We start from the raw sequence: 68,696 nt of genomic DNA, 5'->3' as shown, positions 1-68,696 counted from the left end.
GGTGGCGGCGCCTGTAGTCCCAGCTACTCGGGAGGCTGAGGCAGGAGAATGGCGTGAACCCGGGAGGCGGAGCTTGCAGTGAGCTGAGATCCGGCCACTGCACTCCAGCCTGGGCGGCAGAGCGAGACTCCGTCTCAAAAAAAAAAAAAAAAAAAAAAAAAAAGAAGATATTTAGGGGTCAGCCAGGCGCGGTGGCTCACGTCTGTAATCCCAGGACTTTGGGAGGCTGAGGTGGGCGGATCACGAGGTTAGGAGTTCGAGACCAGCCTGGCCAACATGGTGAAACACTGTCCCTACTAAAAAAAAAAAAAAAAAAAAAATTAGCTGGGTGTGGTGGCACACACCTGTAATCTCAGCTACTTGGGAGGCTGAGGCAAGAGAACTGCTTGAACCCGGGAGGCAGAGGTTGCAGTGAGCCGAGATCGTACCACTGCACTCCAGTCTGGGTGATGGGGCGAGACTCTGTCTCGGAAAAAAAAAAAAAAAAGAGAGATACTTAGGAGTCAGTTGGAAAAATTTGAATATGGACAGAGGATTAGATGAGGAGAAAATTTACTGTGATGGTAAAGTCAAAATTGATACATTCTGAAACCATATATGTGCAGGATAATCATTTTGTTTTTAAAATGTCTATATATTTATGAAAAACAGATCTGAAAGGATATACGCAGAGATGTTAATGATAATCGCTGAATAGTAAGATATGTTTTGTTGTTGTTGGCTTCCATTTTCTGTTTTTATACAATGTTTGTGTACTGGCCTCTGTAATAATAATAATAATCTGTTACAAATAAAAACTGGTTGCCTTCATTTACAACTGTGAAATTTCACATAAAAATCTGGATATTTTATATGAAGAGCTGTATTTCTAAGGTTTTTGTTTGTTTGTTTTTGTTTTTAAATAATCAGAGGATCTGTCACCCCCGAGCTTCCATTCCCACATGGCAGCAATCATTCCATCATGACTCTGAACCCATCATCACTCTGCACCCTAGGGCATTAGGTCCAGTTGTCCACTGGGACTGAATGATGGCTGCTCCTTTGTTTGGCGTAGTCTCTTTTTGGTTTGGCAGTCTCCACCACTCTGAAGTCTGTGCTCTTCACACATCATTTACCCTCCTGGCTCCTGTAGACTTTTGGGTCAGTATCCCATGATTTGTATGATTCTGATGGGCTCCCTCCCCAAAAAACCTTCCATTATTAATCATTTGAAGAAAGCAATAAATTAGTTTTGAAATGCTGCCCAAGAAATGCATCCATTTCAGAATTATCTGTGCCTGGGTTTTTTTTTCATAAGGCAACTCAGTCATGGGAAACCCCTGATGGAATAATCTACTTAGCTACTATGGCTGCATACTGCAAATTAGCTGAGCAAAATTTCTCTTCGATAAGTGGAATGTAGAAAGTCTACTAAGTTGCTAACTTTCTCAAGGTTTTGCTTTTTTTGCCATAATACCTTAATCATAGGAGGTGTTTCAAAATTCACAATGTGTGTTCTTCCCCAACCATGAAACTCCAAATGTCCTTTAGTTGTTCTATTTCTCCCACTGGTTCTGATATAATTTTTAAAGGAGAATATCTCTTTCATATGCAACTTGGTATAAAACAGTGTTACCACCAGCTTAAAATCCAAGGAGGCAGGGCACGGTGACTCACACCTGTAATCCCAGGACTTTCGGAGGCCAAGGCTGGCAGATCACAAGGTCAGAAGATCAAGACCATCCTGGCTAACACGGTGAAACCCCGTATCTACTAAAAAATACAAAAAATTAGCCAGGTGTGGTGGCGAGCGCCTGTAGACCCAGCTACTCTGGAGGCTGAGGCAGAAGAATGGCGTGAAGCTGGGAGGCAGAGCTTGCAGTGAGCCGAAATCACGCCACTGCACTCCAGCCTGAGTGACAGAGCGAGACGAAAGGAAAGCTGGATGCAGTGGCTCATGCCTGTAGTCCCAGGAGTTCGGGAGGCTGAGGTTCAAGAAGATGGCTTGAGGCCAGAAGTTCGAGACCAGCCCAGCAACATAGCGAGACCCTGTCTCTACAAAAAATTTAAGAAACTATTGGGGCCTCGTGTGTGTGCCTCTAGTCCCAGCTACTTGGGAGGCTGAGAAGGGAGGATCCCATGAGCTGAGGAGTTTGAGGCTGCAGTGACCCATGCACTGCAGCCTGGGTGACTGAAACCGGTGCTGCTGTACTTCAGCCTGGGTGACAGAGTGAGACCCTGTCTCTAAATTAATTAATTAAAATCCAAGGAAATACTTTTATCACCCTGGCACATGCTTTCAAGTTATAGCAGCATACTCAATCATTATAACAAGAATTGTACACGTTGTGCTTCATGTCTAGCTTTTCAAAATGATGCTAGTCTTCCTGTCCTGAATCAATTTCCTTTATGGTCTCATATTCATTTAAAAATTGTTTCAATCTGTCCCATTTTTGAGCCAAATTTCTTAGCTTTTCTTTGAGCTCTAAATTTTTCTATCAGGCCTACTTCATACACTAGTTCACAATAGTGTCTCAAAGTAAAACCAAGCTCATTCTAGTTTGTATAACAGAAATTTCTGTGAACAGACAGGCAACCCTTGAAGCCTCAAGGGCCTAGCTTTGAAATCCCCTTGGAGGTGTTAAGCAATTGAAAAAATGGCACATTATGAACATTTGTTCTGAAATTTTCATTTGATGTCGTAGGTTGATTACGTATTTTTTTATCCACTTGTTTTCTTCTTAAATCATGTGCTTACAATAGGCATGAAATTTTCTAGCTTATTCATCAATAGTTGTAGCTCTGAATACCTTCATTTTCCAGTGAACACCCTTGAAAATAAATCTAAAATTTCTTGACTGCATGTAAAATTTTTTCTTTCTGAAACTAGCTTCTCAGTCCATATAATATCAGAATGTATTCAAATACTTTCAAAGTGATATGGCTTATTTTTCAAGTTTTTCTAAACTATTGATCAGTTAAATATGATTCCAGCCAGTCACAGTGGCTCATACCAGTAATCACAACAGTTTAGGAGGCCAAGGCATGTAGATCACTTGAGCCTAGGAGTTCAAGACCAGCCTGGAAAACATAGCAAGACATGGAAAACATACTGTCTCTACCAAAAACAAAAAAGCAACTGGTCATGGTAGCATTTGCCTGGAATCCCAGCTACTTAGGAGGCTGAGGTGGGAGGATCACCTGAGCCTGGGAGGTCAAGGCTGCAGTGAGCCGTGATCACACCTCTGTGAGACAGACACCCTGTCTCCAAAAAAAAAAAAAAAAAAAGATTCCAAGTTCCAAGTTCCAATGCTATTTTAACATCCTAGCTTTGCAACTGGTTATTAAAGCCCATGTTTTTAGTGAGAACATGTTCTACTCAAAGATTTCTATTGGTATCATAAACAGAATACAGTACTAAATACTTACCTGGAATTTCTCTCTGGAATTTTTGTTTCCTGGCCTGAGTGTGGGAGGCAAAGTGCCTGCAATGTTCTTACAAATCTCCATTCTCTGCAATTCTAAACAATGCAGCAAAGGAATGTCCAAGTCTTAAAGGTTATGTAGACTTTTTCTCAGACTCCCATTTACATTTATTACTAAATTAAAAACATACATGAATAGTTTTTAGAAGACCAGGTCAACAGCAATGTCTCCGAAATGGCAGAGTTGGATTGAGGGCAGGAGTTATGTCTAATTTATCTTCCTACACCCCGACCTCCCACCCTTACAGGAATCTAGCTCAGGAATACCTGAGTATGTTCTTGCCTTTATTATTAAAGAGCATTTAAGAAGTGAGTGACTGTATTTTGCATATGGCATAACAGAAGGTGAGATGAACAACACTAATGAAAGGACAGGCCTTTAAAAGCCAAGCATTCCATGGAATAAACAAAACTATGTAAGGTATTTGTAGCGTGGGGGTGGCTGAAAATTCATTTTTCAACAAGTAAGTGCCTCACTGGAATTCGAAACAAACAAGTATGGAGATAGGTACCTTGGGGCTGTTAGAAGCACCTCCTTAAATACAAACCCAAACAAATTAAGGGCTTTTTTTTTTTTTTTTTTTTTGAGACCGAGTCTTGTTGTCGCCCAGGCTGGAGTGCAATGGCGTGATCTCGGCTCACTGAAACCTCTGCCTCCCAAATTCAAGCGATTCTCCTGCCTCTGCCTCCTGAGAAGCTGGGATTACAGGGCACCTGCCACCACTCCTGGCTAATTTTTGTATTTTTAGTAGGGACGGAGTTTCACCATATTGGTCAGGCTGGTCTCAAACTGCTGACCTCGTGATCTGCCCACCTCAGCCTCCCAAAGTGCTGGGATTACAGGTGTGAACCACTGCACCTGGCCCAAATTAAGGTTTTAAAGAAAGTTTCATATTTATCAGCAATGAAACGACATTAACTTAAAAATTAATTGGTTGGGCGTGGTAGCTCATGCCTGTAATCCCAGCACTTTGGGAGGCCAAAGTGGGAGGATCTCTGGAGCCCAAGAGTTCGAGACCAGCCTGGGCAACATAGTGAGACCCCAATGTAGTGAGTACATCTTTATTTGATTCAATTTACATAAGATTCTAGAAAGTCCAAACCATTCTATAGTGACAGAAAACAGAGTCAGTAGTTGAGTAGGGCAGGGAGAGGCTAGAGAAAAGAATTACAAACCGGCACAGGTAAACTTTTACAGTATGATACATATGTTCACTATCTTGATCTTGGTCATGGTTTCACACATATATAGTGGTATCAAAATGTGTTGAATTTTACACTTTAAATACTGTATGCCAAAATACCTCAATGAAGCTGTTTTTTAAAAATCTGGCAAAAAAGAGGGAGAGAGAAGGACGGAGAGAGAGATAATATGAATGAATTCTAGGGTTTTTCTTACAATTATTTCTTGTTCAAGGACACCAGATGGTGTCTGATTATAAACTTTTTTTTTCAGAACTTCGCTGCATTTTTTTTTTTTTTTTTTTTTGAGATGGAGTCTCTGTCGCCCAGTCTGGAGTACAGTGGTGCAATCTCCGCTCACTGCAAGCTCCGCCTCCCGGGTTCACGCCATTCTCCTGCCTCAGCCTCCCCAGTGGCTGGGATTACAAGTGCCCACCTCCACGCCCCTCTAATTTTATGTGTTTTTAGTAGAGACGGGGTTTCATCGTGTTAGCCAGGATGGTCTCTATCTCCTGACCTCGTGATCCACCTGCCTTGGCCTCCCAAAGTGGTGGGATTACAGGCGTGAGCCACCGCGCCCAGCTTTTGCTGCATTTTTAAAATTTTTTATTTTTTATTTATTTATTTTTTTTGAGACGGAGTCTCCCTCTGTCGCCCAGGCTGGAGTGCAGTGGCGCGATCTCGGCTCACTGCAAGCTCCGCCTCCCGGGTTCACGCCATTCTCCTGCCTCAACCTCCCGAGTAGCTGGGACTACGGGCGCCCGCTGCCACGCCCGGCTGATTTTTTGTATTTTTAGTAGAGACGGGCTTTCACTGTGTTAGCAGGATGGTCTCTATATCCTGACCTCGTGATCCGCCCGCCTTGGCCTCCCAAAGTGCTGGGATTACAGGCGTGAGCCACTGCGCCCGAACTTTTGCTGTATTTTTAACTGCCAAGATGGAGTATAGGCTTAACTTTCTAGTCTTATGTAGAGCTGGCCTATAAAATCCTTCACTTCAGTTGGTCCTATCTCCTCTTGGACCTAGAATGCAGTTTATACTCTCCTTGTCTCTGCTTCCATTTCCTGGGATGTTTCCTTCATTCTAAATGATCCAAATTTTCTCTGTCCTTTCAGGCACAATGAAAGTAAGATTTATTTCATCTATCCTATCCTATTTCTGCAGAAAGAATTCTGTACCTTCTTCATGTTTCTCTAGTATTTGTAATCTAAACCGCTCTTTTGACACCTATTTGCTGCCTTGTATTATTTGCTTTTTCATGTGCATATGTCTTATCTTTCAGATTATGAACATCTTTGGGGCAAGGACTGGGTCATATTTATCTTTGTGTCTCTCCCAAGGCACTTAATAGGTGTGTAATAATGTCAATTTAAAACACCTCACTTTTAGTCTTTCCAATGCACTTTCTCAGCCATTATCTCATTTGATCATTACATCAACACCATGAGATTGGAGGAGTTAGAAATAAGTTATTTTCTCCTTTTGACAGATAAGGACCCTGAAGCCCAAGATCACACAACTTGTAGAGACAGAGATGGAACAGATAATTGCACATGAAGGTCTGATCCAATTCAAGGCTTCTTTGCATCACTATCCTCTCTGTCCTGCTACCTGAAGACAGCCTGCTGCATCCTTCACCCCCTCATTCCCCAAAGTACTTTAGCCAAAGTTTTGTAGTACCATATTAGAGAACTTGACAAATCTGGGAGACAAAATTTCAGTAGATTTCTGATCAGCTCTGAGTCACCAAAGCATACTTGCTATTTTGTTCCAAGTGCCGTTTGCTACGGACATTATGCCTGATATTTAGCGTTGCTGTGCTACAGAGTTGAGGAAGCATAAATGATTTTTAAAAGCTTTGAGAAAATGACAGCAGTTCAATATTAATCATGAAAGGTGGCAGCTGATGAGCTGACCAAGAATACAAAATTTCTTCACTGGACCACACCATTCCTCTATGTATATTAATAGAATTCTCTAGCTGGTACTGAAGGAAAAGGTGAAACTCCCCGTCTCTCAGCACACCTAATGGAGATTCCTTCCCTACCACTCCAGACTATTACCTTATCTGATGTAAGGGATGAGATATACTTGGCACAGTTTACTTAGCATTGCATATTTTCTTTCTTTCTTTCTTTCTTTTTTTTTTTTTTTGTAGAGACGGGGGTCTTCTCACCATGTGGCCCAGGCTGGTCTCGGACTCCTGGGCTCAAGTGATCCTCCTGCCTTGGCCTCCCAAAGTGCAGGGATTACAGGCGTGAGCCACTGCACCCCGCCTATTTTCTTTATATTTAATTTTTATTTATTTTAATTTTTTTTGAGACCGAATCTCACTTTGTTGCCCAGGTTGGAGTGCAGTGGCACGATCTCAGCTTACTGCAAACTTCACGTCCTGGGTTCAAGCGATTCTCCTGCCTCAGCCTCTGGAGATAATTTTTTGTATTTTTAGTAGAGAAGAGGATCTCACCAGGTTGGTCAGCCTGGTCCCAAACTCCTGACTTCAGGTGATCCACCTGCCTCAGCCTCCCAAAGTGCTGGGATTACAAGTGTAAGCCACCGTGCCCAGCTCTTTATTTTTTAAAATTTATATTTTTAAAATAATTCACCGAAGGTGGGGGTGGGAATGAGGGTTGGGTTTAAGATTAAGACAGGTGGGCCGGGCGAGGTGGCTCATGCCTGTAATCCCAGCACTTTGGGAGGTGGAGGCGGGCAGATCACGAGGTCAGGACATTGAGAGCATCCTGGCCAACATGGTGAAACGCTGTCTCTACTAAAAATACAAAAAAAATAGCTGGGCATGGTGGCATGCACCTGTAGTACCAGCTACTTAGAAGGCTGAGGCAGGAGAATCACTTGAACCCAGGAGGTGGAGGTTGCAGTGAGCAGAGATTGTGCCACTGTACTCCAGTCTGGCAACTGAGCAAGACTCTCCGTCTGGGGGAAAAAAAAAGATTAAGACAGGTGAAAGATAATTGGCAGGGCAGATTGCTTGAGGTCAGGAGTTCGAGACCATCCTGGCCAATATTGTGAAACCCTGTCTCTACTAAAAATACAAAAGTTAAGGCCGAGGCGGGCGGATCACGAGGTCAGGAGATGGAGACCATCCTGGCCAACACGGTGAAACCCCGTTTCTACTAAAAATACAAAAAATTAGCCAGGCGTGGTGGCGGATTACAGGGTGGCAGCTATTCGAGAGGCTGAGGCACAAGAATGGTCTGAATCCGGGAGGTGGAGGTTGCAGTGAGCCAAGATCAGGCCACTGCACTCCAGCCTGGGCGACAGAGCCAGACTTTGTCTAAAAAAAAAAAAAAAAAAAAAAAAAAAAAAAAAAAAAATTAGCCAGGCGTGGTGGCTCGTGCCTGTAATCCCAGCTACTCGGGAGGATGGGGCAGGAGAATCGCTTGAACCCAGGAGGTGGAGATTGCAGTGAGTCGAGATCGTGCCACCGCACTCCAGCCTGGGCAACAAGGGCAAAACTCTGTCTCAAAAACAACAAACAAACAAACAGGCGAATGAGGAATGAGCGCTAATAGGGAGTCTGTGGTGGGAATTCGAGAGGAAGCTGACCCTGAGGAAGCTGCGTATGGTGCCCCGCATGGGCTGGGCTGGGCTGGCCTGGGCGGGCAGCGCCTCCGAGCCAGGCCCTGGTGAGGAGACTCGCAGGGCGCGGCGTGGGTGGCAGGTCTGGGAAGGTTCCGTGAACCATTGGGACAGGTTTAGACCCCACAAATGGCGACCTCGAAATTAACCCTTTGTGCCTCAGTTCTCCCCCTCTGTAAAATGAGTATGATGGTGACTTTCTCACAGGACGCTTTGAGAACTAAATGAGGCCTGGCAGGGCGAGGTGGCTCACGCCTGTAATCCCAGCACTTTGGGAGGCCGAGGCGGGTGGATCACGAGGTCAGGGGATCCATACCAGCCTGGCCAAGATAGTGAAACCCCGTCTCTACTAAAAATACAAAAATTAGCCGGGCATGGTGGCGGGCACCTGTGGTCCCAGCTACTCGGGAGGCTGAGGAAGAGAATTGCTTGAACCCGGGAGGCGGAGCTTGCAGTAAGCGGAGATTGCACCACTGCAACCCAGCCTGGGCGACAGAGCGAGACTCCGTCTCAAAAACAAAACAAAACAACAGCAAAAACTAAACGAGGCAAGGCAAGCAAAATGCTTGGCCTAGTGCCTGACTCATCGTAGGCCCTCAATAAATGTTAGCAATTACTACCATTTTCTCAGCATCTGCCCTTCACTGGAGAGGCACTAAGGAGAAGGGGCAAAAAAGCCTTTCCGAGACCATCCTGTTTTCCAGTCCGGGTTCCATAACCCGAGCGTGCGAACCCAGGGCGTTGGGAACCCAGGGCGCGCACCCGTTGAGGGGCGGGGCCTGCCGTTCCCGCCTCGAGTGTGGCCCCGCCTCCACCTCCTTCGACGCAGCCTCTAGTGCACTTTCGGCTCCTTCCCTTTCCCCGGCCTTCCAGCTTGGTCTTTCCGGGCCTCACTTCCCCCAGCCCCTGCGCCGGGCCCGAACAAGAGGTTCCGGAGCCCCGGTGCGGGCGGATTCTGGGGTGTAGACGCTGCTGACCAGCCCGCCCCAGCCGAGGTTCTCGGCACCGCCTTGAGAGCTTCAGCTGCCCCAGGGTGTGCAGGTTTGCTTTAGAGGGTCGGCGGGCGGGGCTTCGGGGAAGAGGAGCTCGGGGAGAGTCATTCCGGCCAGTCGCCGGCCTCCACGGCCGGAGAGTCGTCGCCCTTGGGAATCTTTGGCCGCCCAGACAGAAGGGAAGTAGGCGCGGGAGAGCCCGTTCTGCATTTTGATTCATCTCGAGCCCTGTAAGGGTCATATCTTGTGAAAATACCTGTAAAATCAATTTAACGTTCAGTGCAGCGTGTAAAGACAGCTCTAAGAATTTAAAAGACGTCTGAGTCAGAACATTTAAATGCTTGGGTCCCTGTAACAGCGTTTTAACACGTCTGAGTGCAGAGGGTGGAGAATCGAGCCTGATTGCGGTTCACGCCCTGTAACCTTTAAGAAGAGTAAAGAAAGGCACCCTAAAAAACGCAAGGGGACACTTACCCTAGGGAGGGACGAACAGCTGGCTTTTTGAAATTTGGGTTGGTCCTCATTTCCAAGTGCGAAATTTGCCTGCAAAACTTTTTATTTGCAGTCATAGATCAACGATAAACAGAATTGTTAAAACACTGAGCTTAACTAAGTAGTGGCTTTTGTTGACAAGTCGATTGTGTTATTAATTCTTAATGTCTCGTCCAAGGCAGGAATTGTTATCTCAGTTTTGCAGGCGGAAAAAGTTTGGCACAGAAAAAAGCATTTTCCTTAAGTTCACGGAAGCAATGGCCTAGCTGCAAATTAAGTCCCAGCATTCTGCCTTCTCAGCTGCGTCCCCCTCTAGACCATGTTAGAAAACAAATGAGTAGTTACTTTGATGTTACTCATAAAACGATCGAGTAAACCAAATGTTCTATAAACATGAAGCGTTAAATCATAATAACCTTCAATGCCTCTTCGGCTTTGGGAGGCTCAGCTGCCCTTTGGAGTTTGATACCTTACTCCAAGAAAAAGGGGCAGAGCAAAAACATGTAATGTCAAGGGAAAATTTTTGTCTCCTGAGGCCAAACTGTGCCCATCTTTACCGCCCCTGTGTTGGTGTCATTCCTTTCAGCGAACTCCATGTTCTGGCAAAACACCCACAGCAGTCCCGGCTGCAGCCACATTAGGCCTTTGCATTACTCTTTTGCCACTGACCTCACTGTCAGTCTTCCTGGCATGCTCTTTCCTCCAGGTTCTTTTTAGGCTGTTATGTGAAAACCAGTTGTTGTTCAAGTGTGGAATGATTTGTCATTCCTGAAGGATGATTCTAGAATTAACGATAAAAAAAACTACCAACAGATCTTAGATGAAAGTTAAAGAAGCACGAAAAAAGTATTATGGAATATGATAGCTGCGTTATTTGGGGGGAAAAAGTAGACTTTGATTTTTTTTCCCTTTTCCCTCAGTTCACTCATAACTGGGAAGCTGCAGCTCAGTTTTAACTTTGGCATAATGGTGGTGGTGGTGGAGAATCCTCTTGTTTAGACTCAGTGAATTGGAAAGCTCTCTTTTTAGGAGGCTCCTTTGGGACAGCTTGGAGCAAGTGGAAACATGTGTGTGCTTAGAATGTGACATGTTTTGGCACTTGCAAATTTGTTTGTCCATAAAACTTGTGTAAGAGCTTGGGACCCAGGGTGGGTGATACAGGCCCTCTATAAAAGTCATCCTTGAGGTTTCTTTCCAGCTTGTAGACAACAAATTTGAACCTAAGATAGTGTCCTTGAAGTAGCCAGCTGTTTATTCATCTTTTTGTTTTCTTTCACTTGGTTCCACAGATTAGAATCCCAAGAAAATCAAATGGCATCCGGGGATTTTTGCTCACCTGGAGAAGGGATGGAAATACTTCAACAAGGTAAGAGTAGTCATTTGCAAAAGGTTTGATGATTTATCCAGAGAGGTCTTATCCAGGTTCTTGTGTTTTCTAGTAAAAAGGATTTCTTGGCTCACACCTGTAATCCCAGCACTTTGGGAGGCCAAGGTGGGCAGATCATGAGGTCAGGAGATCGAGACCATCCTGGCTAACACGATGAAACCCTGTCTCTACTAAAAATACAAAAAATTAGCTGGGCATGGTGGCGGGCACCTGTATCCCAGCTACTCAGGAGGCTGAGGCAGGAGAATGGCGTGAACCCGGGAGGTGGAGCTTGCAGTGAGCTGAGATCGCGCCACTGCACTCCAGCCTAGGCAACAGAGCAAGACTCCGTCTCAAAAAAAAAAAAAAGATTTCTAAGTTTCCCCAGTATGTTTTTCCTCACAGAAGCCTATGTTTCTGAGGAAACTGGAATACATGGAGATCCTTGAACACTCTCTTACTGGAAAACATACTATACTAATTTCTGTTAATGTTGGTTCAATATCTGCTTGTGTAGTAGACTAAAAACTCAAGATGCTCCCATGCTGATGTTAGCAAGCATATTATAAAAATAAGGGTAGCCAGCAAATTCCTTGAAGGCGTCCTTCCTACCTGTGTCTTAAATATTCTCATATCTTAGTCTCCAAAATTTCAGATCCTTCTATATCTTGAGTTATTTCCATATCTCAGATCCTTTATATATCTTGAATCCTTCAAGAGCTTGCATTTTCTATATCTTGACTATTTCCATATTGGATGCTTCAGTACCTTAGGGAAAAAGAGAGATTTCTTATTTCCCAAGAAGACTTTGGATATGATGTTCCAAAGAATGAAAATTTGGGTGTTTTGGTAAGTAGAGGTTAAAGACCCCAAGAAAGAGCATATGGAAAAAGAAATGGAAAGAAAGCTCCTTGAGCATATGGAATAACCAGAGGATCTCAATTTCTTACACTTTTTTCTCATGCCTATGCTGTTTTGTATCTACATGGGTTACTTTACTCTACTGACAATTATAAGAATTTGGGCCAGCTGGCTGGATGTGGTGCCTCATGCCTGTAATCCCAGCACTTTGGGAGGACAAGGCGGGTGGATCACCTGAGGTTGGGAGTTTGAGACCAGCCTGACCAACATGGAGAAACCCCGTCTCTACTAAAAATACAAAAATTAGAGGCCGGGCGCGGTGGCTCGGGCCTGTAATCCCAGCACTTTGGGAGGCCGAGGCGGGCGGATCACGAGGTCAGGAGATCAAGACCATCCTGGCTAACACAGTGAAACCCCGCCTCTACTAAAAATACAAAAAAAAAAAAAAAAAAAAAATAGCCGGGCATGGTGGTGGGTGCCTGTAGTCCCAGCTACTGGGGAGGCTGAGGCAGGAGAATGGTGTGAATCCGGGAGGCGGAGCTTGCAGTGAGCTGAGATAGTGCCATTGCACTTCAGCTTGGGCGACAGAGGGAGACTCCGTCTCAAAAAAAAAAAACAACAAAAATTAGCCGAGCGTGGTGGTGCATGCCTGTAATCCCAGCTACTCAGGACGCTGAGGCAGGAGAATCGTTTGAACCCGGGAGGTGGAGGTTGCAGTGAGCCAAGATTGTGCCATTGCACTCTAGCCTGGGCAACAAGAGCAAAACTCCATCTCAAAAGAAAAAAAAAAAAGAATTTGGGCCAGCTGTGGTGACTCACACCTGTAATCCCAGCACTTTGAGAGGCCAAGGTGGGAGGATCACTTGAGCCCAAGAGTTCGAGACCAGCCTGGGCAATGTAGTGAGACCCTGTCTGTAAAAAGAAAAAAAAATTAGCCAGTCATGGTGGTTTGCCTTGTAGTATCAGCTACTCAGGAGGTGGAAGGATTGCTTGATCTGGGGAGGTTAAGGCTGCAGTGAGCTGTGATTGTGCCACTGCACTCCAGCCTAGGTGACAGAGTGAGACCCTGTCTCAAGAAGAAAGAAAAATTTGGTTAGTTGAACGTTTAACTTACTCTGAGTGTATTCTGTTAGTCTTGTTTACATGACTAGACATCACATCCAAAGTTGGAACTTCACGTGTTGTTTTTTTCTCCCCTACTTCAAGAACTCTATTAATTTTGGATGAATGAGGCATTTCGTGCATTGTGATTCCTACTAATGGTCCCTTAATTTTTATTCGATTTGTCTAATATGTACCAACCGCATTTCCATTTCTTAAGATCTTACTTTATTACTTATTCCCCCTTAATATCTTTATATATAATATAAATGCTTGTTACCTTGAATATCACCCCTAGTTTATTTGTGGATTTTAAAAAAACTCATTAGATTTAGCAATCTTTCCTATAAAAATCCTAGGGGTTTTTTGGAAGTATTAAGTTATGCTCAATTATGTAAAGTAAGAGTCTGCATCTTTTTTGTTTTTTTGTACCTGTGGGGACATGATGTTAAGTGTGCAGCAAACAACTTCCTCCTTGTAACCTGAGTAAAGAGGACTTGTTACAGAACCCATACTTCAGCAAGCTTCTCCTGAATCTCTCACAGCATGTAGATGAGAGTGGCTTAAGCCTCACCCTGGCAAAGGAGCAGGCTCAGGTAAGGGCTTTGGAAGAAGAGATAAGAAGAAGGGAAAATCCTGAGAGAGAGAGAGGTTCCTACCTGAGATTTTTTGGATTTCTAGGCATGGAAGGAGGTTCGACTGCATAAGACAACATGGCTGAGGTCTGAGATTTTACATAGAGTCATTCAAGAGTTGCTTGTGGACTACTATGTGAAGATGCAAGACACAAATGTAACTTCTGAGGACAAAAAGGTGAGGCAAAGGCTGGGCGTGATGGCTCACACCTGTAATCCCAGCACTTTGGGAGCCCGATGCAAGCTGATCACTTGAGGTCAGGAGTTTGAGACCAGCCTGGCTAACATGGTAAAACCCCATCTCTACTAAAAATACAAAAATTAACCAGACACACTGGCATATGCCTATAATCCCAGCTACTTGGGAGGCTGAGGCAGGAGTATCGCTTGAACCCGGGAGGCGGAGGTTGCAGTGAGCCAAGATTGTGCCACAGCACTCCAGCCTGGGTGACAGAGCAAGACTCAGTCTCAAAAAAAAGTGAGGTGAAAGAAACCAGGTACAAGAACCACCAGGCCAACTGTGGCTTTGTCTTATGATGTGATCTAGGGGAAGTAGGAGCTTTGAGAAATGGGTTGTCAGAAGAGAAATGGACTGTAGTTATGGGAAGGAGTGGATGTGTTATCAGAGTTTGAAATACAAACATTGACAGGAGAAGTCACTTGCAGCTGAGTTATCTGAGGGGAGATGACATATTTGAGGACTTTGAAAATATGTGAAAAAATGGTTCATGAGGATGGAAGAGGTGGAGTGGGAGAAGTTTTATAGTCACCTCTTTCTGTTTTTTATTCTGTCAGTTTCATGAGACCCTTGAACAGCGGCTACTTGTAACTGAACTGATGCGGCTCTTAGGTCCTAGCCAGGAGAGGGAGATACCTCCACTGCTGGGGATGGAGAAAGCGGACCTTCTGGAACTCATGCCACTCTCAGAGGTTGGCGGGGAGATATTGGAACCAAATAAATGAAATAGTTTAATTTCTCCCATATCTTTAAAATGTTTTTTGTCAAGCTTTATTGTTTTTGTAAAAATGATACACATTCAGGGTGGTCAGACTCAAATAAGAAAAACGTTACATAGGAGCAAGTAAAAGCTGAAATACTGCATCTAGAAGCACAATATTATTATAAATAGCTTGACATAAATGGTATTATACCCTTCATGCTTATACAGAGAGTATAAGTCTGAGTGTAGTGACTTCTGCCTATAATCTTAGCACTTTGGGAGGCTGAGGTGGGAGGATCACTTGAGTCCAGGAGTTCAAGACCAGCCTGGGCAATATAGTGAGACCTCATTTCTACCAAAAAAAAAAAAAAAAAAGAAAAATTAGCCAGGTGTGGTGGTGCACACCTGTAGTCCCAGCTACTCGGGAGACTGAGAAGGGAGGTTGACTTGAGGGTGGGAGGTCAAGGCTGTAGTGAGCTGTGATCATGCCACTGTACTGCAGCCTGGGCAGAGTGAGACCCTGTCTCAAAAAAAGAAAAGTACAGTCTATTTTCATGTAATATATTTCGGATTTCTTTTCAAGTCAATACATAAATGTATATTAGATGATACCTTTTATAGCACTCTTAGCAAAGTATCTAGGCACATAGTGCTTAGTGTTATGTCATCAGTTTAAATCTCTGCTAGGATTCTACTGTATGGATGTAGAATAATTTGCTTAACCTTATTGATGGATATTAAGGTTGTTTCCACATTTTTGCTGTTAGAAACCACAGGGAGATGAACATGCTGGTTCATATGTGTCTTTACCTTTGTATGATTATTTCTGTAGTGTTGGTGCTAAAAGTGGGATTCCTGAGTCAGTGCATACTCATATACAATATTGGTACCTAATGCCAAACTGCTATCCAGAAAGGTATTTTCAGGACTCCTGGATCCCCCATGTGCTCACCAACATGGGGTCTTAACAGTCATTTTATTCTTCGCTAATGGATAGGTGAAAATGAGTCTCTCTGATGTCTCTTGATGCATTTTCTTTGGCTATTGTTCGGGTTATCATCATGTATTCATTGCTGAGATGTCCTAGTTCCTACAGTCTATTTGCATTTCTGCTTTTACTTCTGTGACTAGGATTTTGTGTGGATGAGGGCTCGGCTACAGCAAGAAGTAGAGGAGCAGCTCAAAAAGAAATGTTTCACTCTGCTCTGCTACTATGATCCCAATTCAGGTGAGTGCTAGCTCTCTGTTCTGCTCACAGCTGGACTTCAGGGTTCCTGGTCTGCTCTTTTGAGACTAATATATTTTGATTTTAGATTTGGGACAGAGGTTTAGACCCATCAGAGATGCTTATTTGTTTCATTGCTGGTGGAATAAAAACAAGGACTTTTTTTTGAGATGGAGTTTCGCTCCTGTTGCCCAGGCTAGAGTGCAATGGTGCCATTTCTGTTCACTGCAACCTCTGCCTCCCAGGTCCAAGTGATTCTCCTGCCTCAGCCTCCCGAGTAGCTGGGATTACAGCCATGCGGCACCCCGCTCAGCTAATTTTGTATTTTTAGTAGAGATGGGGTTTCTCCATGTTGATTAGGCTGGTCTGGAACTCCCGACCTCAAGTGATCCTCCTGCCTGGGCCTCCCAAAGTGCTGAGATTACAGGTGTGAGCCACCACGCCCAGCCAAAACAAGGACTTTTGTAAGGACTCTTTATTCAGCAAGATACCAAGTGGGAGTGTCCTCCTGCTGCAGGGAAGGATGAGTTCTCTCAGGAGGTTCCGAATGGTTTAGGGAGGAAAGTTCAGACTCATAGAACACCTTATACTCTCTGTATAAACTTGGAGGGTATAATACCATTTATGTCAAGCTGTTTATAATAATGTGTTTCTAGATGTAGTATTCATATTTCAGCTTTTACTTGCTTCTGTATAATGATTTTCTTATTTGAGTCTGACCACCCTGAATGTGTATCTTTTTTTTTTTTTTGAGACGGAGTCTCGCTCTGTCCCCCAGGTTGGAGTGCAGTGGCGTGGTCTCAGCTCACTGCAAGCTCCACCTCCCAGGTTCACTCCATTCTCCTGCCTCAGCCTCCCAAGTAGCTGGGATTACAAGTGCCTGCCATCACGCCTGGCTAATTTTTTGTATTTTTAGTAGAGTTGGGGTTTCACCATGTTAGCCAGGATGGTCTCAATCTCCTGACCTCAGGTGATCTACCCGCCTCGGGCTCCCAAAGTGCTGGGATTACAGGCATGAGCCACCACACTTGGCCTCCCTAAACCATTTCTATGACTTAAGAATTAAGGTCCGGGCCTGGCGCGGTGGCTCACGCCTGTAATCCCAGCACTTTGGAAGACCGAGGTGGGTGGATCATGAAGTCAGGCATTCAAGACCAACCTGGCCAACATAGTGAAACCCCGTCTCTACTAAAAATACAAAAAATTAGCTGGGTGTGGTGGCGGGCGTGTGTAATCCCAGCTTCTTGGGAGGCTTAGGCAGGAGAATTGCTTGAACCTGGGAGATGGAGGTTGCAGTGAGCTGAGATTGTGCCACTGCATCCAGCCAAGGTGACAGTGCAAGACTCCATCTCAAAAAAAAAAAAAAAAAGAATTAAGGTCCAAATCTGGAATCAAAGGTAAGAGTGAAGATAATTTATTTAATAATTATGAGAACCAGACGCCCCCCTCCTCCTCTTTTTTTTTAAACTCTGTCACCCAGGCTGGAGTGCAGTGGCACAATCAAACCTCACTGCAGCCTCGACCTTCTGGACTCAAGTGATCCTCTCACCTCAGCCTCCCAAGTAGCTGGCACTACAGGCACATAGTATGCCTAACTAATATTTTAGAATTTTTTTGTAGAGACAGGGTCTCACTATGTTGCCCAAACTGGTCTTGAACTCTTGGGCTCAAGCAATCTTCCTGCCTTGGCTAGGATTGCGGTGCTAGGATTGCAGGCATGAGCCACCATGCCCAGCCCAGAATGGGGCCATTTTTAATAGATTATTAGAAGAAAACCTGTTATTAGGCAGGATTTGTGGGGCTAGATATAGGATAGGGGCACTGGGAAGTTGCTTTAGAGGGGTTGTAGCGATTAGGGTTTTCCTGTCAGTCCTCTGCCCCCTTTGCCCAGATGCTGACAGTGAAACCGTGAAGGCAGCAAAGGTGTGGAAACTCGCAGAGGTTCTGGTGGGTGAGCAGCAGCAGTGCCAGGATGCCAAGAGCCAACAGAAGGAACAGATGTTGCTGCTGGAGAAGAAGAGTGCTACTTACTCCCAGGTTTATCAGGGCATGGGACAGCCCCTTTCCTTTATCCTGACCCCAGGAGCACTTTTGGGGAAGCCAAAGATTCCTGATCTACGCTCCTTTCTACTATATTTATGCCCTCTTCTTCCTCCATCTGGGGCTCAGGTGCTTCTCCGCTGCCTCACTTTGCTGCAGAGGCTTCTTCAGGAACACCGGCTGAAGACTCAATCCGAGCTAGACCGCATCAATGCCCAGTACCTGGAAGTCAAATGCAGTGCTATGATCCTTAAGCTAAGGTGAGCTGTGACCCCTGTGGATCTAAGGGATTCTGTCTCACATATCAGCCCTCTATCCCTCACCCTAATCTCTTTCCTCTCCCTTATCCTAGCACCTTGTGGGTATCCAGTAAATGTCACATAGGAGTATTACCTTTTGGATTACCCCAAAGCTTTCAACATCCTTGAGACTTTTCTTTTACAGCCTTCTGAAATAGGCACTTTACTGTGAGATCAATTGCTCGGGAATTTAGAGTGACCTTGTTTATCCTATCAGTGCTTAGCCCACACCTTGACCATCAGCAGGTACTGTGTCCATTCCCAATCCTGCTGCTATCAGGGACCTTCCACTTGCCATTTCTTTCTTCCCTCTGTCAGGATGGAGGAGCTAAAGATTTTGTCCGACACTTACACTGTTGAGAAAGTGGAAGTTCATCGTCTGATTAGGTGAGAACTCCTAAGAGTCTGGTATAGCTGTTCACAGGTGATTCTCACATTCCCTAAACTCATTTATTTAAAGATGTTGCCATTTTTGGCCAGGCACGGTGGCTCACACCTGTAATCCCAGCACTTTGGGAGGCTGAGGTTGGCGGATTGCTTGAGGTCAGGAGTTTGAGACTAGCCTGGCCAGTATGGTGAAACCCTGTCTCTACTAAAAAAATGCAAAAATTAGCTGTGCATGGTGGTGTGTGCCTGTGGTTCCAGCTGCTCGGGAGGCTGAGGCAGGAGAATCGCTTGAACTCAGGAGGCGGAGGCCGCAGTGAGCCAAGATCATACCATTGCACTCCAGCCTCCATGACAGAGCGAGACTCCGTCTCAAAAAAAGAAAGAAAAAGTTTTCATTTTTGTCTACTACTTTCTGAGGAGCAGCATCCTTATATTGTACCTTCTCTGCCCGGGCTCTTAGGGACCGTTTGGAGGGAGCCATTCACCTACAGGAGCAGGACATGGAGAAGTCAAGACAGGTCCTGAACTCCTATGAGGTCCTTGGGGAAGAGTTTGACAGGCTGGTGAAAGAGTACACCGTACTCAAGCAGGCAACGGAGAACAAGCGGTGGGCTCTCCTGGAGTTCAACAAGGCCTATCGTTGAGCTCTGGCAGGGCCAGGAAACATGGCTTCTGCACAGCTGCTGCCTCCTAATCTTCCTGCTAGTAGGACCACCTTCACCTGGGGCTGCCTTCACTACAAGGGAGTGTGGAAATGCTTACGCTTACTTGAAACACTGCAGTCATTTAGGCACCCTCGTGGTTTTCCTTTATTTTTTATAATGACTGGGCCTCTTCTGGAAAATCTAGCAAGCAGATTTATATAATTTTTATGCATAGCTGTGTGTCAGTGTCAGCCCTGTATTATATTTGATTATCTCCTGAATAAAGTTATGATATTATATCTTAGAATTTTAGTCATTTTCCTTGGGCAAAGATGGAAAAAGAACATTGAAGGCTCTGTGGGTAAGGAGGGGGGAACTGAGTGGATCCAAATAGAGACAGATATATGATGCTTATGCAAAGAGTAAGAAGTAGATGTGCCAGCTTGCCTACATCAAGTCTTAGAGGCTTCATTTTGGGAGAGTACAGTGGATTAAATTTGGGCTTGCTCTTGAAGAACTATAATGTCCAAAGGAGTGCTAGATGCTCAGGCAGGTAGGGAGCTATTTTCTAACTATGGGTATCAGTGTGGGAGTTATAATAAAGCAGCTGAGCCTGGGAGCAGTGACTCACACCTGTAATTCCAGCACTTTGGGAGGCCAAGGCAAGAGGATCACTTGAGCCCAGCTGTTCGAGACCAGCCTGGGCAACATAGCAAGACCCCTGTCTCTATGAAAAACACTTTTTTTTTTTTTTTGAGACAGAGTCTCACTCTGTCACCATGCTGGAGTGCAGTGGCGTGATCTCAGCTCACTGCAGCCTCCACCTCCTAGGCTCAAGCAATTCTTGTGCATCAGCCTCCCTAGTAGCTGGGATTACAGGCATGCACCACCATGGCCAGCTAATGTTTGTATTTTTAGTAGAGACAGGGTTTTGCCATGTTGGTCAGGTTGGTCTCGAACTCCTGACCTCAAATGATCCGCCCACCTCGGCCTTGTGAAGTGCTGGGATTATAGGCGTGAGCCACCACACTCAGCTGAAAAAATTGTTTTAATTAGCAAGTGTGATGGTATGTGCCTGTAGTGCCAATATCTCAGGAGGCTGAGGTAGGAGGATCACTTGAACCCAGGAGGTCAAGGCTGCCCTGAGCCATGATGGCACCACTGCACTCAGCCTGGGTGGCAGAGTGAGACCCTGTCTCAAAAAAAAAAAAAAAGTAGGCCGGGCGCGGTGGCTTAAGTCTGTAATCCCAGCACTTTGGGAGGCTGAGACGGGCGGATCACGAGGTCAGGAGATCGAGACCATCCTGGCTAACACGGTGAAACCCCGTCTCTACTAAAAAATACAAAAAACTAGCCGGGCGCGGTGGCGGGCGCCTGTAGTCCCAACTACTCGGGAGGCTGAGGCAGGAGAATGGCGTGAACCCGGGAGGCGGAGATTGCAGTGAGCTGAGATCCGGCCACTGCACTCCAGCCTGGGCGGCAGAGCGAGACTCCGTCTCAAAAAAAAAAAAAAAAAAAAAAAGTAGCCAGTGTCCAGCTCAGTTATAGGAAAGGACACAAGCCACTTGTGTTCCTGGTTCCCTTGGTGTGGTTTGAGGGCTACATTTTCCTCTAAAAGCAGAGGTTTGGAGGAGATCCCCCTGAGGAACCAAGTTCAACAGTCTACTTAGCTTAGAACAAGGCAGAGTCCTGGCTGGCGTCAAAATAGGGGACTATGAATAGAAACAGAAGGCCTCCACCTTTATTTAGAAAAGCCTACTCAGTTTCTGAAACCACTTTCTAGGGAAGCTGTCTTGGGGTATTCTTCTGCTAATATAAAATGATGATCTGGATTTATTTACAAGAACAATTAATGTCTTTGACTCAACTTTTTTTTTCTTTTTTTTTTTTGAAACAGGGTCTCACTTTGTTGCCCAGGCTGGAGTGTAGTGGCATAAACATGGTTCACTGAGGCCTCAACCTCCCAGGCTCAAATTATCCTTCCACCTTAGCCCCATAAGTAGCTGGGACTACAAGCATGTGCCACCATGCCCAGCTAATTTGTGTGTGTGTGTGTGTATGTGTGTGTGTGTGTGTGTATATATATATATATATTTTTTTAGATAGTCTCGCTCTGTCACCCTGGCTGGAGTGCAGTGGCACAATCTTGGCTTACCGCAACCTCTGTCTTCTGGGTTCAAGCGATTCTTGTGCCTCAGCCTCCCGAGTAGCTGGGATTACAGATATGTGCCACCACACCTGGCTAATTTTTGTATTTTTAGTAGAGACGGGGTTTCACCATGTTGGCCAGGCTGGTCTTGAACTCCTGACTTTAGTCAATCCACCCGCCTCAGCCTCCCAAAGTCCTGGGATTACAGGTGTGAGCCACTGCGCCTGGCCAATTTTTGTATTTTTTGTAGAGATCAATTGCTCAGAGATTCAGAGTGACCTTGTTTATCCTATCAGTGTTTAACCCACACCTTGACCGTTGGCAGGCACTGTGCCCAATCCTAACCCTGCTCCTATCAGAGATCTTCCACTTGACATTTCTTTCTTCCCTCTGTCAGGATGGAGGAGCTAAAGATTTTGTCCAGGCTGGGCGTGGTGGCTCACCTGTAATCCCAGAACTTTGAGAGGTGGAGGTGGGTGGATCATCTGAAGTCAGGAGTTTGAGACCAGCCTGGCCAACATGGTGAAACCCCATCTCTACTAAAAATACAAAAATTAGCGAGGCGTGGTGGTGCATACCTATAATCCCAACTACTAGGGAGGCTGAGGCAGGAGAATTACTTGAACCCGGGAGGTAGAGGTTGCAGTGAGCCAAGATTGCGCCACTGCACTCCAGCCTGGGTGACAGAGCAAGACTCCATCTCCAAAAAAAAAAAAAAAAAAAGATTTTGTCCAGCATGCCACTGCACTGCAACCTGGGTGACAAAGTGAGACCCTGTTTTTCAAAAAACAAAATTGAATTTTTCAGTAGGCTGGTGGTTACTGTATTAGTGCAGATATAGAATATTTACATCATTGCAGAAAGTTCTATTGGACAGGGCTGTAAGCCTATATTTCCTCAAAACTGGAAGTAGGTCTACAGACTTGATTAGATTTGGGTGAAACAATTTTGCAAAGAATACTTAATAAATGACATTACATACTTCACATTACATTACGCTGGAGACATCAGGTCAGAATTTGTCACTTAATTATGCTCAGTTTCATTGCTTGGTTAAGGTGGGAACTGTCAGATACCACATAGTGCTATTTCTCTGGTGTATAAAAATCCGTTTCCTCTTTGTAAGTAGCAGTTGGAAATGAACTTCAAAAATCTCAAAATAGTTCTTCCTGATACTTATAGTATTTAGCATTTCTTCAGTCAATTAGTTTTGGTATACTCATCATCTTGAATCATACTAAAGTTTTAGTATTTGAAATAGTAAGGATAAAAACTTTTAAAATGGACCTTGACGCCAGGCGCAGTGGCTCAAGCCTATAATCCCAGCATCTTGGGAGGCCGAGGCTGATGGATCACTTGAGGACAGGAGTTCGAAACCAGCCTGGCCAACATGGCGAAACCCTATCTCTACTAAAAATACAAAAATCAGCCAGGTGTGGTGGTGCATGCCTGTAATCCCAGCTACTTGGGAGGCTGAGGCACGAGAATCACTTGAACCCAGGAGGCAGAGGTTGAGGTGAGCTGAGATCACACCATTGCACTCCAGCCTGGGTGACAGAGTGAGACTCTGTCTCAAAAAAAAAAAAAAAAAGGACCTTGATGAGGTGCAGTGACTCACCCCTGTAATCCCAGCACTTTGGGAGGCCGAGGCAGGTGGATCACTTGAGGTCAGGATTTCGAGACCAGCCTGACCAGGATGGTGAAACCCCACCTCTACTAAAAATAAAAAAATTAGCCAGGCATAGGGGCACATGGCTGGAGTCCTAGCTACTCAGGAGGCTAAGGTGGAGGATTACTTGAACCTGGAATGGGGAGGTAGCAGTTAGCCACCACTGCATTCCAGCCTTGGTGACAGAGTGAGACTGTTTCTAAATAAATAAATAAAAACTGTGTCCTCAATGTTTATAACCTATACACAGTAGTGGACACACAAAACAGTCTAAGAACATAAAGTAACAAGAAGTGCAAATACATGTGGTTGCAAACCAGAAGTGAATCAAGAATAGAATTTGGGGGCTGGGTACAGTGGCTCATGCCTGTAATCCCAGCACTTCAGATGGTCAAGCAGGGAGGATTGCTTGAGTCCAGGAGTTTGAGACCAGCCCGGAAGCATAGGGAGAACCTGTCTTTACAAAAATAATTTTTAAAAAATTTTTGTTTGTATTTTTGTTTTTTGTTTTTTTCCTCCTTCGTAGGGGAAAAGGAACAAAAGTCATGTCCATTGTGGCCTGAGGGAGCACTACAGGTGTTTCTCTTGGTCCATTCATTCTGCACATTGACTGGAGGTGGAAGATTTGTTGGAGGTGCCCTTCGTACATGCTGCTCTTTATTGTGGCAAAGATGGGAAGGAGCCTTGGAGGACAAGTAGAAGGGGCTGCATGAAAGTGACAGCTGAGGGGCCGGGCGCCATGGCTCATGCCTGTAATCCCAGCACTTTGGGAGGCTGAGGCAGGCGGATCATGAGGTCAAGAGATTGGGACCATCCTGGCCAACATGGCAAAACCCCGTCTCTACTAAAAATACAAAAATTAGCCAGGCGTGGTAGCGTGCACCTGTAGTCCCAGCTACTTGGGAGGCTGAGGCAGGAGAATCACTTGAACCTAGGAAGCAGAGGTTGCAGTGAGCCGAGATCAAGCCACTGCACTCCACGCCTGGCAACAGAGCGAGACTTCTCAAAAAAAAAAAAAAAAAAAAGAGAAAGTGACAGTTGAGGGTTAGCATCTTGGACCTTAGCTGCTCTCTTTCCCTCACACTGCTCAGAAAAGATTTGCATTTACTGCCTCCCTTCATTCTTTCAGTCGAACCTCTCTTTACTTGCCTCTTACCAAGTCTGATAAGTCTTATAGATTATTCCCTTGTGATGAGAGGCAAAGGAAATCACCTTCAGAACTTAGAATAGGATCAACTCTGGGACTCTTGGATAAACAAAATCTGTTTCCTGAATATTCTCGATGAAAGGTGAATATGGAGGTGTCCTGGGAAGTGACTGCACTCTTCCTTGGCCACCACAATCAGGAGACCCAGCGCCCCCTAAGGGCCAGCTTTGGCATCTCCAAAGGAGAAGGGTGCCCCTCACCCTATAAAGAATCTCTCCATATTGGCTGGGCGCGGTGGCTCACGCCTGTAATCCCAGCAATTCTTTGGGGGGAGGCTGAGGCAGGCAGATCACTTGAGCTCAGGAGTTTGAGACCAGCCTGGCCAACATGGTGAAACCAGGTCTCTACTGAAAATACAAAATTAGCCAGGTGTGGTGGTGCACACCTGTAATCGAGAGGCTGAGGCATGATAATAGATTGAACCTGGGAGTTGGCGGCTGCAGTAAGGCAAGATGGGGCCACTACCCTACATCCTGGGCAACAAAGCAAGACTCTGTTTTGAAAAAAAAAAAAATCTGTCCACATTATCCATCTTGAAGGACCTGGACTAGGTTTTGTTAAAGGAACTAGCAGGCTTCCTTATACCTTGAGACAGCAAAAATATGAGTGAATTTACAATGGACTAAACAATGTGTAGAAATAATTTACCCTAAAAGATGGTTTGTTTTTGAGTTGCTGAGGTCCAGCCAAAGTGGCTAAGTTCTGGTCTCAGGAAAAAACAACTGAAGTTTGGAGAGTCCTAAATTTACCAAGCCTGGCTGAATAAAGAATGTGTAACCAAAAGCAAATGACCTGCCTAGGATTTAGAAAAGGGTTATCTAAAGAGCAAGGTTGGCCAGGCACGGTAGCTTACGCCTGTAATTCCAGTACTTTGGGAGGCCGAGGCGGGTGGAACACCTGAGGTCAGGAGTTTGAGACCAGCCTGGCCAACATGGTAAAACCCTGTCTCTTCTAAAAATACAAAAATTAGCCAGGCATGGTGGCTTGTGCCTATAGTCCCAGCTACTCGGGAGGCTGAGGCAGGAGAATTGCTTGCATCCAGGAAGCAGAGGTTGCGGTGAGCCGAGATCATACCATTGCACTCCAGACTAGGCAACAGAGTCAGACTGTATCTCAAAAAAAAAAAAAAAAAAAAAAAAAAAAAAAAAAGCAAGGTCACAACCTGGAGATATATATATATGGTTTATTTTAAAGAATTGGCTCATGTGATTATGGGAGCTGGCAAGTCTAAAATCTGTAGGGCAGGCCAGCAGGCTGAAAACAAGCAGAAGTAATGCTACAGTTTTGGTTTTTTTTTTCCAACTTTCATTTTAGGCTCAGGGGGTACATGTGCAAGTTTATTACATGAGTAAACTGTGTCACTGAGGTTTAGTGTATGAATGATCCATCACCCAGTTAGTGAGCATAGTACCTGATAGGTAGTTTTTCAACTGTTGCCCCCCTCCCTCCCTTCCCCTTCTAGCAGTCCCCAGTGTCTATTTCCATCTTTATGTCCATGTGTACTCAGTGTTTAGCTCTCACTTATAAGTGAGAACTAGTGGTATTTTGTTTTCTATTCTCGCATTAATTTCTTTTACTTTTTTTTCTTTTGAGACGGAGTCTTGTTCTGTCACCTAGGCTGGAGTACACTGGCATGATCTCGGCTCACTGCAACCTCCACCCACTGGGTTCAAGCGATTCTCCTGCCTCAGCCTCCCGAGTATCTGGGATTACAGGCACCTGCCACCACGTCCGGCTAATTTTTTTGTATTTTTAGTAGAGACAGGGTTTCACCATGTTGGTCAGGTTGGTCTCGAACTCCTGACCTCGTGATCCGCCTGTCTTGGCCTCCCAAAGTGCTGGGATTACAGACATGAGCCACCACACCCAGCCCAGCCATGACTTTTTAATAATAGCCATTCTGACTGGTATGAGATGGTATCTTACTGTGGTTTTGATTTGCCTTTCTCTAATGATTAGTGATATTGAACATTTTTTCATATATTTGTTGTCAACATCTATGTCTTCTTTTGAGAAGTGTCTGTTCATGTTCTTTGCCCAGATTTTTTGTTTGTTTGTTTTCTTTTTCCGGGAGACAGGGTCTTACTCTGTTAACCAGGCTGGAGTGCAGCTGCAGCCTCAACCTCCTGGGCTCAAAGGATCCTCCCACCACAGCCTCCCTAGTAGCTAGGACTACAGGCATGTACCACCATGCTGGGTTTTTGTTTTGTTTTGTTTTGTAGAGATGTGGTCTCACTCTGTTGCTCAGGTTAGTCTGGAACTCCTGGGCTCAAGCAGTCCTCCCCACTCTGCCTCCCAAAAGTGTTAGGATCACGGGGTGAGCCACTCCAACAGGCTGAGAAAATTTTAAAATATTTGTTTCTTTTTTTTTTTTTTTGAGAAGGAGTTTTGCTTGTTGCCCAGGCTGGAGTGCAATGGCGCTATCTCAGCTCACCGCAACCTCTGCCTCCTGGGTTCAAGTGATTCTCCTGCCTCAGCCTCCCAAGTAACTACGATTATAAGTGCACCACCAGGCTCAGCTAATTTTTTTGTGTTTTTAGTAGAGATGGGGTTTTACTATGTTGGTCAAGCTGTTCTTGAACTCCTGACATCAAGTGATCTGCTGACCTTGGCCTCCCAAAGTGCTGGGATTAGGGGTATGACCGACCACGCCTAGCCTTTTGAGATAATATATTTAAAGTGCCTGGCATGTGGTAGAGCTTAATTAATATTAGCCCGGGCCGGGTATGATGGCTGATGCCTATAATCCCAGCACTTTGGGAGGCTGAGGTAGGTGGACCACGAGGTCAGGAGTTCAAGACCAGCCTGGCCAAGATGGTGAAATCCCATCTCTACTAAAAATACAAAAATTAGCCAGGCGTGGTGGCGGGCACCTGTAATCCCAGCTACTTGGGAGGCTGAGGCAGAGAATTGCTTGAACCTGGGAGGCAGAGGTTGCAGTGAGCTGAGATTGTGCTACTGCACTCCAGCCTCGGTGACAGAGCGAGACTCTGTCTCTCTCTCTCTCTCTCTCACACACACACACACACACACACACACACACAAAACAAACAAAAAGAAACAAATATTAGCCTGGCTAGGACTATCATGTTACTGTTATGAGGCAAGAATGATTGCTGAAGACTAGATAGCTACACAAGCCTACAGAGAAGGAGGGGGGCCTTGGCTAGACCTTCAAAAGAAAGGACATAAGCACAAAGATCAGGGAGAGGTAACAAGTTTGTTTATTTTTATTTATTTATTTATTTTTTTGAGACGGAGTTTCGCTCTTGTTGCCCAGGCTGGAGTGCAATAGCACTATCTCGGCTCACTGCAACCTCTGCCTCCTGGGTTCAAGTGATTCTCCTGCATCAGCCTCCCAAGTAGCTGGGATTACAGGCACACACCACCATGCCTGGCTAATTTTTTGTATTTTTAGTAGAGATGGGGTTTCACTATGGCCAGGCTGGTCTTGAACTCCTGACCTCAGGTGATCTGCCTGCCTCGGCCTCCCAAAGTGCTGGGATTACAAGCGTGAGCCACTGCGCCCGGCCAAGGTAACAGGTTTTATACGTATTTTTAAAAATATTTTACATGTAATATAAACATGCTTCTACAGAACATTTGGAAAATACATAGTTGAGGTCATTCTGTGTGTAAAATTTGTAATGTGTGTCTCTTAATGGCATGTCATAAGCCTTTCTCCATGTTACTACATCTTCTTTGATAACACTGATTTTATTTATTTATTTATTTATTTATTTTTTTTTTTTTTTGAGACGGAGTCTCACTGTGTCTCCCAGGCTGGAGTGCAGTGGCGTGATCTCGGCTCACTGCAAGCTCCGCCTCCCGGGTTCACGCCATTCTCCCGCCTCAGCCTCCCAAGTAGCTGAGACTACAGGCGCCCGCCACCACGCCCGGCTAGTTTTTTTTGTATTTTTAGTAGAGACGGGGTTTCACCATGTTAGCCAGGATAGTCTCGATCTCCTGACCTCGTGATCCACCCGCCTCGGCCTCCCAAAGTGCTGGGATTACAGGCTTGAGCCACCGCGCCCGGCCTGATAACACTGATTTTAATGGCTGCTGAAGATTTCATTGAGGCGGAGTGTGGTGACCACGCCTGTAATCCCAGCACTTTGGGAGGCCGAGGCAGGCGGATCATTTGAGGTCAGGAGTTCAAGACCAACCTGGCCAACATGGTGAAACCCCATCTCTACTGAAAATACAAAGTTAGCCAGGTGGTAGTGGCGTGTGCCTGTAATCCCAGCTACTTGGGAGGCTGAGGCAGGAGAATCACTTGAGCCTGAGAGGCAGAGGTGTCTCAAAAAAAAAAAAAAAAAGCCACCACTCCCGGCCCCTTTCTCCGTTCTTTTTGAGGTTTCTTTGCTTTTCTTGTCTGATTTTTATTGCAGACGAACAGTAGAATTATTTTATCAAGTAACAAAAGATTCCATTAGAATTGTGCTTGAATGGGCCGGGCGCGGTGGCTCACGTCTGTAGTCCCAGCACTTTGGCAGGCGGAGGCGGGCAGATCATGAGGTCAGGAGATCCAGACCATCGTGGCTAACACGGTGAAACCCCGTTTCTAATAAAAATACAAAAAGCCGGGCGTGGTGGCAGGCGCCTGTAGTCCCAGCCACTCGGGAGGCTGAGGCAGGAGAATGGCGTGAACCCGGGAGGCGGAGCTTGCAGTGAGCCAAGCTCCAGCCTGGGTGGCAGAGCGAGGCTCTGTCTAAAAAAAAAAAAAAGAAAGAATTGTGATTGAATGTTGTGAAAGTGAGAAATTAATTTGGTAAGAATTTACATCTTTGTAAGATTCGTTATTTTCTAAGATTATGGCTTGTTTCTCCATTGTTTTTAGTCTTCTATTATATCTTTCAGCAAAATTTTTTTTTCTTTTTGATAGACAGGGTCTTGCTCTGTCACTCAGGCTAGAATGCAGTGGTTTGATCACAGCTCACTGCTGACTCAACCTCCTGGGCTCAAGCAATCCTCCCACCTCAGCCTCTTGGGTAGCTGGGACTACAGGTGTGTGGCACCACGCCCAGCTCTTTTTTTTTATTTTTGAGACGGAGTTTTGCTCTTGTTGCCCAGGCTGGAGAGCAATGGCCCGATCTTGGCGCACTGCAACCACTGCCTGCTGGGTTCAAGCAATTGTCCTGCCTCAGCCTCCTGAGTGGCTGGGATTATAATGCCTGCCACCACACCCAGCTAATTTTTTTATTTTCAGTAGAGACGGGCTTTCACCATGTTGGCCAGGCTGGTGTCAAACTCCTCACCTCAGGTGATCCACCCGCCTTGGCCTCCCAAAGTGCTGGGATTACAAGCATGAGCCACCGTGCCTGGCTGCTAATTTTTTTTTTTTGAGACAGGGTCTCACTCTATCGCCCAGACTGGAGTGCAGTGGCACGATCTCGGCTCAACGGTAATCTCTACCTAAAAGGCTCAAGGGATTCTCCCACCTTAGCCTCCTGAGTAGCTGGGATTATAGGCATGTGCCATCACACTCGGCTAATTTTTGTATTTTTAGTAGAGACAGGGTTTCACCATGTTGGCCAGGCTAACGCCCAGCTAATTTTTAAAAATTTTTTTGTAGAGATGGGGTATTGCTATGTTGCCTAGGCTGGCCTTGAACTCCTAGGCTCAAGCAATCCTCCTGCCTCGGCCTCCCAAAGTGTTGGGATTATAAGCATGAGCCACTGTAACCAGCCTATAATTTTCTTTATGTCAGTTTCTCACATTTTTCAGTAAAGATAAATATTTTATAGTAGTGTTACTGTTACCACTGTGAATGGGGAAAATAATAATCAAAATAGCTAATATGTATTGAAGGTTTACTATGTGCAGGGTAGCTTCTAAATGCTTTACTCTGTTAACTAATTTAATACTCATAATAACTTTATAGGAGCTATTATTTACATTCCCATTTTGTGGATGAGAAAACTGAGGCCAGAAGGGCTAGGTTCACAGTCCTAGTAAATGAATGAACAGGGCTTTAACCTCTTGCTATCTGGTTTAGCAGGCCATACTCTTAACTATCATATTATTGGGATTTTTTGAAATCAATTATGTCTTTTAACTGGTTATTCTTAGTACATGAGAAGCTACAGCTTTATTTTATACTTATCTTGCATCAAGTGACTTCTCTGCATTCTACTATTCTCATCATTTTAAAATGGATTCTTATGAATTTTCTATGTGTACAATCATATCATCTACAAATAATGATAAATTTACCCCTCCCTTCCTAAAAATTGTAACCCCCTTTTTTCTATTTCCAATCTTATTATATTGGATTTTTCAGAATAATATTAAATAACTCAGTGATGAGACTAGATATTCTTGTATCTTTTTTTTTTTTTTTTAAAGAAAAGGTCTCACTATGTTACCCAGGCTGACCTCGAGCTCCTGGACTCAAGGGATCCTCCCGTCTCAGCCTCCTGAGTAGCTGGGACTATGGGCACTTACAACCATGCAGGGTAGCTCATTTCATCTTTGTTGATCTTATATATACACATATATGATTAATATAAAAACTATTAATATTTATGGCCAAGTGCGGTGGCTCATGCCTCTAATCTCAGCATTTTGGGACGCCAAGGTGGGCAGATCATAAAGTCAGGATTTTGAGAGCAGTCTGGCCAAAATGATGAAACCCTGTCTGTAATAAAAATACAAAAAAAATTAGCCGGGCATGGTGGCACACGCCTGTAGTCCCAGCTACTCGGGAGGCTAAGGCAGGAGAATTGCTTGAACCCAGGAGGTGGAGGTTGCAGTAAGCCGAGATCGCGCCACCGCACTTCAGCCTGGGCGACAGAGCGAGACTCCGTCTCAAAAAAAAAAAGAATACTTATAGAAAATGCAGTTAACGTACTGTGTTCTCTTATTTGACAATTAACAACCGTCAAATATTTTTTGTTTGGTTTATTTTTGACCTATTCTATAAAGAAATTTCCTAATACCTTTGTGTTAATTATTGGTATAAACCCTAATTGGTTGTGTTATATAATTACTATATTAACATACTGTTAAGTTTTATTTATTAATTCTAAATATTTTAGGAATCTTACATTTATATCCATAAGTGAGGGTCTATAGCTTTTTGGGAGTGTTATTTCTGACAGGTTTTGATATTAGATGTGTTCTGTCTTCATAAATAAATTGGGTAGTTTTCCATCTTTTTCTATGTTCAGAAGTTACTGCTTTCTATTCATTTTGACAGATAAACACTGTATAATAGAGATGACAAAAAAGAGAATGCAAATCTGCACAGATTATTTTGCCTCAGTAACTCTGCCACTTTTATAGCTGGAAGACAGCCTTGATTGTGAAAAAGCAATTTGGAGCAGTAGGAGGGTCAAACAGGCCATTATTTTGGTGTTGAAGAGTGTGGCTGGCTGGGCAGGCACAGAGGTGACTGAAGGTGGGCCTGGGGAGGGAGGCAAGCACCGAGGGAGTAGGGGAGCACAACAGAAGATGAAAAGAGGTTTCCAATGGGCTAGAGGTGTTTAAACAAGGACAAAAGAACAAGATAAGGTGGAAGAATTGGGCCTGAAAGTGAAGAAAGCCGGGAGATAAGTGGGAGCATTATCTGGGAATGGGGACCCCTTTCCTCCAGAAAGTCTCCAGTGCTCCGGCCTGTTGGTCATTGGCTCCTGTTGGAGACAGTAACATTATTTCTCACCCAGGGTATTTGCCCTTCTGTCCCACCATTTCCCTATCTTCATCTCAGCCAAGGCAAAAGTCCCATAGTATAACAGTGATTCACATGCTTCTGGGCCCAAAAGCTCAGCATGCAGGGCAGAGCAAAGCAGAGCATAATGTAGACTTCACCAACTTTGACTTAACACCTAGGGACAGGACTTGTTCAAGGTGCTCTATTTCTTTTCATTCCTTTCCTTCTTGTTCCTCTACAACTCACGTAGACAGACCCACGGTTACATGCTGTTTTTTATGGCATAGGAAAGTGCTATAGGAAAGGCTGAGAGCAACGTGGTATGGAGTTACTGAGAACTGTTCAGCATGATGCTAGCCACAATGCTAAGGCCATTTGGAATGAAAAGACAAAGACAACACAGACCAAAGAAATTCAGCCCATGTAAACTTACTTTAGGGTCAGTCAGAAATTCTAGGCTCTTTTTACATGAATCCTTTAGAAAATTATTTTAACTGATGGCAAAACCGACATTATTGTTTTATAGATTATCCTCTCTCCCTCTCACCCATGATGGGTTAGTTAACAACCAACAGAGCAGCTACCAGTTTGACATCAGGAGCGAGGTGCCAGGAGCACAGATGGTCCACAATCTAGACAATTAGCTTCTAAAGAAGAAAAAACGTCTAACGAGTCTTCCATGAATGTAGAGTTTGGTTGGGCACAGCTAGGGCAGAGAACAAGCAGACCTCCTCAACAACTCTTTCTTTTACCTCTTAAAATGCTGGTGAAGGCTGGGCGTCATGACTCACACCTGTAATCTCAGCACTTTGGGAGGCTGAGGTGGGTGAATCACCTGAGGTCAGGAGTTTGAAACCAGCCTGGCCAACATGGTGAAACCCCATCTCTACTAAAAATACAAAAATTAGTCAGGCGTGGTGGTACACACCTGTGGTCCCAACTACTTGGGAGATTGAGGCAGGAGAATTGCTTGAACCCGGAAGGTGGAGGTTGCAGTGAACTGAGATCATCGGCCTCCCGGGTAGCTGGGATTACAGGGGCCTGCTACCACGCCTTTGGTATTTTTAGTAGAGACGGGGGTTTTGCCATGTTGCCTAGGCTGGTCTCGAACTACTGACCTCAGGAGATGCACCTGCCTCCACCTCCCAAAGTGCTGGGATTACAGGCGTGAGCCACCGCGCCCGGTGGGTTTTCCAGCTTTCATTCTTCTGGGGCACTTGCATTGCACCCAGGGTTCCCCAGAATTTATCCTACCCCACACCCTTTTCGTATTTCCTATGGCTCTGTCCCCAACGAGCTATGGTGATCTCAGTCTCATGACCTCAGTTCTTTCTTCTGGCGACCTCCATCTCATCTGGTTCAGATCACTCTTCATCCAACTTTCTATTACACAGCGCCCCCTAGACGTTCAATTCAGCATGACTAAACCCAAACCCTGATTTCCCAAACCCTCTTCGCATTTCTCGCTCACTGCAGGGACAGAATCCTAGGCATCACCCCGACTGCTTTCTCAGGACTCCCTGCCAGTCGGTCCCTAAGTTCTGCCAGCAGCGCCTGCGTGGGGCCTCTTGTACCGTGTTCTCCTCTCCATCCTTGTTGCCGAGCTGCCTCAACACCAGTGGGCCCCCTGCCTTCAGAAGTTCCCATTTCCCTCCCCTATGTCTTTCCTTGCTTCCTTCCTTTCCATCTCTCTAGCAGCTATTGACATGGGAAAATGTAGATTCTCTCTGGCCTCCACGCCAGCCAGTTTCATGACTGCTGCCCACTGTAATTCATGAATTCCTTTTCTCTATCTTGAAGTGTGTGTGTGTGTGTGTGTGTGTGTGTGTGTGTGTGTGTTTAGGCGTTTATTCAAACCTTTTGTGTTTGAAACACAAAACACTACTTCCTAGAATCACTAGGAAGTAGCTGAGTTAGCAGTTTATTTTAATATGTAACATAATAAGGTGACAAAGCCCATTTTAATAGCACCAGCCATTAACCCAGTTTTCTCAATGTTCATATGGACGTAAATAATGACACAAGGAAAACACTTTTGAAGGTAGTTATGGGAAAAGCTGACATTAGATGGCTGCAGAACCCAACCAACTTAGGACCTGAAAATGAAAGCGTTAAGATAATAAAGAAGCTTCAAACGACGAAAGGTAAGGAAAATCAGAAAATGCTCATAAAGTAAAATTGTGAACAGCCCCACCGAGCCAGCCAGGAGTCGAACCTGGAATCTTCTGATCCGTAGTCAGACGCGTTATCCATTGCGCCACTGGCCCTGAGACGAAAGTGATTTTCTCCGTGATCCTCCTTCAAGGTTGTACTGCAGGGTTTCATGGGAGGTGTAGTCTCATAGCGGAGTTCTGCAGATACACTAAGCATTCTGGGAGATTGAAGTTCGTCTGAAACCAGACTCTGAGATTGGTGGATCTTCAGGAGCCTCGCCGTACGCCACTGCGCAGCCCGCGGATTGGCGGGAAAAGCCACTCCCCATCCCTCCCGTTCGGGAGCTGTGGCAGACGCTCTGGTTGTTAAGGCGACTCGTCCCGCCTCCTGGGTCTCTAGTTTGGCTTTGTGATTGGCTACTAGTATCAAGGAATCCCGGCATGGACAGCGCGAGGAAAAAGATGGCGGCGATGGCGGTCGGGGGTGCTGGTGGGAGCCGCGTGTCCAGCGGGAGGGACCTGAATTGCGTCCCCGAAATAGCTGACACACTAGGGGCTGTGGCCAAGCAGGGGTGAGGGCCGGACCTCCACGAGCGGAATGCGGGGTCTGAACTCGGGGACGGAGAAGGGCAGACTAGTCATCCCGGAGAAACTGGGGTGAGGGGGTCGGCTAAGATGAGAAGGGGAGAGACTATTACTCTTTGGAGGGGAGAAGCCTCGGACCCAGTAACGTGAGGAAGAGAACTTGTGGGGGGCCTGTGGTCACTGAGTCCCAAAGTTGGGAGAGTTGTTGAGTAAACTCTAAAGGGCTCTGGAGGTCGCGATTATTGTCTGGGAGTGGGAGGAGGTGTTAGGGGGCAAGGGAGAGAAGAGGCTAATCTTGACAGGGGAGGCACGGGCAGAACTGGGGCAAATCTGGATGTGATGGTCTTCGAAACATAGTGACACCTGAGGAGAAAAAAATTCTACTTGTGGATTTCCATCGTTTTCTCCTTACTCATATTTCCCATGGCTGTGTTTTGGGGAGAAACTGAGGCACAGTACAGCAGAGATATCCCCCAAGGTGGTCTGAACTCAGCAGCCTAGTAGGGTGAACTGATGGCAGCTGAAAGGGCTGTGCAAAATCAAAATAGCCTAAATCCAGTTGCTTGGCTTTCTGGCACTGCTGCTCTCTTTACATGATTCTGGGTCTGTCGCGGTTGTAGGTTTGATTTCCTCTGCATGCCTGTCTTCCATCCGCGTTTCAAGAGGGAGTTCATTCAGGAACCTGCTAAGAATCGGCCCGGCCCCCAGACACGATCAGACCTACTGCTGTCAGGAAGGGGTAGGGACCATCCCATATGCCCCTTAATTATTAGAGGCAATAACAACTTCTGCTTTATCGGGGCCCCGATTCTTCTCCTTTTCTGACTTGGATATATTTGTTAGTCCCTGGGATATAGATAACTTGTTTTCTCCTTGCTTCTCTATTCTGCATCAGGCTATCCCATGTCTATGTAGAAAAAACCTTTGTCTCTCATTTCTACTCTTGATTCCCAAAACTAAAAATTGAACAAGTAAAGTGCTGAACCTTATTCAGTATTTGTCTCTCTTGGGTGGGGGAGTGCAGACTGGAATACGCTAATTGTGGGAAAGCTTTCTCCATGGATTCGTCCAGACTCAAAAGTGGAGAAGATTCGCAGGAACTCCGAGGCGGTAAGACTCTTTGACTTCTATGCTGGATCTTTCTAACCAAGCTGGGTAGGGAGAGTGGTCCCCTCCCACCCCCAATAACTTGGTAAATCAACTGATACAATGAAATTAAAGCTATTAGGCTGGACCCCATGGTGCACACCTATGATCCTATCACTTTGGGAGGCTGAGGTTGTAGGATCACTGGAGCTCAGGAGTTTGAGACCAGCCTGGGCAGCATAGTGAAACCCCATCTCTATAAAATATACAAAAATTAGCCAGGCATGGTGGCACATTCCTGTGGTCCCAGCTACTCAGGAGGCTGAGGTGGGAGGATCAGTTGAGCTTGGGAAGGTTGAGGCTGCAGATGAGTGGAGATTGTGCCACTGTACTCCAGCCTGGGTGACAGAGTGAGACTTTGTCTCAAAAAAAAAAAAAAAAAAGAAAAGAAAAGAAAAGAAAGCTATTTGCTTGTTAGCTCAACCTTTTCCTCTTCATCTCCATTCCAGGCCATGTTACAGGAGCTGAATTTTGGTGCATATTTGGGTCTTCCAGCTTTCCTGCTGCCCCTTAATCAGGAAGATAACACCAACCTGGCCAGAGTTTTGACCAACCACATCCACACTGGCCATCACTCTTCTATGGTATAGCTGAGGGGCTCCTTTCCTGCTGCATATCATAGTAGTCAGATTGTGCTAAGTACCTTCTTGTGCCTAGCCATTCAGTGAAGGGTGTGTTTGGCAGAATTGAAGTATCAGTATTGCCGGGCACAGTGGCTCATGCCTGTAATCCCAGCACTTTGGGAGGCTGAGGTGGGCAGATCGCTGAGCTCAGAAGTTCGAGACCAGCTTGGGAAGCCTGGTGAAACCCTGTCTCTACAAAAACCAAAACCAAAACAAAAAAACACAGATTAGCTAGGTGTGGTGTCACACGCCTGTAGTCCCAGCTACTTGGGAAGCTGAGGTGGGAGAATGACTTGAACCTGTGAGACGGAGGTTGCAGTTAGCTGAGATTGCACCACTGCACTCCAGCCTGGGTGACAGAGCCAGACCTTGTCTCAAAAAAAAGGTCAATATTGCGCACCTCTCCATCTAAAAGTGGTATGAAGAGAGTTTCAAAACATGCAAATGTAATTATTTCGGAAACTTACGTAAGATAAGGCAGATATTTACATAAGGATCTATACATAAGGTACATGTTCACTTACAAAATCACAAATTGGGAAAAGCATATAAAGGGATTAGCGAGGTCTGAATGAAGTTTTTGATTGAGGGAAACTTTCTGGACCGAGTGAGTTCAAAAGGGTGTTCTAAAAGGGTGACTGTTCATGTGCAGTTCTGGATGCGGGTACCCTTGGTGGCACCAGAGGACCTGAGAGATGATATAATTGAGAATGCACCAACTACACACACAGAGGAGTACAGTGGGGAGGAGAAAACATGGATGTGGTATGTCTCCCTTTGCTGCTGTGATAGGGTGAGGGGAAGTACAGGGTGAAACCTATAGGGAGGTCTCCTTGAGCTATGGTGATTGGTCGGCCGTATCTAGTTGACTGTACTTTTCTGTATTTGACTCTGAACAGGTGGCACAACTTCCGGACTTTGTGTGACTATAGTAAGAGGATTGCAGTGGGTGAGTCCATGAGAATCCTGGGTTGGGTGTTGCTTCTCTGACCTCCTGTGAATAAGATTCAGGAATTTTGTATATAGTATACAATTTTACTACTTACCCTCTGTCTCAGACTGCCTTTCTCTTAAAGAGGTAAACAGATTTTTCACAAAGGAGCAAGGAAGGGTTTCTTGCCTGGCAGTGGTTGACAGTTTTTCTTTGTCTCATGTAGCTCTTGAAATTGGGGCTGACCTCCCATCTAATCATGTCATTGATCGCTGGCTTGGGGAGCCCATCAAAGCAGCCATTCTCCCCACTAGCATCTTCCTGACCAATAAGAAGGGATTTCCTGTTCTTTCTAAGATGCACCAGAGGCTCATCTTCCGGCTCCTCAAGGTGAGTGGTAGGAGGGTTCTAAAGGTGGTCCAGCTATACATCTTGCCTTATTTACCTGTGTATGATCGTTTTTTCCTGTGAGGCTGACTCTTTTTCTTTGGTTTCTGGGGAGCAATTTCAGTGAAGTTGGGAGTCTTGAGAACAAAAAGATAAATGCCAGTAATAGCCCTAGAAACCTTTCAAAACAAACCAAACCTCATGAGAACTTTGCAGAAGGTTTCATTTAGGAAGTTACAGCAAGGATCCATGAGGCTCTTTGGGTGTTGATGATACTTTTATGGCATAAGAGGGCTTTTCTTTTCTTTTCTTTTTTTTTTTTGAGACAGAGTCTCACTCTGTCACCCATACTGGAGTGCAGCGGTGCAAACTCAGCTCACCAGAACCTCTGCCTCCCAGGCTTAAGCGATTCTCCTGAGTAGCTGGGATTATAGGTGTGCACCACTACTACCCGACTAATTTTTGTATTTTTAGTAGAGACGGGTTTTACCATGTTGGCCAGGCTGGTCTTGAACTCCTGACCTCAAATGATCCACCTGCCTCAGTCTCCCAAAGTATTGGGATTACAGGCGTGGGCCACCACACCCGGCCAAGAGGGCTTTTTACAAGTTTACTGAGGCCTCATGCTGCCTTTGTTGGTATTGGAACAGATACTAGAGAACTGTTGGTCTGGGCCAGGCACAGTGGCTCACGCCTGTAATCCTAGGACTTCGGGAGGCTGAGGCGGATGGATCATCTGAGGTCAGGAGTTTGAGACCAGCCTGGCCAACATGGTGAAACCCCGTCTCTACTAAACATACAAAAATTAGCCAAGCCTGGTGGCACGCACCTGTAGTCCCAGCTACTTGGGAGGCTGAGGCAGAAGAATTGACCCTGGGAGGTGGAGGTTGCAAGTAAGCCAAGATCACGCCATTGCACTCCAGCCTGGGCAACAGAGCGAGACTCCATCTTTAAAAAAAAAAAAAAGGAGAGCTGTTGATCTGGGCCATATTTTACACTGGGCCCCGAATCTTGGTTTGCGGGCTGTATCTGATAGTCTGACTTTTCTTACAGTTGGAGGTGCAGTTCATCATCACAGGCACCAACCACCACTCAGAGAAGGAGTTCTGCTCCTACCTTCAGTACTTGGAATACTTAAGCCAGAACCGTCCTCCACCTAATGCCTATGAACTCTTTGCCAAGGGCTATGAAGACTATCTGCAGTCCCCGCTTCAGGTGGGTCTGGAGTGCACTGAGAGTAGGAAGGTGGGGTGAAAATGTATCTTGAGAATATATGCCTCCAAATGTTACTAAAACTCAGAAAGCAGTGGAAAGTTTTTGATATTTTAGTGCATTGTCCTTTGCCAGAAACTGGCTAACTTTATCCTTTTCCTCATTCATCAGCCACTGATGGACAATCTGGAATCTCAGACATACGAAGTGTTTGAAAAGGACCCTATCAAATACTCTCAGTATCAGCAGGTACTGTGTGGTATGCAGGGTGAGGAAAGCACAGGGCTAGCATGACCTAGGGAGATTGGGATTACAACCATAGGATATTCTCTCCTCCAGGCCATCTATAAATGTCTGCTAGACCGAGTACCAGAAGAGGAGAAGGATACCAATGTCCAGTGAGTGCTTTCCCCTCAATCCCAGGGACTTGCATATCTACATCTGTATATGCCAAGTCTGCTTGACTCTTCCCTTTCTTTGTTAGGGTACTGATGGTGCTGGGAGCAGGACGGGGACCCCTGGTGAACGCTTCCCTGCGGGCAGCCAAGCAGGCTGACCGGCGGATAAAGCTGTATGCTGTGGAGAAAAACCCAAATGCCGTGGTGACGTGAGTAGCAGCCTGCTTGCTAGGAAGTTAGTCCCCATTGCCAAATTTCCTTAACATGTCTCCTCACCTTATTGTCTCTGTTTCAGGCTAGAGAACTGGCAGTTTGAAGAATGGGGAAGCCAAGTGACCGTAGTCTCATCAGACATGAGGGAATGGGTGGCTCCAGAGAAAGCAGACATCATTGTCAGCGAGCTTCTGGGCTCATTTGCTGACAATGAATTGTCGCCTGAGTGCCTGGATGGAGCCCAGCACTTCCTAAAAGGTGCACCCAGGTTGGGGTGTAGGTGGAGGGTGATGATGGATGAGACATCTACCTGGGAGGAGGGTACAGGGTTTAGGGGAAAGTGAGTTGGACCTGGGTCACATCATATGAGTTTGAGAGCTATTGCTCCACTGCCTCTGTGCCCTTAGCAAATGAAGTCGTCTCTTCAAACCTCAGTGTTCATATTTGTAAAATGAAGGGAGTGGGCCAGGTGCTGTGGGAGGCCAAGGTGGGAGGTCAGGAATTCGTGACCAACCTAGGCAACATGGCAAAACCCTGTCTCTACTAAAAATACAAAAATTAGCCAGGCGTGGTGGTGCACGCCTGTAATCCCAGCTACTCGGGAGGCCGAGGCACGAGAATCGTTTGAACCCGGGAGGAGAAGGTTACAGTGAGCCAAGATTGTGCCACTGCACTCCAGCCTGGGCAATAGAGCGAGACTCCGTCTCAAAAAAATAATAATAATGAAATAAAAAATAATGAGGGGAATGGACTCCTTGAGCTGACGTATGTACCCTGAGCTTAGCTTTCATCAGGAACTTTTATGGGACTTTGTGACCCCACAAAAGTTAAGAACTACCAGATTAGACTATCTTGGGTTCTTTCAGTTTTTATCTGTGTGACTCTGTAAATTAACCTAGAAGTGGAATCATCCGTGACAGTAGTTGGAAGGCTGGCTTAATAATGTGACAACATGCATTTGTCTCTTTCTTCCATGCCCATGCCAACGTTGGTTGGTTTTGACATGGGAGGTTTGATCCTTCTGATCCTTCAGTTAGTACAGACACACCATTTCCCTCCCTCTGGAACTAATTTGACTCTCCTGCTGTGCAGATGACGGTGTGAGCATCCCCGGAGAATATACTTCCTTCCTGGCTCCCATCTCCTCCTCCAAGCTGTACAATGAAGTCCGGGCCTGTAGGGAGAAGGACCGTGACCCTGAGGTAAAAAAACACTCTCTGGAAAGAAGTGGTACTCTTCAGTCCTCTTCTTTTTCTGTATTTGCATCAGCTATTTTCTTCTGCTGGGGATGAAGAGGCGAAGAAGTTAGGGATTGGGGAAGCACTAAAGTAAAACTTTTTTTAATCCTTGGGGAAGTAGGTATCTCCTGTCTGTCTTCCCCAACACTCTCTCTCTCTCCTTGTCTCTGACAGGCCCAGTTCGAGATGCCTTATGTGGTACGGCTGCACAACTTCCACCAGCTCTCTGCGCCCCAGCCCTGTTTCACCTTCAGCCATCCCAACAGAGGTAGATTCTTTTATGACTGTCCTCTGACTAGAGGGGTGTGGGCTTCTTCCTTCCTCCTGCTTTCTTCCCTTGCTGTCCCTAGTCTGCCTTATCTACTCTTCCCTTCCTGGGTCTTGCTCATGGTTTACCAGGTTGTCTAGAGCTTCTGGCCCCTTGTCATCCACATGATTATTTCCTGACAGATCCTATGATTGACAACAACCGCTATTGTACCTTGGAGTTTCCCGTGGAGGTGAACACAGTACTGCATGGCTTTGCAGGCTACTTTGAGACTGTGCTTTATCAGGACATCACTCTGAGTGAGTGTCTATGGCAGTGGATGGCAGAGTATGAGGGTGTGCTGCCTGGGCAGCTTATATGTACATGTGTCATTTAGATTTATGGGGGGCCCAGTACTCAATGAATGGAGATCTTTGTGTGATTAGAGAAGAGACCCTCTTCAACATAGGCTAAAGGCACAGCCATGGAGACTTCTGTTTTTTCATTATTTTGTCCATACAGGTATCCGTCCAGAGACTCACTCTCCTGGGATGTTCTCATGGTTTCCCATCCTCTTCCCTATTAAGGTAGGAACTGCTTTTAAGACTCTGTAGGTTAAGGAGTAACTTTTGCCTTTGGTGTTGTGCCTCTTTCCTTCTCCCAGGAAGATAGTTGACTATATGACTCATATTCTCCTGATTTCATATGCTCTTGGATCCCAGTGGTAGGTGTTGGGAGTATTTGGAGTGGCCTTCTGCCTGGCTTTCCCGCATCTATTCTGGCTACCCTTCTGTCCTCTACTTTGAGCAAGAGCCATCTTTTAAACACTCAAATTTGATCTTATCTCTCTCTTTCTCTCTTTTTTTTTTAAAGAGACAGTCTCGCTCTGTCACCCAGGCTGGAGTGCAGTGGTGCAATTTCGGCTCACTGCAAGCTCCGCCTCTCCAGTTCATGCCATTCTCCTGCCTCAGGCTCCCTAGTACTTGGGACTACAGGTGCCAGCCACCATGCCTGGCTAATGTTTGTGTTCTTAGTAGAGATGGGGTTTTACCGTGTTAGCCAGGATGGTCTGGATCTCCCAACCTCATGATCCACCCGCCTCAGCCTCCCAAAGTGCTGGGATTACAGGCGTGAGCCACTGCGCCTGGCCTGATCTTACCTCTTTTTTGCTTAAAACCTTTCAATGCCTTCCCATTGTCTTTAGGATAAAAGTCAAAATCTGGAACATTGCTTGTAAGACTTGATGTGATCTAGTGTTTGCTTGCCTTTGCAGCTCCTGTCCCCTTGCTTACACTGCTTCAGCCTTATGGACCTTCTTTTGGTTCTAATTGTCGATCTTCTTTCCTACCTCAGGCTTTCATGCCTCTCTTTTGCCTGCAGAGCTCTTTGCTTGTCTCTTCACACCGTTAACCTATCTTCTAGGTCTCCTTTAAACATTTCTATTGTGAGATAAACTTTCTCTGACCTCCTAGACTAGGTTAGTGTTCCCTTTCATAGTTGTTTTTCTAGCACTCTGTACATGTTCACAGCACTCACCACACTTTTGATTATTTGTTCAGTGTCTTATTGTTCAGCGTTCTGATAGGCTTCAAATAACTTTCATGAGGGTTGGGACAGTCTTGTCATGTTTATCATTTTATCTCCACACCTACCTTAATACACTGCCATTTATAATTCATTAGCTCCACCCTGAACCTCCCTGTCTTTCTTCTTACAGCAGCCCATAACGGTACGTGAAGGCCAAACCATCTGTGTGCGTTTCTGGCGATGCAGCAATTCCAAGAAGGTGTGGTATGAGTGGGCTGTGACAGCACCAGTCTGTTCTGCTATTCACAACCCCACAGGCCGCTCATATACCATTGGCCTCTAGCCCTGCGTGCAAGTGTCCAGAGCCTTGGAAGCAGCTTCATGTTCTGCTCCTGTAGTACAGAAGGTGCAGTACATCTATGGGCTGTGATTCCCCTTGCCCATCAGAGAGGAGCATTTCAATCTGCTTTCCTGCCTTACATCAAGGTGGGCAAGGGATTATAATTAATTGCAGGGCTCAAGCCACCAATCTGTGAAGACCTCAGGCCAGGGGGTGAGGAATTAGTGCTGGATTCGAAGCTACGCACTCAGCCTCAAGAGCTCCCTGGAATATCCCTGAGAACATGGGGTTTGGACAGATGTTCAGCCCTTCTCTGTTCTTGTTTTGATGGTTTCGTGTAAGAGGAAATACAAATAAAGTTATAGCCCTTTCCTGCACTACCCTGCCGCCCCTGCCGCTGTTTTCCCACACCTCACTTAGACCCAGGCATGTTCAGATCTGTCCTCATACCTTATCCAAGACCTAAAGGGGCCTAGTTGTATTCCCTACTTAGGAAGCTGAGCAATGACTGTTGTACTCCTGGATATAGGCCTTTCTGACCAGTTACAGTGAGCTCTTGTCCATTAGAACCTGTAGTTAGGCTTTTCTCTGGGGAGGAGGCATAGAGTTTGCCACCTTGGGAAAAGATGGAATAGTGAGTGAAGCCAGTTTCTCTTCCTGTATTCTTGAGCTACTGCACTGGCAACTGGTTACCTCTCCTTTGTTACCTCTTGGGAAGGCTGGAATCCATCCAGGAATCTCCAGCAAGAAGCTACCTATTTTTTTGAATAAAACCACAGGTGTACAGTTTGAAGTCCCTAAGAGGTCATCTAGTCCAATTTTCCATTTTACAGAGGGGGAATTTGAAATGGGTGCAATGATGTGATATTAGTATCCAAGTCAGAATTGGAAGTCAGCCTCCGACTCTGGCTCTCCCCATGTTATAACCAGCTACATTTTTGGTAGCTACAGTAGACCACAGAAGTGTCTAGGGGCTCCTGGAGGCCCTTGGAAAGTGAGGGTGGACATCAGTTCCTTCTTTCCCGTTAGAGGACTCAGTACTGCTACATCCAAGGAGTCACCTGAGAAACTTTCAAATTTACCCTTGCAGTGGGAAATGTGGGGGCACTGATTTGAACGGAAGTTATGATCTGTGGGAGCAGGCCATGACGATAGGGCAGAGTGTGGACCAAGACAAGTCTGTGGCAAGATCTGCTTTTCCCAGGTCCCAAGCAGCGAGGTCAGGAGAGGTGGTCGGGAGGGTTGTTTAAGTAGCCGGCTCAGAACGGGGATTTGGAGTTCAGCATCTCCGGACTTGAAACAAACGCCGCTGTTCTCTACAAAGCTTAACCGTAACGACTGACGTGACTCCTTCGGCAAATCCGAGTAGGGACGGCCAAGGATGTAAATTGTGCCTCGTTGGCTCCGCCCATCGCACTGGTCTAGTCAACTCGAGCACCGGGAGTGGGGTCGGTGGCTCCTTCACTCCCGTTCTCCGTCCCGTTTTCCCCGCCCTCCGCAAGTCATTTAACCAATGAGAGAATGATGGGCGGATACCAAAGGACGCTTCCATTTTCTGGAGTCTCTGAGGTTAGCCAATCAATGGGAACTCGTTGGTTGCTAAGACGCAGTTGAGTTTGCTCCACCCATACTTAGGACGTTAGCCAATGAGAACCCGTACTTTGGACGGTTGCCGCGAAACCAGCGAGGTTACTGCCAACGCTGGGGTGTCTTAGCGCATGCGCAGATTGGGGAAGGTTCTGGAAGACGGCGGAGGTGTCGCCATTTTGCGGGAAGAGGAGCAGCGGGACCTGCATTGCTGCTTTTCTTGCCTAGACTCTAGGAAATATCCGAGCTTCACTCCCCACAACATACCCAAAGGAACGGAGAGAACCGGGACCCCCCTGCGGGGAACCGGAACTGGTGAGAAACCCCAAAACCTGGTCCCCACCAGACGTCACCATGCGTGACGTTGCTGCACGGCGCCTCCCCCTGACGTCACGGGCAGAAAATAGCGTCACGAAGAGATTCAGGGGAACTTTTAACGTTAAAAAAAACCTTTGTTTTGACCTGGAAGTGTTAGCTACTTAAATGTAGCCCACTGGCACGACTTTAGAGGTGGGCACCCTCGTGGCTGTATCCTGCACCGATAAAGATGCGGTTTCTAGAATTCTGTGATTTTTTTTTCTGGGTCCCTGCAGCCGTGACACTTAGGGTCGCCCACACTGGAAAGGGAGCATCGACCCTCTGCGGCCTGAGAGGACACACATCATCAGTTTCAGCCACTCGCACCACTATTCAGAGAGAGAGAAGGGAATTGAGCTTTCTTCCTCAATCTCTAGTCTGTCGAAGATTCATGTTCACTATGTTGAGCTTTATGGGCTTTTCCCGTTTAACTTTTTCAAGCACTCATTCCAGTAGGCGTATGATGAGGCCACATATGAAGATTGAGCTCTGGGACACTGGCTCTCGCAGAGATTGTGCCAGTTGGTTGCCTATAGGAGCTTTTTTTTTTTTTTTTTGAGGCGGAGTCTCGCTCTGTCACCCAGGCTGGAGTGTGGAATGGGGCGATCTCGGCTCACTGCAGCCTCTGTCTCCCGGGTTCAAGCGATTCCCCTGCCTCAGCCTCCCGAGTAGATGGGATTACAGGCGCCCGCCACAATGCCCGGCTAATTTTTGTATTTTTAATAGAGATGGGGTTTCGCCATGTTAGCCAGGCTGACCTCGAACTCCTGACCTCAGGTGATCCGCCCGCCTCGGCCTTCCAAAGTGCTGAAATTACAGGCGTGAGCCACCGCGCCCGTTTTATAGGACCATTTTTTAAAGCTACACAACATGGGGTGGGCAGTCCTTCAAGTAGTTTTTGTCTCATTGTTCCTCTTTTTTATTAAACTGCCTTCAGTTTGTAGGTGTTTGTGCTCAGCTCAGTGATCAGACCCAAGAGATGGCGCTGCCGTCACCCTTGGGGTTCCAGCTTTTCGTGAATTCTTCCCGAATTGGTCTGACAGTGGTTCTCTCTGCTCCTTTAGCAGTGGGGTCTACCTGCTGGCTTGTGCTGTGACGAGGTCTAGGAACTGATGTGATTGTGGGTCTCTAATGCTGTTTTTGGAGCAGGATGGAAGAAAACACGATACTCTGTATGTGGATGAGATTGAGTGGACCTTGACCCATAAGTTGGGACATGAAGAGAGAGTTTGAAAACTACCAGCCTGGGCCGGGCGCGGTGGCTCATGCCTGTAATCCCAGCACTTTGGGAGGCCGAGACGGGCGGATCACGAGGTCAGGAGATTGAGACCATCCTGGCTAACACGGTGAAACCCCATCTCTACTAAAAATACAAAAAAAAAAAAAAAAAAAAAAGGAAAAAACTGCCAGCCTGGAAATGCATAGTGTTTGCTACCTTATTGCTTTTAGGACTTCTAGAAAGACACTAAACCCAGTAAGATTGCAAGTTTCAAAATATTGTGTTGTATATGTCTGCTTAAATAGATGTATTTGTTTCTGAGTGAAAACTTTTTACATAGAGGTTTATTTGTAGAGGCTTGTAAACTTAAGTGAAAGTTTTAGTGTGTGTGTTAAGTTGTTCCTTACGCTGCATTAGCACTCAACAATGAGCAGTTCTTGAAATCAAGCATTTCATTTGGAGGGGAAAAGGCAGATTGTAAAAAATAGTTTATAACAGAAAATTTGTGTAGACTTGGCAACCAAAATGACTGAAACAGCTTGAGTATCAAAAACTTTTCTTTTTAAGTCGGGCTCGGTGGCTCATGCCTGTAATCCCAGCACTCTGGGAGGCCGAGGCAGGTGGATAACCTGAGGTCAGGAGTTCGAGACCAGCCTGACCAACATGGAGAAACCCCGTCTCTACTAAAAATACATTAGCGGGGTGTGGTGGTGCATGCCTGTAATCCCAGCTACTCAGGAGGCTGGGACAGGAGAATTGCTTGAACCTGGGAGGTAGAGGTTGCAGTGAGCCGAGATTGCGCCATTGCACTCCAGCCTGGGCAACAAGAGTGAAACTCTGTTTTAAAAAAAAAAAACAAACTTTTCTTTTTAGAACCATTTTCCCATAGTGAACAAGGTAGTGTATATTAGCCTAATACATTTAAGCATACACTGTACATGCCTCAGATATAGGAGACTCACAATGAGGTTTAGCTAATGGGACTGATTATTTTGAAAAACCTATCAGAAGAACATTCATGTTCAGTGAGTATATATTTAAAAGTAGATACCTTGGTATACTCCATGGTGTCTTTTTTTTTTTTCCTTTGAAGTTAATTACAAACCATATGAGAAGTAACGTGATATAATATAACATTAGATTTGAAGTCAGAAAACCTTTGTGATCAGGAATTAGCTCCTCTGGCCAGATGTAATCCCAGCATTTTGGGAGGCTAAGGTGGGTGGATCTCTTGAGTCCAGGAGTTTGAGACCAGCCTGGGCAACATAGTGAGACCATGTCTCTACCCAAAAAATCCCCCAAAATATGAAAAGTTAGCCTGGTATGGTAGTGCCCACCTGTGGTCCCAGCAACTTGGGAGGCTGAGGTTAGAGGACTGCTTGAGCTAGAGAGGCAGAGGTTACGGTGAGCTGAGATGGCAACACTACACTCCAGCTTGGGCAACAGAGTGAAACCCTGTCTCAAAAAAAAAAAATTAGTTCCTCCATTTGAGCTGTGTGACCTTTTCTGTTTTGGAGATTGAGACAGAATCTCAATCTGCTGCATAGGTTGGATTGCAGTGGCATGATCACAGTTCACTGCAGCCTCAACTTCCTGGGTTCAAGCAATCCTTCCATTTCAGGCTCTCGAGTAGTTGGGACTACAGGCACGCACCACCGTGCCGAGCTAATTTTTATATTTTTTGTAAAAATGGGACCTCACTGTGTTGCCGAGGCTGATTTTGACCTGGCCTCAAGCCATTCTCCAGCCTTAGCCTCCCAAAGTGCAGAGATTGCGCGAGCCACCCCCTCTGCCCAGCCCTTGAGCTATGTATGACTTTTAGCAGTTCAAAAAACTTTAGTCTTAAAAAATTTGGGTATGAATCATATATTACCTGTCTGCAGCATTTGTTACCTTTGATTACTAAATAAATATAAAGTGTTATTACAAAAAGTAGAAGGCTGGGCACAGTGGCTCACGCCTGTAATCCCAGCACTGGGAGGCTGAGACAGGCAGATCACCTGAGGTCTGGAGTTTGAGACCAGCCTGGCCAACATGGTGAAACTCCGTCTCTACTAAAAATAAAAAAGTTAGTGGGTGCATAGTGGCAGGCACCTGTAATCCCAGCTACTCAGGAGCCTGAGGCAGGAGAATCGCTTGAACCTGGGAGGCAGAGGTTGGTGTGAGCCGAGATCGTGCCATTGCACTCCAGTATGGGCAACAGAGTGAGACTCCCTCTCAAAAAAAAAAAAAAACCCGGACACGTTGACTCACGCCCGCCCGTAATTCGGACGCTTGAGGTGGGCGGATCACCTGAGCTCTGGAGTTCCAGACCAGCCCGGCCAACATGGAGAATCTGGACTCTACTAAAAATACAAAATTAGCCGGACGTGGTGGCACATACCTGTAATCCCAGCTACTTGGGAGGCTGAGACAGGAGAATCGCTTGAACCTGGGAGGCAGAGGTTGCAGTGAGCTGAGATCATGCCACTGCACTCCAGCCTGGGCAACAGAGTGAGACTCCCTCTCAAAAAAAAAAAAAAAAAAAAAAGGCCGAGCATGGGGCTCATGCCTGTAATTCCAGCACTTTGGGAGGGCAAGGTGGTCGGATCACCTGAGGTCGAGAGTTCGAGACCAGCCTGACCAACACGGAGAAACCTGGTCTCTACTAAAAATACAAAATTAGCTGGACATGGTGGCACATGCTTGTAATCCCAGCTACTCGGGAGGCTGAGGCAAGAGAGTTGCTTGAACCTGGGAGGCAGAGGTTGCAGTGAGCCGAGATTGTGCCATTGTACTCCAGCCTGGGCAAGAAGAGCAAAACTCCATCTCAAAAAAAAAAGAAATTGAGTTCACTGGTTTTTATGTATACTGATTTGATTTGGGTTTGATTTCCATATTAAGCCTTAAATTTGACTCCAAGTAATTTTTTTCTTAAGTATCTTATCTCTCCATAACATGCTTAACACAGTGTCTAGCAGTTGTAGGTACTGTAAATCATAGAATCATAGTTGTAATGATTATACTTACTAAGTTGTCAAAATAGGATTTGGACTCTTAGGGCAGCCAGGGCAGCAGTGTTGCATAGTGTATTAGCTGCTTTAAAAAGGACGAAGTTCTTTTTTTTTTCTTTGAGATGGAGTCTTACTCTGTCAGCCCAGGCTGGAGTGCAGTGGTGTGATCTCAGCTCACTGCAACCTCCGCCTCCCAGGTTCAAGCGATTCTCCTGTTTTAGCCTCTTGAGTAGCTGGGACTACAGGTGCCTGCCACCATGCCCGGCTAATTTTTGTATCTTTAATAGGGATGGGGTTTCACCATATCGGTCAGGCTGGTATTGAACTCCTGACCTCAGGTGATCCACCCGCCTTGGCCTCCCAAAGTACTGGGATTACAGGGTGAGCCACCACGCCTGGCCAACAAAGTTCTTACAGTTATGAAAAGGTCTGATTATGATAGTCTCCTTGCATACAAATTCCTCAGGTTTTGGTTTTTTTTTTAAAAGCATGATGTACATTTAATGGGCACACAATTAAACTGTATACATTAAAGTGTACACTTTCATACGTTTTGATATGTTAAACACCCATGAAACCGTCACTCCCAAAGATTTGTTTGTTTGTTTTTTTGAGACAGTCTCGCTTGTCATCCAGGCTGGAGTACAATGGCATGATCTTGGCTCACTGCAACCTGTGCTCTCTGGGTTCAAGCAGTTCTTATGCTTCAGCCTCCTGAGTAGCTGGGATTACAGGCGCTTGCCACCACACCTGGCTAATTTGTTTTTGTTTTTGTTTTTGTTTTTGAGATGGAGTCTCGCTCTGTCGCCAGGCTGGAGCGCAGTGGCACCATCTTGGCTCACTGCAACCTCTGTCTCCTGGGTTCAAGCGATTCCCCTGCCTCAGCCTCCCCAGTAGCTGGGACTACAGGTGCGTGCCACCACACCCAGCTAATTTTTGTATTTTTAGTAGAGACAGGGTTTTACCACGTTGGCCAGGGTGGTGTTGATCTCTTGACCTCATGATGCGCCTGCCTTGGCCTCCCAGAGTGCTGGGATTATAAGTGTGAGCCTCCATGCCTGGCAATTTTTTTTTTTTTTTTTTTTTTTTTTTTTTTTTTTTTTAGAGACAGAGTCATGGTCTGTCACCCAGTCTGAATTGCAATGGTGCGATCTCGGCTGCAACTTCCGCTTCCTGGGTTCAAGCAATTCTCCTTTCTTAGCCTCCCAGGTAGCTGGGATTACAGGCATGTGCTACCACGCTTGGCTAAGTTTTGTATTTTTTTTTTTTTTTTTTTTTTGAGATAGAATCTCGTTCTGTCACCCAGGCTGGAGCACAGTGGTGCATTCTTGGCTCATTGCAACCTCCACCTTCGGAGTTCAAGCAGTTCTTATGCTTCAGCCTCCCAAGTAGCTGGGACTACAGGTGTGTGCCACCACGCCTGGCTAATTTTTTGTATTTTTAGTAGAGATGGGGTTTAACCATATTGGCCAGCTGCTCTCAAACTCCTCATGACCGCACCCAGCCTTAATTTTTGTATTTTTAGTAAAGATGAGGTTTCACCATATTGGTCAGGTTGGTCTTGGACTCCTGAACTCAGATGATCCACGTGTCTTGGCCTCCCACAGTAGTAGCTGGGATTACAGGTGTGAGCCACAACTCCTGGCCCCAAAGTTTTTCTTGTGCCCTTTTAAAATCCTTTTCTCCTAGTCCTTCCCCTCACTCCTATCCCTAGGCAACCCTTGTTCTGCTTTCTGCTTTTTTTGATATAGTTGATACAGTGATTAGTTTGCTTTTTATTTTGGAGACTGAGTCTCGCTTTGTCTCCAGGCTGGAGTGCAGTGGCATGATCTCGGCTAACTGCAACCTCTGCCTCCCGGGTTCAAGCGATACTCCTGCCTCAGCCTCCTGAGTAGCTGGGTCTACAGGTGCACGCCACCATGCCCAGCTAATTTTTGTATTTTTAGTAGAGACGGGGTTTCACCATGTTGGCCAAGATGGTCTCGATCTCTTGACCTCGTGATCTGCCCGCCTCGGTCTCCCAAAGTGCTGGGATTACAGGTGTGAGCCACCGCGCCTGACCTAGTTTGCATTTTTTAGAATTTTATATAAATGGAATTGTTCATTGTGCACTTTTGGGGGGGGCTTGTGGGGGGTTGGTTTCTGTCACTCCGTGTAATTATTTTGAGATTCATCCATGTGTGGGTTGATAATTCCAGACCAATAACATTTGAATAATTTATCCTATTGGTTTTCTTTGGTATTTTCTGTTTTTCTTATTTGACAAACTGATGGTAGACAGCCTGGGGAAAGGCAGTTTCTAGATGTGAGAGCTTCGGGGAGGCACATTTTACCTTGCCTACCAGAGAAAGTTTTCAAAATGGGATTGGTCGAGCCTGTCTTAATCATATTTCTGAGTTACCTAAGCTATAGTTGATATTAGATAGAAAATGCTTAGGGATAAGGCCCTAATTATTGGTGTTCGGGGTATGCAGAGAGGAAGACCTTAGGGCAAATCTGCATTTTGATGTTGCTTTGACTTGCTTCTAATTTTTAGTCTTGCCTCTTTACCTTTTTATTGGAAATAATGTGCCTATATTTTTTTATTATTTTTTCTTTTTGTATTTTTCTCACATCTGTAGCAGCCAGGCCTATTTTTATTATTTAAGTTTAAACCAGGTATTTGTTCAGAATTTTGAACAGTAGAGTGGAGACCAAATGTCCATTTTGTAGTGAACAGTAGTTTTGACTACCATCATTTTCTCTTCATAGAACAGGATCGGTATTTTGTTTCTTCCTAGGTGTTGTTTCCCTCTATATCCTTGACTTTTTTTTTTTTTGTATTATTTTTGTGTTTTTGTTTGTTTTGTTTTTGAGACACGGTCATACACTGCTGCCCAGGCTGGAGTACAGTGGCACGATCTTGGCTCACTGCAACCTCCACCTTTTGGGTTCAAGTGATTCTCCTGCGTCAGCCTCCTGAGTAGCTGGGATTATAGGCATGTGCCACCACACCCAGCTAATTTTTATATTTTTGATAGAGACAGGTTTTCGCCATGTTGGCCAGGCTGGTCTCAAACTCCTGACCTCAGGTGATTTGCCCGCCTTGGCCTCCCAAAGTGCTGGGATTACAGGTGTGAGCCACCGCACCTGGCCTATCTTTGACTATTCCAAGCCACAAAGCAGAACTAGTTCAGATCTATAGGATGTAAAAATAAATCTAAGAGTAAGTGACAGCTGGTAAGGTTTCTCTGCAGTTCAAGAAACAGAACTGAAATCTGTATATCCTGAAGTCTTCTTCTTGGAGGGGGAAAGAAATGTGTGGTGCTGGAAAGGGAGGAAAAATATAAAACAGGTTCTTACATATTAATATCCTCTCCCCAGATCTGACAGGATGGCATCTGATGACTTTGATATAGTGATTGAGGCCATGCTGGAAGCTCCCTATAAAAAAGAAGAGGTAATATTTTCCACCTCACTCCTGGAATTGGGTTAATAAGAAAGAGTAGTTGTCGATCATGACTTTCAACTTTCTTTTTTTTTTTTGTTGAGACGGAGTCTCGCTCTGTCGCCCAGGCTGGAGTGCAGTGGCCAGATCTCAGCTCACTGCAAGCTCCGCCTCCCGGGTTCCCGCCATTCTCCTGCCTCAGCCTCCCGAGTAGCTGGGACTACAGGCACCCGCCACCTCGCCCGGCTAGTTTTTTGTATTTTTTAGTGGAGACGGGGTTTCACCATATTAGCCAGGATGGTCTCGATCTCCTGACCTCGTGATCCGCCCGTCTCGGCCTCCCAAAGTGCTGGGATTACAGGCTTGAGCCACCGCGCCCGGCAACTTTCAACTTTCAGCATTTTATAAATCCTCTTTCCCTGCTTATTTATTATGTACAATAACTAATCATAAAAGGCATAGTCTTAGTAAGCTTTGCTGGAGACTGTGGTTAAGAGCCATACTTTTAGAGAGGACCAGAAACCGGGGTGGGCACATAATGTGGTGATGGTATCTGTGCTTTGCTCAAAACTCGAAGTGACACAGTAGAAAGTCACTGTACCTCAGACCTAGCACCAATTTCTTTTTTTCTTTTTTTTTCTTTTGAGACAGAGTCTTGCTCTGTCGCCAGGCTGGAGTGCAGTGGTGTGATCTTGGCTCACTGCAACCTCCACCTTCTGGGTTCAAGCGATTCTCATGCCTCAACCTCCCAACTAGCTAGGATTATAGGCAAAAGCCACCATGCCCCGCTAATTTTTGTATTTTTAGTAGAGTTGGGGTTTCACCATGTTGGCCAGAATGGTCTCGATCTCCTGACCTCATGATCCACCCACCTTGGTCTTCCAAAGTGCTGGGATTACAGGTGTGAGCCACTGCGCCTGTCCCAGTTTCTTTTTTAATATACTTTTTATAGAGACAGTCTTGCTGTGTTGCCTGGGCTGGTCTCGAACTCCTGGGCTCAAGGGATCTGCCTGCCGTGGCCTCCCAAAGTGCTGGGATTACAGGAGTGAGCCACTGCACCTGGCCCACTTAACACCAATTTTCTTGCTTGCTTGCTTGCTTGCTTTTCCCTCCCTCTGCCCTCTCCTGCCATCCCTCCCTCCTTCTCCCTCCCCCACCTTTCTTTTTTTCTTTCCTTTTCTTTTTTTTTTTTTGGAGACGGAGTTTCACTCGTTGCCCAGGCTGGAGTGCAGTGGCGCGTTCTCAGCTTACCACAACCTCGGCCTCCCGGGTTCAAGCGATTCTCCTGCCTCAGCCTCCCAAGTAGCTGGGATTACAGGCATTGCCATCATGCCTGACTAATTTTGTTTTTTTTTTTTTTTTTTTTTTTTTTTTTTTTTTTGAGACGGAGTCTTGCTCTGTCACCCAGGCTGGAGTGAGTGGCGCGATCTCGGCTCACTGCAAGCTCCGCCTCCCGGGTTCACGCCATTCTCCTGCCTCAGCCTCCTGAGTAGCTGGGACTACAGGCGCCCGCCACCACGCCCGGCTAATTTTTTGTATTTCTAGTAGAGATGGGGTTTCACTGTGTTAGCCAGGATGGTCTTGATCTGCTGACCTCGTGATCCACCCACCTCAGCCTCCCAAAGTGCTGGGATTACAGGCATGAGCCACTGCGCCTGGCCTAATTTTGTATTTTTAATAGAGATGGGGTTTCTCCATGTTGGTCAGGCTGGTCTGGAACTCCTGACCTCAGGTGATCCGCCTGCCTTGGCCTCCCAAAGTGCTGGGATTACAGATAGGTGCCACCGCACCCAGCCTAGCACCAATTTGTAACTCTCTGGGAAATGTCAGTGGAGCAGATGTTGGGGGTAACCAAAGTTTGACATCAAAATCTGTCATGCTGATCTCTTCCTTTTAGGTAGTTTCTTGATTCCTCTCTTACTCCCTTTGTTAGGAAATAAGGGTGCTCAAAATCTGGCTAATCAAGTGCTTCGATTTCTTCCTTGTCCACCTTTGTTCCCTTTGCCCATTGGAATCTGTGTGTCTGCCACCTTATACCTTGTGACATTTTCCTGGTGAATGCCTCAGGATGAGCAACAAAGGAAAGAAGTTAAAAAGGATTATCCTAGCAATACCACCAGCAGCACCAGCAACAGTGGCAACAGTGGGACCAGTGGAAGCAGCACCATCGGGGAGACAAGCAAGTGAGTGTGGGAGGAAGAAATGGGTTGGCACCTTGGGGAAGGGAAACAGTTTTGTCCGTTGGAAAAATAACCAGAATAGGGAGATCGTTTCTGTTAAGAGTGCTGACTTTTAGTAATGGCTCCACTTAGGTCATGAGAATAATGGTGACTTGATTTATTTACCTAGTCTTCACTTTCCAGTGTAGATTTGTGGATTAGTCCTAGCATCAATATACTTCATTTGAATAAAATAGCAAGAGGGGCCAGGCGTGGTGGCTCACACCTGTAATCCCAGCACTTTGGGAGGCCAAGGTGGGTGGATCACCTGAGGTCAGGAGTTCGAGACCAGATTGACCGACATGGTGAAACCCCGTCTCTACTAAAAATACAAAAATTAGCTGGGCGTGGTGGCAGGCGCCTGTAATCCCGGCTACTCAGGAGGCTGAGGTAGGAGAATTGTTTGAACCTAGGAGGCGGAGGTTGTAGAGAGCCGAGATTGCACCATTGCACTCCAGCCTGAGAAACAGAGTGAGACTCTGTCTCAAACAAACAAAAAATTCAAGAGGACCCCTGATTTGGAAACACCAGGTTTTGCTTGGCATTAGGGGGAAAATGGCCTCTTTAGATGCCTGACAGCTTTCAGGGCTGTAAGTTGGTTGTGCAGTTGCTGTGAACTACTGCTGGATCATCTTCGGGGCTTTGGCCTTTCCATGCTTTCTGTTTCATTCTGGCCTTACTGTAATTCCTTTTCTTTGGCACCAATAACGAAACCTTCTCTTTAAGAATTTACACTCCTGACCTGGCGTGGTGCTCACGCATGTAATCCCAGCACTTTGGAAGGCTGAGGCGGTGGATCACTTGAGGCCAGGAGTTCAAGATGAGCCTGGCCAACATAGCGAAACCTTGTCTCTACTAAAAATATAAAAAATTAGCTGGGCGTGATGGTACATGCCTGTAATCCCAGCTACTCAGGAGGCTAAGGCAGGAGGATCGCTCAAACCTGGAAGGCAGAGGTTGCAGTGAGCCGAGATTGCACCACTGCACGACAGAGCGAGACTCTTTCTCAAAATTTAAAAAAAAAAAAAAAGAATGTACTCTCTTTCACAGGAAGAAGAGGAGTCGGAGCCATAGTAAAAGCAGGGATAGAAAGCGCAGGTCAGTAATTCTGGGCCAGGCACAGTGGCTCATATCTTTAATCCTAGCACTTTGGAAGCCAAGGCGGGGAGGACCACTTGAGGCCAGGAGTTCCAAACCAGCCTGGGCAACATAGCAAAATCCTATCTCTACAAACAATTAAAAAATTACCCAGCTGTGGTGGTATATATTTGTACTCCCAGCTACTTGGCAGGCTAAGGCTGGAGGATTGCTTGAGCCCAGGAGTTTGAGGTTGCAGTGAGCCGAGATTGTAACACTAAACTCTAGCCTGGGCAACAGATTGAGGACCTGTCTCAAAAAAAAAAAAAAAAAAAAAAAAAATTAATAAAACATTTGGCTTAAAACACAAACACATTGTACAACTCGGCAAATTTTCTTTATGTCCTTATTCTATAAGCTTTTTTCTACTTTTAACTTTTTTTTGTCTTTTACTTTTTAAACATTATTGTTATTGTTGAAAACTACGACACAAAGACACATGAACCTAGGCCTGCAGAGGGTGTTTCACCTCTGCATCTTGTCCCACTGGAAGGTCTTCAAGGGCATTAATACACATAGAGTTGTACTCTGCTATAACAATGCTTTCTTTAGGAACACCTCCTGAAGGACCCGCCTCTGTTCTATAGTTAACATTTTTTTATAAGTAGAAGTAATATATTCTAGAATGATGATGATAAGTGTAGTAAATACACGAATCAGTAACATCTTTATTTTTTATCATGTAGTATATACTGTACATAATTGTTTTATTTTTAAACAATTTTAATGCATAATAGATGTGTGTAGTTTCTGATATGTGTGAAAGTTAATACATATAATTTGTAAAGATCAAATCAGTGTACTTGAGATATCCTTGACTTAAATATTTATCTTTTCATTATGCTAGGAAACGTTCAAATTATTCTCTACTAGCTATTTTGAAATGTATAATAGATTGTTGTACATTGTAGTAATAACCCTACTGATCTGTTGAACACTGGGTCTTGTTTTTTCTTTTTCCTTTTTTTTTTTTTTTTTTAAGACGGAGTTTTGCTCTTGTTGCTCAGGCTGGAGTGCAGTGGTGCGATCTTGGCTCACCGTAGCCTCCGCCTCCCGGGTTTAAGTGATTCTCCTGCCGTAGCCTGCTGAGTAGCTGGGATTACAGGCATGTGCCACCATGCCTGGCTAATGTTTAATGTCTTTTTTTTTTTTTTTAAGAGACAGAGTCTTACTCTGTTGCCCAGGATGGAGTGCAGTGGCACGATGTCGGCTCACTGCAACCTCCATCTCGCAGGTTTAAGCAGTTCTCCTGCTTCAGCCTCCCAAGTAGCTGGGATTACAGTCACGTGCCACCATGCCTGGCTAATTTTGTATTTCTGGTAGAGATGGAGTTTCACCATGTTGGCCAGACTGGTCTGGAACTCCTGACCTCAAGTGATCCACCCGCCTCGTTTTCCCATAGTGCTGGGATTACAGGCGTGAGCCACCACACCCGGCCTAATTTTGTATTTTTAGTAGAGACGGGGTTTCTCCATGTCGGTCAAGCTGGTCTTGAACTCTCGACCTCAGGTGATCTGCCCACCTTGGCCTCGCAAAGTTCTAGGATTACAGGCATGAGCCACCGCGCCCAGCCCTGGGTCTTATTTTTTCTAATTAATGATATATTTGTACCCATTAATCTACTTCTGTTCATTCCACCCACACCTCCTATCCCTCCATCCTTCCAGGCCTCTAGTAAACACTAGTCTACTTTCTATTTTCATGAGATCCACTTTGTACATAATCGGATGTGCTGTACTTTTATACAACTGGGAGTGCAATAGATAGTAGTTTGGTTTACACCAGCATCACCGCAAACATAAGTAATACGTTACGACATGACAGCGGCTGTAACATCTCTAGGTTATAGGAACTTTTCAGCACCATTATAATCGTATGGGACCACTGTTGTATATGCACTTGGTTGTTGGCCTAAACATGATGTGGGCCTGACTATAGTTGTTTCCATCTGTAGTCGTAGTCGAGATCAGGATCGGTATAGACGGAGAAACAGTCGGAGCCGAAGTCGAGATCGGCAGCGTCGTCACCGTAGCCGTAGCTGGGATCGTCGACATAGTAGTGAGTTGCGAAGTCGGGACCGTCGACAGGATCGTGTGAGCTACAGGAGTCCTCCACTTGCCGCTGGGTATCACTTTTTGCTAATAAGATTCACCTTGGTATAATAACATGGATAAAACAACAAATGCACTATGAACCCTGCTTGAGGGTGCTTATTATAACACAATGCGATTGGCAGGATACTTAGGCACATAAAGGGTCGGTATTCAAAATTCACTGTTGGGCATGGTGGCTCATGCCTGTAATCCCAGCACTTTGGGAGGCTGAGGCCAGAAGATCACTTGGCCCCAGGAGTTTGAGACCAGCCAGGGCAACATGGCGAAACCCTGCCTCTACGAAAAATGCAAAAATTAGCTAGATGTGGTCATGTGTGTCTGTAATCTTAGCTACACAAGGAGGCTGAGGTGGGAGGATAGCTTGAGCCTGGGAGGCAGAGGTTGCAGTGACCCAAGATGGCGCCACTGCAGTCCAGCCTGGGTGACAGCGGAAACACTGTCTTAAAAAAAATAAAAATATGGCCAGGCGCGGTGGCTCAAGCCTGTAATCCCAGCACTTTGGGAGGCCGAGACGGGCAGATCACGAGGTCAGCAGATCGAGACCATCCTGGCTAACACGGTGAAACCCCGTCTCTACTAAAAAATTCAAAAAATTAGCCGGGCAAGGTGGCGGGCGCCTGTAGTCCCAGCTACTCGGGAGGCTGAGGCAGGAGAATGGCGTAAACCCGGGAGGTGGAGCTTGCAGTGAGCTGAGATCCGGCCACTGCACTCCAGCCTGGGTGACAGAGCGAGACTCCGTCTCAAAAATAAATAAATAAAAAATAAAAATAAAATGAGATGAAATACTGGAATCTGGTTTTCTCACCATGGAAGACCCAGCATTGGACCAATGAGAATAAGGTTTCACCTTTTGTTTTTCTCTATTCTTCAGTTATAGATATGGACACAGTAAGAGTCCTCATTTCAGAGAGAAGAGCCCAGTCAGGTGAGTTGATAACAGTTTTTTAGGGATTGTGAGGTATGAGTAAAAGGTTATTTGAGCCAAATAACAGGAATGCGTAGTACTTGAGGGTTAGCTGGAGAACAATGACCAGGTATTCAAAGGGCTGGTCTCAATACATTTCACTCTTTAGGGAGCCAGTTGATAATCTGAGTCCTGAGGAGCGTGATGCCCGCACGGTTTTCTGTATGCAGTTAGCTGCCCGCATTCGGCCTCGAGATCTGGAGGACTTTTTCTCTGCTGTAGGCAAGGTAACCCTCCCACCTTAGTTTTCTTCTGAGTAGCTTAGCTTCTATCTCCCTTTATGCCCAATTCAGGATTTCTTTTGTGTCCTGGATAGGTTCGTGATGTACGTATCATCTCAGATCGGAACTCACGTCGTTCTAAGGGCATTGCCTATGTGGAATTCTGTGAAATCCAGTCTGTGCCACTGGCCATTGGGCTGACTGGGCAGCGGTTGCTGGGAGTGCCTATCATTGTACAGGCTTCACAGGTGAGCAGGCTGAGAAACAGACATAAGATTTTAAGGGGAGAGGGAGCGTGGGACATGACCCATCATTTCCTCCTTCCCCAGGCAGAGAAAAACCGACTGGCAGCCATGGCCAACAACCTGCAAAAGGGCAGTGGTGGACCAATGCGCCTCTATGTGGGTTCCCTGCACTTCAATATCACTGAAGACATGCTCCGGGGCATCTTTGAGCCCTTTGGTAAAGTGAGTAGAAGTGAGAGAAACCTCTGAAGGGAACTGGAAGAAGTGGGGAGGGTGAGTGTTTGAGTGTACTTCTGTGTTCTGCCTGGCCATGATTAACCTGCTGCATACATCATAACGGGCGTATGAGTCTCGCTGTGAAAGTTTGGCTCCATCTGTATTCATGTGCTTGGTAGACAAATAAGTTAGACACAATGAAATCAAATAATAGGCCAGATTAGGGAAGATTAATAGGTAAGATTAAGATTACTAATTAAGAAACGGGGTGCAGTGGCTCATACCTGTAATTGCAACACTTTGGAAGGCCAAGGCAGGTGGATTGCTTGAACCCAGGAGCTTGAGAGCAGCCTGGGCAACATGGCAAAACCCTCTCTCTACAAGAAATACAAAAATTAGCTGGGCATGTTGGCACGTGCCTGTAGTCTCAGCTAGTTGGGAGGCTGAGGAGGGAGGATCACCTGAGCCCAGGGAGGTTGAGGCTGCAGTGAACTAAGACCATGCCACTGCACTCCAGCCTGGGTGACAGAGATCTTGTCTTGGGGAAAAAAAAAAAAAAAGTAGAAATATTTTGGTAAAAGGTGGCCTTTTTTTTTTTTTTTCAAGGCTCACTACAGCCTCGACCTCGCAGGCTCAAGTGACCCACCCACCTCAGCCTCCTGTAGGCGTGCACCACCACACCCTGCTAATTTTTGTATTTTTTGTGGAGACGGGGTTTTGCCATGTTGCCTGCCCAGCTCAGCTTTCCAAAGTGCTAGGATTACAGGAGTGAGCCACTGCACCCTACTGTTTCTTTTTAAAAGAAGATTTGGGCCAGGCACTGTTGCTCAGTCTATAATCCCAACACTTTGGGAGGCTGAGGCAGGAGGATCACTTGAGCCTGAGAATTTGAGAGCAGCCTGGGCAACCTAGCAAAACCTCGTCTTTACAAAAAATAAAAAATTAGCTGGGTGTGGTGGCCTATGCCTGTAGTCCCAGCTACTTGGGAGGCTAAGGCGGGAAGATTGCTTGAACCTAGGAGATCAAGGCTACGGTAAGTCATGATTGTGCCACTACCCTCCATTTTGGGCAGCAGAGTGAGACCCTATCGCCGAAAAAAAAATAATAAAAAGATACGTAATTTGTTGGGTAGAAAGCTAGAAGTATTGGCGGATCATCGTGGCTCACTCCTGTAATCCCAGAACTTTGGGAAGCTGAGGCTGGTGGATCATTTGAGCCCAGGAGTTCAAGACCAGCCTGGCCAACGTGGTGAGACCCCATCTCTGCTAAAAATACAAAAATTAGTGATTGCACCACTGCATTCCAGCCTGGGCAACAGAGTAAGACTCTGTCTTTAAAAAAAAAAAAAAAAAAAAAAAAAATCTGGGTAGGAAAGATTGAAGATAGGGACTAGTCAAAAATTTACTAATAATTTCCACTATTCTACTACAGATTGATAATATTGTCCTGATGAAGGACTCAGATACAGGCCGCTCTAAAGGTTATGGTTTCATCACGGTGAGTCTCTAGTCTTTTAATTTTTTTATTTTACTTTGTGTTTGTCCACTTGTCTGATTTTGCAGCTTAGCTTCATCCTCCTCCTTTAGGACCTGTCTAAATGACCCGTAAACCCTGGTGCCCGAAGCTTGGACTAGCCTTCTACCCCTTGAGATGAGTGCATTGCTTGAGATCTTGGCTTTGCTCCTACATTCTGTCAGTGGCCCTGGTATGGGGGTGTCCAGGAGTTCAGCCAGCTTCCCTGGTGCTGCAGCTTGGCTCTTTGGGTAATAGTAACCAGGCTGCAGCTAAAAGGTTGGGGGTATGAGGGAAGTTAGGTATGGGCTTTTAAAGACATGCTTTATAGAGCTGATGTTTCTCATAATTATGCTTCCCTCTGGTGCTACCCCATTTGAAGCAATTTCTGCACTGAGAAGGATCAGTTATTAACGTAGCACTATGGAGAGAATAGTGAGGCCACCTAATTATGGGCAAGTTTCACCTTTTCCTAACGTTCCAACAAAATTGTTGGCAATTCCTGTAACTGGTTCTTCCAGCCCCATGTGACTCCAGGCTGAGAACTGGCTGCCAGCCACAAAGTCTGATAGAAGCTTGTATTTTCTGGGCTTAAACCAGGCAGCATACACCCCCACAGTTACCCACAGGGCACAGGGCAATAGGTTGTATTCTATCATTGGAATTACTCACCTCAAAAATACCCAGTAAAGGCAAGCCATGTGTAAAACCTGCCTAGGAACTGTCAGTACCACATGCCAGGCCCTAAGGCAGGTAATACTGCTAGCTAGCTAAACAAAGCTAGCTGTGGTGTTGACAATTCTGTGGTGGCAAGTAACTTTTGTAACCTTTTCTAGCTCTCTATGTGACTGAGATATGGAAAGGCTTCTGTGGGGCATTTTTGCCCTTGTGTTGTTGCCTTTTAGGTCAACAACCTTGACACTTACACAAACAGCAGACTGGGAATCCTCTTTGTACCAGGGTGTTGCTGGGTGCTGCTGATAAAAGGGACTAGAGAGTAAAGGCCTTCTGGTCAGCAGGTCACTTAGTCAACAGCTCTGGTGTGTATGTTGGGGTGTGCTTGCTGCCTTCCTGTCAGCACTAGGGTGTGTTCCCTCCTAAGCCTGGAATTAGGAGTTCCAGATTCCTAGTACTTGACTAAGAACTAAAACTTGGCCGGGCACGGTGGCTCATGCCTGTAATCCCAGCAGTTTGGGAGGCCAAGGTGGGTAAATTGCCTGAGGTCAGGAGTTCAAGACCAGCCTGGCCAACATGGTGAAACCCCAGCTCTACTAAAAAAACAAAAATAAAAAAACTAGCTGGGTGTGATGGTGGGAGCCTGTAATTCCAGCTACTCGGGAGGCTGAGGCAGGAGAATTGCTTGAACCCAGGAGACAGAAGTTGCAGTGAACTGACATGGTACCACTGCACTCTAGCCTCAGTGACAGAGTGGGACTCCATCTCAAAAAAAAAAAGAACTAGGCCGGGCGTGGTGGCTCAAGCCTGTAATCCCAGCACTTTGGGAGGCCAAGATGGGCAGATCACAAGGTCAGGAGATCGAGACCATCCTGGCGAACACAGTGAAACCCTGTCTCTACTAAAAAAATACAAAAAACTAGCCGGGCGAGGTGGCGGGCGCCTGTAGTCCCAGCTACTTGGGAGGCTGAGGCAGGAGAACGGCGTAAACCCGGGAGGCGGAGCTTGCAGTGAGCTGAGATCCAGCCACAGCACTCCAGCCTGGGTGACAGAGCAAGACTCCGTCTCAACAAAAAAAAAAAAAAAAAAAAAAAAAAGAACTAAAACTTACTAGTACAGAGAACTGAATTAAAAGCTCAGGAGCCTTGGCTCTTAGCCTGTCTTCCATTTGATATACCCATTTGTGAAATAACTTGTCAGACTAGATTTCCTACAATAATAAACTTTTGCATTATTAGATTCTTAATGGAGCTGGAAGATTGAAAAGTGACTGCCATTGAGTTCGTTGGAAAAGGTCCTTTTCAGAGAACCATTTTGAGGTGATGGGCATAGGTCATATTTTCTGGGAAAGAAAAGTTTGTACCTCAGTGAGCATATAATTTTCCTGGGATAGTAGGACTAGGGAGTGTTACTGGGGCTTTGAGAGCATGTCTTTGGCAAGGAGGTGGCTAACATGGCCTGGGTTTCTTATAGTTCTCTGATTCTGAGTGTGCCCGGCGGGCCCTGGAACAGTTGAATGGCTTTGAGCTTGCTGGTCGACCTATGAGGGTTGGCCATGTGACTGAGCGACTGGATGGTGGCACAGACATCACTTTTCCTGATGGGGACCAGGAGCTGGATCCAGGATCAGCAGGTGGACGTTTGCAGCTCATGGCAAAACTGGCAGAAGGTAAAATATCTCCACAAGGTGAAGAATAGGGGGTTGAATTTTAGATCAAGGATTGGGGCTTAATCCCGCCTTTTCCTTTTAGGCTCTGGAATCCAACTGCCAACCACTGCTGCTGCTGCCGCTGCTGCTGCCGCTGCTGCCCATGCTGCTGCCTTGCAACTGAATGGAGCAGTTCCCTTGGGAGCCCTGAATCCAGCAGCTCTGACTGGTAGTCTTGGACATGGGAAAGGAAGGGAAGGTTTGGGGGTCTGGAAAGAAGGAGTGTGCTGTGCTTGCTCACTCACTCGGCCTCTCTTTGTTCTAGCTCTGAGTCCAGCCCTGAACCTTGCCTCCCAGTGCTTCCAGCTGTCCAGCCTCTTTACCCCCCAGACCATGTGAGTCTCAGGGCTTCGCTCATTCTAGTCTTTGATTACTCTTTTTCCTTTGAATTCCCATTTACTTCTTTCCACAGGTAAATCAGTGGCACAGCATACTGCCTCCTTGTGCCTCTGGATCCTGCCACTTCACATCTACTCTTCCATGGCCCCATTTCTCCATTTTGTGGACCAAGCCATCCTGAGGGCATGGACATTGTCTCTGAGGAAATTGGGGCCACCCTTAAGATACCAAGAAGAGCTCCTGCCCATGGCCCCACTGGAAATGGACTCTGCTGAGCAAAGCCCCCAGTTGAAGAGAACAGAATCCACACCTGCATTGAATACCTGTTTCTCCATGTGTATCGTCTCTGAGATTACCTTCTTGCCCTTTCCAACACCTTAGTGATTCCTCAATTCCTCCCCTATTGGGAAGGCCATAGGGCATTAACTGAAGGAACTGGCCTCTCTCCTTTTCCTGTACCTTTACCCTTTAGTCTGTCAAGGAGAACCTTAGGACCTCTGAATCAAGAGGACTGAGTTTGTGGGTGAACCTTGAAGGTGCTCTTTCTGCTACAGGGGCCCTGGGAGATAGCATGGACATGTGCATTGAGAAGCCAGCCTCAGACCTTAGCTTGAAGCAGCTTGAGGTGAGACCTACTGTAGGCTCAGCATCTTGCTAGGAGGCATGGGAGTGATCCATTCTGCCAGGCATTTAGGGGCTTTCAGAAATTTAGTAAAAGGTGGAGTGTATCTTTCCAGTATCTTCCATCTTCATATGTATACTTGTCCTTCCTCCCATTTCCTCCCTTTGGCCCAGGGTGGGAGGGTGGAGGGAGGCTGCTACTCTCTACCACTTCCTGTGTGCCTCTACTGTGGCCTCAACCCTGCCAATTAAAGCTGCTCCCATCCCCTACCTGGGCATGTGTGAGCCCTTCTCACTGGATTTTATACCCTTGTGTCTGTGTACATAAATATATATACATATATATATATAAACTTTGTACAAAAGGCAAGCCGCCGCCTTGTGGCGGCTGTTGCCCATTTGTGTGTGGTCTTTGTTATGTATCTCTCTGACAACTTCTCATGAGCCCAACTCATGATGTTTCTAGGGATATAAAACATTAGTAACACCATTGTGTTTCTTTTATTTATTTAACCACCTTTAGAAAGAAAAGTGAAAACTCACACCTGGGTGGGGTTCCCATTCTGTATCTGCATTACACTCTTGATCCTATGGTTGTCTTCTCCATCTATTTTCATCTTAACTATCTCCATCCCAACTACCCACTGGACAGAATTACCCAAACAGCCAAGTTGCAGCACTGGGACAGACTTAAGACTTAACAGGCTCGGCCGGGCGCGGTGGCTCAAGCCTGTAATCCCAGCACTTTGGGAGGCCGAGACGGGCGGATCACGAGGTCAGGAGATCGAGACCATCCTGGCTAACACAGTGAAACCCCGTCTCTACTAAAAATACAAAAACTTAGCCGCGTGAGGTGGCAGGCGCCTGTAGTCCCAGCTACTTGGGAGGCTGAGGCAGGAGAATGGCGTGAACCTGGGAGGCGGAGCTTGCAGTGAGCTGAGATCCGGCCACTGCACTCCAGCCTGGGTGACAGAGCGAGACTCCGTCTCAAAAAAAAAAAAAAAGACTTAACAGGCTCCTTTTCTGTGCCTAATGACAGATCTGATCTTTCCAGCAGATGGCACTATGACAGTACTACATTCTACACTTTTTTTTTTCTAGTGGGGGGGTTGTGATCTTGAAGAGTTAAGTACCAGAGCTAAGCTGAGCATTCTTAACTCTATTGGCCTTTCTACCTACCTTTGACCCTCTTTGTAGTAGCAGTCCCAGTCCAGTATCCAAAGGGGTTTGGGTCTTGTTTAACAGCAGGTTCCCCTGACCTGATGTCTACTATTGTTCCTCTGTCAGTCACTGCAACCCTTGCTTTCCATATGGCTCTGCCTGGGATAACACAGGCCTGGGACCAGTGAATTCTAGGGTCCCGAGTATTCCAGAAATACCTCTGTGAAAGGGAAGGTGCACCTACCACTGCCTTAATAATAAGGAGGTGGGAGGGGCTGTCTCACCCAGCTTAGGGACCAAATGAAAGGAGAAGGCCTGAATTCAGGGGCAGGGCTCTGTGGGGCTCCTTTTTTGATCTCTATGGCAACAAAATGCTAAGACTTTCTTATGCTAAAAATATGGATAATTGCTGTTAGGTTTTAATTTGTCAGCTCTCAGACTTCTAAGCCAGTGATGTTAGCCTCTGGGGTTGCTTTTAACACAAAATCACTTAAATACTTGAAGCTTACTTGAGTCATAAACGGCCAGTGGGACTCTAGCTCCCAAGTCTGTTCACTGCTTCTATAACAATACCACAGACTGAGTAATTTACAAAGAAAAGAAGTGTAGGCTGGGTGCAGTGGCTCACGCCTGTAATCCCAACACTTTGGGAGGCCGAGGTGGGCGGATCACGAGGTCAGGAGTTCGAGACCAGCCTGGCCAACATGGTGAAACTCTGTCTCTACTAAAAATACAAAAATTAGCCGGGCCTGGTGGTGGGCGCCTGTAATCCCAGCTACTCGGGAGGGTGAGACAGGAGAATCACTTGAACCTAGGAGGCGGAGGTTGTAGTGAGCTGAGATTGCGCCACTGAACTCCAGCCTGGGCAAAAGAGCGAGATTCCATCTCAAAAAAAAAAAAAAAAGGGGGGGTATTTCTCACAGTTCTGGAGGCTGGGAATTTCAAGAGCATGGTTCCTGCATCTGGTGAGGGTCATCCCGTGGCAGAAGGGCACAAGGTAGAAACGAGTACATGAGACAAAGGGACCATGGGCCAAACTTGCTTTGTAACAGCCCTGTCTCGTGATAACCTGCTCTGTGATAGTAACATGAATCCGTTCATGAGGGCTCTGTCCTTGTGACTCAGTCACCTCGTATTAAGCCCCATCTTCAACACTGTTGCATTGGGAGTCAAATTTCCAATGTGAACTTTTGGGGCACACATTCAAATCACAGCATTTCTGATTCTTCCAGGCCTAGATCTCAGCTGATGTTGCTGTTCTCCTGGTTACCACCCCCATCCCTTCCCCCATCTGATCCTAGTTTGCTTTCTGGACCTGGGGAAGGGAAGGAGGGTGCACTATTTTTAGATAAAAGCTGCTGGCTATGACCCAGCACCCCTACAGTTATTGATTTGGCTTCTAATGCATCTTGAGAAGTGCAGTGGGTACCATTTTTGTTAGTCATCCTGAGGCCATGAACTGGATCTTCTCAGGGCTGGCTTGGCTCCTTCAGACTATTATAAATATCCACAGGCCTTGCCTCCCTGCCTTCCTCTGCTTGGTTTCCTTATGTTTCCATCCCTAGCTACTTTGACCTTCCTACACCCGGATCCTTCCACCTCAGTTCTTATTCTTAGTTCCTCATGTAGCCTCTTGCTGGGAGAGAGACAATGTTGGAAATAAGGAAATATCTAAGACAATTTCCAGTCTTACTCCATATAAGGTGATGGCATCTAGTGAGTGACAGTTGGTGTCAGTATGTAACTCAGTGCCTTCTTGTTACTCATCCCTCCATACGTAGTGGTTAGAGTGGAGAGAAGTGGGCAGTGAACAGACTCTGGACCCAGCTTAAGGTAAAAGAAACTTCCCTCAACATCTACCTGCACATGATGGCTGGCAGGGTAGGGGTGACATTGTGACCCAGATCCTTTGCCCAGCATAGTTAGAATTTCCCTACCAGTCCTCAGTTCTACAAAAGATTCTCACCTGATTTTTGGCTTCCAGTCTATGCTTCTATATTCTCTAAGGTGGTGACATTTCTTCCCTGTTCTTTAAACTGCTGTGCTCTTGACACAGGAATTCTGCCTGCTTCCTCAGACTCCCAACAACCCCCCAGATAGGAGTTACCAGTAGAAGCAGAGGCTTGACCTGTGAACCTTTAGTCCTGGAGCATATGATGAAGGGAATTGAGTAAAAACTTGGAAGGATGGGGCCGGGCGCGGTGGCTCAAGCCTGTAATCCCAGCACTTTGGAAGGCCGAGACGGGCAGATCATGAGGTCAGGAGATCGAGACCATCCTGGCTAACACGGTGAAACACCGTCTCTACTAAAAAATACAAAAAACTAGCCAGGCGAGGTGGCGGGCACCTGTAGTCCCAGCTACTCAGGAGGCTAAGGCAGGAGAATGGCATAAACCTGGGAGGCAGAACTTGCAGTGAGCAGAGATCTGGCCACTGCACTCCAGCCTGGGTGACAGAGCGAGACTCCGTCTCAAAAAAAAAAAAAAAAAAAAACCTGGAAGGATGGAATTATATCACAGTCCCTCTTTTCCCTGTAATGGAAAGGCTTTAGTGAAAATCAGGCAGCAACACTTGGACAGTGAAAAGAGACTCTGAAAGGTGAGGTGACAGGAGGTGGCATAATGGTCATTGTTAACATTTATGCAAGGTTGGTTGTAGGTTAGGTGTTCTAATCATTTTATGTGTATTAAGTCACCAAATCCTCACAACAATCCTCTAAAGTAGTTTATTATCTTTACTTTGTAAACAAGGAAGCATATCCAAATAGGTTAAATAATTTTCCCCATAAGCACAAAGTTAGCAAGTTAGGGATTCCAATCCAAGTACTCTGGCTTCAGATCCCTTGATCTTAACCTTACCTGCCTCTCAGCACCACCACAGAAGACAAGGCCTTAGAGTCAGTGAGGAAGTGTCACATTTCCTATCCCTGCACCCATAGCTCTCAGTAGACTCAGAATTTTTCCACTGCCATGTCTTTGCTTATCTTGAGTGACAGTGTTTGTGGGTGAACCTTGAAGGTGCTCTTTTTCTGCTACAAGGGCCCTGGGAGAGAGCATGGACATGTGCATTGTGA

The 68,696-nt window shown here is 45.9% G+C and overlaps 3 protein-coding genes, 1 long non-coding RNA gene and 1 other non-coding gene across 37 annotated transcripts; 3 read left to right on the top strand and 2 right to left on the bottom strand.

Moving 5' to 3' along the window:
- Nucleotides 1-9,064: 9,064 nt before the first annotated feature.
- On the top strand, nt 9,065-19,533 carry HAUS4 (HAUS augmin like complex subunit 4). Of its 15 annotated transcripts, none has more exons than XM_045396159.3 (10): nt 9,065-9,279; nt 11,020-11,096; nt 13,512-13,654; nt 13,740-13,871; nt 14,489-14,623; nt 15,766-15,862; nt 17,751-17,896; nt 18,029-18,159; nt 18,517-18,585; nt 19,046-19,533. In XM_045396159.3, exons 2-10 carry the CDS (start codon nt 11,042-11,044, stop codon nt 19,227-19,229), a joined length of 1,092 nt encoding a protein of 363 aa, XP_045252094.1. In that variant the 5' UTR covers nt 9,065-9,279; nt 11,020-11,041; the 3' UTR covers nt 19,230-19,533. The 15 variants fall into 15 exon arrangements, with proteins under 15 accessions (XP_045252094.1, XP_045252091.1, XP_045252093.1 ...); XM_045396156.3 differs by having other exon boundaries at nt 17,730-17,896; XM_045396158.3 differs by having other exon boundaries at nt 9,065-9,287.
- Nucleotides 9,778-34,269, bottom strand: LOC141407260 (uncharacterized). The gene is made up of 2 exons (XR_012415557.1): nt 34,124-34,269; nt 9,778-11,864 (listed from the first exon to the last, which is right to left on the bottom strand). It is a non-coding gene; the product is annotated as an uncharacterized lncRNA (long non-coding RNA).
- On the bottom strand, nt 34,103-34,175 carry TRNAR-ACG (transfer RNA arginine (anticodon ACG)). The gene has a single exon. It is a non-coding gene; the product is annotated as a tRNA-Arg (tRNA).
- A 239-nt stretch (nt 34,270-34,508) lies between the features above and the next one.
- On the top strand, nt 34,509-43,285 carry PRMT5 (protein arginine methyltransferase 5). 6 transcript variants are annotated; one of them, XR_279113.4, is made up of 18 exons: nt 34,509-34,633; nt 35,267-35,385; nt 35,671-35,756; nt 36,242-36,376; nt 37,068-37,180; nt 37,315-37,364; nt 37,573-37,736; nt 38,787-38,948; nt 39,117-39,194; nt 39,285-39,343; nt 39,430-39,552; nt 39,639-39,814; nt 40,649-40,758; nt 40,969-41,062; nt 41,245-41,361; nt 41,564-41,628; nt 42,759-42,974; nt 43,083-43,285. XR_279113.4 is itself a non-coding variant. In XM_005560819.4 (17 exons), exons 1-17 carry the CDS (start codon nt 34,524-34,526, stop codon nt 42,909-42,911), a joined length of 1,914 nt encoding a protein of 637 aa, XP_005560876.2. In that variant the 5' UTR covers nt 34,509-34,523; the 3' UTR covers nt 42,912-43,285. The 6 variants fall into 6 exon arrangements, 3 of the variants coding, with proteins under 3 accessions (XP_005560876.2, XP_005560877.1, XP_005560878.1); XR_012415553.1 differs by having other exon boundaries at nt 34,509-34,718; XR_012415554.1 differs by lacking the exon at nt 35,267-35,385.
- A 1,347-nt stretch (nt 43,286-44,632) lies between these two features.
- On the top strand, nt 44,633-64,762 carry RBM23 (RNA binding motif protein 23). 14 transcript variants are annotated; one of them, XR_012415555.1, is made up of 15 exons: nt 44,633-44,810; nt 52,428-52,503; nt 54,559-54,674; nt 55,761-55,808; nt 57,802-57,972; nt 58,833-58,886; nt 59,035-59,152; nt 59,242-59,394; nt 59,476-59,613; nt 61,039-61,104; nt 63,033-63,113; nt 63,268-63,463; nt 63,546-63,671; nt 63,768-63,837; nt 63,915-64,762. XR_012415555.1 is itself a non-coding variant. In XM_045396154.3 (15 exons), the coding sequence occupies exons 3-15, from the start codon at nt 52,438-52,440 to the stop codon at nt 63,916-63,918; spliced, it is 1,326 nt and encodes a 441-aa protein (XP_045252089.2). In that variant the 5' UTR covers nt 44,633-44,810; nt 46,002-46,326; nt 52,428-52,437; the 3' UTR covers nt 63,919-64,762. The 14 variants fall into 14 exon arrangements, 12 of the variants coding, with proteins under 12 accessions (XP_045252089.2, XP_005560880.3, XP_073853058.1 ...); XM_045396154.3 differs by lacking the exon at nt 63,033-63,113 and adding an exon at nt 46,002-46,326; XR_012415556.1 differs by lacking the exon at nt 63,033-63,113 and having other exon boundaries at nt 59,219-59,394.
- The last annotated feature ends 3,934 nt before the right edge of the window (nt 64,763-68,696 follow it).

Source organism: Macaca fascicularis, chromosome 7 (assembly GCF_037993035.2).
Source record: "Macaca fascicularis isolate 582-1 chromosome 7, T2T-MFA8v1.1".
Taxonomy (NCBI): Eukaryota; Metazoa; Chordata; class Mammalia; order Primates; family Cercopithecidae; genus Macaca; species Macaca fascicularis.
The sequence above is the reverse complement of the archived record's forward strand: the minus strand, read 5'-3'. Positions and strand labels throughout refer to the sequence as shown.

What these genes read in the sequence shown, in the direction of transcription:
- HAUS4 (XM_045396156.3), top strand. Translation starts at nt 11,042, where the DNA reads ATGGCATCCGGGGATTTTTGCTCACCTGGAGAAGGGATGGAAATACTT. An exon ending in TAACTTCTGAGGACAAAAAG is followed by an intron (nt 13,872 to 14,488) that starts GTGAGGCAAAGG and finishes TTATTCTGTCAG; the next exon opens with TTTCATGAGACCCTTGAACA. An exon ending in CTACTATGATCCCAATTCAG is followed by an intron (nt 15,863 to 17,729) that starts GTGAGTGCTAGC and finishes TTTTCCTGTCAG; the next exon opens with TCCTCTGCCCCCTTTGCCCA.
- RBM23 (XM_005560823.5), top strand. Translation starts at nt 52,438, where the DNA reads ATGGCATCTGATGACTTTGATATAGTGATTGAGGCCATGCTGGAAGCT. An exon ending in AGCAGGGATAGAAAGCGCAG is followed by an intron (nt 55,809 to 57,801) that starts GTCAGTAATTCT and finishes TTCCATCTGTAG; the next exon opens with TCGTAGTCGAGATCAGGATC. An exon ending in TCTTTGAGCCCTTTGGTAAA is followed by an intron (nt 59,614 to 61,038) that starts GTGAGTAGAAGT and finishes ATTCTACTACAG; the next exon opens with ATTGATAATATTGTCCTGAT.
- PRMT5 (XM_005560819.4), top strand. Translation starts at nt 34,524, where the DNA reads ATGGCGGCGATGGCGGTCGGGGGTGCTGGTGGGAGCCGCGTGTCCAGC. An exon ending in GAGGAGAAAACATGGATGTG is followed by an intron (nt 37,181 to 37,314) that starts GTATGTCTCCCT and finishes GACTCTGAACAG; the next exon opens with GTGGCACAACTTCCGGACTT. An exon ending in AGCCCAGCACTTCCTAAAAG is followed by an intron (nt 39,815 to 40,648) that starts GTGCACCCAGGT and finishes CCTGCTGTGCAG; the next exon opens with ATGACGGTGTGAGCATCCCC.